The sequence below is a fragment of the Loxodonta africana genome, chromosome 15 (assembly GCF_030014295.1).
Source record: "Loxodonta africana isolate mLoxAfr1 chromosome 15, mLoxAfr1.hap2, whole genome shotgun sequence".
NCBI classification, from domain to species: domain Eukaryota; kingdom Metazoa; phylum Chordata; class Mammalia; order Proboscidea; family Elephantidae; genus Loxodonta; species Loxodonta africana.
Window position 1 is genome coordinate 63,848,804 of NC_087356.1, and position 72,089 is coordinate 63,920,892.

Below are 72,089 nucleotides of genomic sequence, written 5' to 3' on the forward strand. Positions count from 1 at the left end.
ATTTTCTTAATAAACTTTGTTATGCCAATCGACCTAGGTATCCTCGGAAACCATGGTCCCCAGCCTCTGCTACTCTGTCTTTCCAAGTGTTTGATTGTGTTCAGAAAACTTCTTAGCTTTTGGTTTAGTCCAGTTGTGCTGACTTTGGCTAGGACCTCTAGCACAATGTTGAATAAGAGTGTTGATAAAGGCATCCTTGTCTGGTTCCCATTCTCAAGGGGAATGCTTCCAGACTCTCTACATTTAGGATGACATCGGCCATTGGCTTTGTATGAATGGCTTTACCATGTTAAGGAATTTCCCTTCTATTCCTATTTTGCTGAGACTTTTGTCAGGAATGGGTGTTGGACTTTGTCAAATGCCTTTTCTGCATCAATTGATAGGATCATTTGGTTCTTGTCTTTTGTTTTATTTATGTGATGGATTACACTGATTGTTTTTCTAATGTTGAACCATTCCTGCATACCTGGTATGAATCCCATTTTGTCATGGTGAATTTTTTTTTTTTTTTTGATATGTTGTTGAATTCTATTGGCTACCATTTTGTTGAGGATTTTTGTGTCTATGCTCGTGAGAGATATTGGTCTGTAATTTTCTTTTTTTGTGTGATGTCTTTACCTGGTTTTGATATCAGGGTTATGCTGACTTCATAAAGTGAGTTTGGGAATATTCCATCCTTTTCTATGCTCTGAAATACCTTTAGTACTAGTGGTGTTAACTCTTCTCTGAAAGTTTGGTAGAATTCTCCAGTGAAGCCGTCAGGGCTAGGGCTTTTTTTGTTGAGAGTATTTTAATTACCTTTTCAATCTCTCGGTATGGGTTTATTTAGTTGTTCTACCTTTGTGTTAGTTTAGGTAGGTAGTGTGTTTCTAGAAATTTCTCTGTTTCCTCTAGCTTTTCAAATTTGTAGGAGTACAATTTTTCATAGCATTCTATTTTGATTCTTTTAATTTCAGTCGGGTCTGTTGTAATATCATCCATCTCATTTCTTATTTGGGTTACTTGCTTCCTCTCCTGTTTTTCTTTTGTCAAGTTGCCCAGTGGTTTATTGATTTTGTTGATCTTTTCAAAGAACCAGTTTTGGTCTTGTTAACTCTTTCAATTGTTTTTCTGTTATTTATTTCATTTAATTCTGCTCTTATTTTTATTATTTCCTTTCTTCTGGAGCCTGAGGGTTTCTTTTGCTGCTCTCTTTCTGTTTGTTCAAATTGTAGGGTTAATGTTTTTATTTTGGCCCTTTCTTCTATTTGGATATGTGCATTTATTGCTATAAATTGACCTCTGAGCATTGCTATTTCTATGTCCCAAAGGTTCTGGTAGGATGTGTTTTCATTCTCATTTGATTCTGTGAATTTCTTTATTCCGTCCTTAATTTCTTCTATAACCCAATAGTTTTTGAGCAAGGTGTTGTTCAGTTTCCATGTATTTGATTTTTTTCCTTGCTTTTTCTGTTATTGATTTCTATTTTTATGGCTTTATGGTCAGAAAAGATGCTTTCTAATATTACAATGTTTTGGATTCTGTTAAGGCCTGCTCTGTGGCCTAACACGTGGTCTATTCTGCAGAACGTTCCATGTGCAAAGGAAAAGAAAGTATGCTTGGCTGCTGTTGGGTGGAGTGTTTTGTATATGTGTATGAGATGAAGTTGGTTGATTGTGGCATTCAGGTCTTCCGTGTCTTTATCAAGCTTCTTTTTTGGATGTTCTGTCTTTTACTCAAAGTGATGTGTTGAAGTCTCTACTATTATTGTGGAGCTGTCTATTTGTCTTTTCAAAGCTGTTAGAGTTTGTCTTACGTATTTTGGATCCCTGTCATTGGGTGCATAAATATTTATTATGGCTATGTGCTCCTGGTACCCTTTAATCATTTTATAGTGTTCTTCCTTATCCTTTGTGGTGGATTTTTGTTAAAGTCTATTTTGTCAGAAATTGGTATTGTCACTCCTGCTCTTTTTTGATTGTTGGTTTCTTGATATATATTTTTTTTCCATCCTTTGAGTTCTAGTTTGTTTGTGTCTTTAAATCTAAGGTGTGTCTCTTGTAGGCAGCATGTAGCAGATCATGTTTTTTTAATCCATTCTGCCACTCTCTGTCTCTTTATTGGTGCATTTAGTCCTTTTACATTCAGCATAATTTTTGATAGGTATGAGTTTAGTGCTGTCATTTTGATGTATTTTTTTTTGTGCTCTTGACAGTTTCTTTGTTCTGCTTAATTTTCTCTGCTGAGTTGTTTTTCTTTATGTATTTTCATCTTTTTCCTTGTTGTTGATTTTGTATTTGCTGAGTCTATATGTTTTTCTTTTTTTTCTTTTGGTGTGTAGGATTGTTAGTTTTCTTTGTTATTACCTTATTTACCCCTATTTTTCTAAGTGTAAACTGATCTTTTATTTATTTATACTACCTTGACTTTCTCTCCTTATGAAAGGTGTATGACTACATTATTTAGCCCTTTTTTTTTTGTTTTAATATTCTCATATTTTTCATACTGACGTCTGTGTTTCTCTGTTTTCAGTGTTTTAGCTTTGGTTTATTTTTGTGATTTCCCTATCTGGGTTGCTATCTGGTTGCTCTGTCCTGTGTTCTAGTCTTGGGTTGTTTTCTGATGTTATTGATTTTCTAACTGGAGAACTACCTTTTCAATTCTTGTAGTTTTGGTTTGTTTTTTACAAATTTCCTAAACTTCTATTTATCAGGAAATGCCCTAATTTTGCCATCATATTTGAGAGAGTTTTGTTGGATATGTAATTCTTGACTGGCATTTTTTTTTTCTTCAAGGCTTTGTGTATGTCCTCTCATTGCCTTCTTGCCTGCGTGGTTTCTGCTGAGTAGTCAGTGCTTAGTCTTATTGACTCTCCCTTGTAGATGACTTTTCATTTGCCCCTAAGAAAGAAACCAAACCCAGTGCTGTCGAGTCAATTCCGACTCATAGCAACCCTATAGGTCAGAGTAGAACTGCCCCATAGAGTTTGCCCCAGCCCCTCTTAAAATTCTCTCTTTATCTTTGGTTTTGGCAAGTCTGATTATAATATGTCTTGGTGACTTTCTTTTGGGATATTCCATGTGTGGGGTCCGATGATCTTCTTGGATACATATCTTCTCATTTTTCATGATATCAGGGAAGTTTTCCACCAATAAACCTTCAACAATTCTCTCTACATTTTCTGTTATTTTCCCCTGTTCTGGTACTCCAATTTTTTTTTTTTTTTTCTAGTGCCATACTGATAGGTTATTCTTCTTGATAGAGGCCCACATAATTCTTAGGGTTTCTTCACTTTTTTTAAATTCTTTTATCGGATTTTTCCTCAAATAAGTTGTTATCAAGCATATTATCTTCAGTCTCACTAATTCTGACTCTCATCACCTCAATTCTGCTCCTATGACTTTCTATTAAGTTATCTAATTCTGAAATTTTATTGACAGTCTTTTGGATTTCTGTTTGCTGTCTCTCTATGGATTCTTGTAGCCTGTTAAATTTGTTATTATGCCCTTCTACAACTTTCTTAAGTTCCTCTATTCCCTTGTCTGTATGTTCCTTGGCTTGTTCCAGGTTTTGCCTGATCTCCTTCCTGATCACTGAAGAGTTCTATATATTAATCTTTTAAATTCTACCTGTGGTAATTCCAAGAAGCTATCTTCCCCCAGAAGGTTTCTTGGTTCTGTATTCTGGGGCTTGCTGAAGTCATCATGGTCTGCCTTTTTATGTGATTTCATATTGACTGTTGTGTCTGAACCATCAATAAGTTATATTGATTTATTTTATGTTTGCTTGCTGTGTCCTAGCTTCTTGTTTTGTTTTGTTTTGATATGCCAAAATAGGCTGGTCGCGTGAGCTAGTTTGATTATTGGTTTCTTGTCAACAGGTATTTAGAACTGTTACTAGATATGTGAGTCCAGGAGTCCAATTACATGCCTTGTGTGGATTCAGCTCAGGTGTCCCAGGTTGTTGGTCACTGATTGTGTAGTGTAGGCTCTCACCTACAGTCCTAGACAGGCAGGGGTGACTGGAGTAAACACAGGTATCTGGCTGCAGTAGTGGGTCATGTGATGAGCAAGGAAGGGGTTTGAAGTCTGCCCTTGAGTGTCTGGATTGAAAGCATGTCTCTGTTCCCTAGAGCATGTAGGTGCATGGATTGTAGCCAGATTGTGGGCATCCAATGCTGTTGGTTGTAAGGACTGGGAGGCATCACTTATTCTTGTACCCCTTTTGCAGGTGGCTAGATGAAGTAGGTGAAGCCACCAGTCCTCAGGCCCCTGATGTGGGTAGGTGAGGACCCTGCTTAATGGGCAGGGCAGTGTCAAATGTCATGATTCTGCCACTCTCCCTTATAGCTGATGCAATCAAAAATAGGCTCAGGTATATAACCTATTGTACTGTGTTAATGAGGACTTCGCTTTTGAAATTGGCCCGCACAGGTGTATGCAAGGCTGAAAGGCATTCAAACTTCATGGGCTCTTTATGCCTGCACCTCAGCAAAGGGACTGTACCTGCCCTGAGTTCTCGGCTTAAGAGTGCTGGCAGATTATTTTTTCTTGTTTGTTAATTTATTCTGTCTACAAAACTGAGAGAATATCTCAGGGTACTAGACGGATCCTACTTCCAGCCTAGGGCATGCAGCAATCAGTGAAGCCAGGCTGGGACCTGGATCAAAGCAGCAGGGAGGGTACTGGTAAGTGGGAGAGAAGTACTTCTCAAAGGAGGATGGTTTTGATCTAAGAAGTAGGTTAGACAAATGTACTTATCTTTCACTGAGGAGTACCACTTTTCACTGGTTCTGGAGGCTTGAACAGACACTCTGCCACTCAGTCTCCCCAATGGAAAAAACACGTCAGGATTGCTACTGCATGCCCCACCCACACGCACCAGCCAATCCAGTCTGCAGGGTGCTGGTGCTGGCCTGCTCAGTTCTGGTAATGCCTTGCTGCTTCTGAACTGTCTCTCCCTCCCCCTGCTGCTCAGTCCAATCCCTCAACTTTGTCTTTGATGTTCAGGCTCCTGGATTGTCGTATATAATCAATTCATTGTTTTTTTTTTTTTTTGGGACTCCATTTTAAGAGGGACCACAGGAAGCTTCTGACTACTCCGTCATCTTGACCACACCTCCTAATTGCTCCTTTTTGTGTGCTCATAAATTTTAAACTCTGGAAAAGTTTGAGGAAAGGAAAGAGATACACTCAAACAGGGCCAACCTATCTTTGGACAGGGGATGGAAATTGAATGCAGTGGCCACATAAGTCATGGATTGACAGGTGCCCTTTCTGTTTATCCTTTATTCAGGGTTTAGGAGAAACACAGGCTAGCCAGGTTTTAATATATCATAACTTCCATTTGAACCTTTATTTTCTGTTTATTTCAAGTAGATTCTCTCTGATATGGGGAACCAATACTGTCCCTGAAGGGAGCCTAAAATCTCTCTTTTTTTCTCTTTTTGTCTTCCCTATTCCCCTCCATTCTGCCCCAAACCAAAACCAAACCAGTTGCCATCTGCTGATTCTGACTCACAAAGACCCTGTAGGACAGAGTAGATTGCCTCATAGTGTTTCCAAGGCTGTAAATCTTTATGGAAGTTGATTGACACATTTTTGGGCAATCTGTGGGATGGCAGATGGGTTTGAACCACTGACCTTTATTTTAGCAGCAGAGCATTTAACCAGTGTGCCACCAGGGCTCATTTTTCTGCCCCGACTATGTTTTACTGTTTTTTTCTTTAAATGATACATATATTTTGTAATTCTGGCAAAAATATACATAACATAAAGTTTACCTTTTAAGCATTTTTGTGTCTACACTTCATTGATGTTAAGTATGTTCGCAAAAAGATATTTTCTTAATCATGCCAAACAGAAACTCTATACTCATTAAACTCTATCTCCCATTATACCTCTCCACAACCCCTGGTAAGCTTTATTCTACTTTCTGTCTCTATGAATTTGCCTAATCTAAATAGCTCATATAAGTGGAATCTCACATGATGTTTGTCCTTTTGTGTCTGGCTTATTTCACTTAACATAATGTCTTCAAGGTTCATCCATGCTCCAGCATGCAACAGATCTTCATTTCTTTTTATGGCCACATAATATTATGTTGTGTATCTGTACCACATTTTGTTTATCCGTTCCTTTATTAATGAACATTTGGATTGTTTCTGCCTTTGGCTGTTGTAAAAAGTGCTGTAATGAACATTGTTGTACAGGTTTCTGTTTATGTTCCTGCCTTCACTTCTTCTGGGTATATATCTAGAATTGAGATTGCTGGGTTGTATGGTAGTTTTATGTTCAAACTGTTTTCCATAGTGGCTGTATTATTTTACATTCCCTTCCTGAATACACCAGGGTTCTCATTTTTCCACATCTTTACCAACGCTTGCCACTTATTATTTTCAATTTTTTTTTCTTTATAATATCCATCCTAATAGGTGTGAAGTGATATCTCATTGTGGTTTTGATTTTCATTTTCCTAATGACGAATGATGTTGAAAATCTTTTCATGTGCTTATTGGTCATATGTATATATCTTTGGAGAAGCATCTGTTCAAGTCCTTTGTCTATTTGTTAATTTTTTTTCCTTGAGTTGTAGTTCTTTGTATGGGCCAGGCAGTGTTTTGTTCTGTTGTGCATAGGGTCACTATGAGTCGGAACAGACTTGATGGCACCTAACAACAACAACAGTTCTTTATATAACTTGAATATTAATCCCTTATCAATATAAGATTTGCAAATATTTTCTCCCAGTCCAGTCATTTCATTCTCTTGATTTTGATCTTTGATGTACATAAGCTTTTTTAAAAAATAGAGTCTAATTTATCTATTTTTCCTATTATTGCCTATGGTTTTGGTGTCATACTTAAGAATCTATTGCCACACCCGAGGTTGTGAAGTTTTTTTTACCCAAGTTTCCTGTTTCCGTTTAATACCATAAGCAATTGGAGAATTTCCCAAATTAATACAAATAATAATTTTCTCTTAACTTTAGATTTTTATTCAACATGTTACATAATACTTTTCACTATTCTTTTTTTTAATTAATTTTTATTGTGCTTTAAGTGAAAGTTTACAAGTCAAGTCAGTCTTTTCACACTCCTAATTGCTCTCCCCCTCATGATACAGCACACTCCTTCCCTCCACTTTCTCTCCTCACGTCCATTTGGGCAGCTTCTGCCCCCATCTGCCCTCTCATCTCCCCTCCAGACAGAAGATGCCAATGCCAACATAGTCTTATGTGCCTGCTTGATCCAAGAAGCTTGTTCTTCACCAGTATCATTTTCCATCCCATATTCCAGTCCAATCCCTGTCCGAAGAGTTGGCTTTGGGAATGCTTCCTGTCTTAGGCTAACAGAAGGCCTGGGGACCATGGCCTCCAGGGTCCTTCTAGTACCATTCTGACCATTAAGTCTGGTCTTTTTGTGAGGATTTGTGGTCTGTATCCCACTGCTCTCCTGCTCCCTCAGAGTTTCTCTGTTGTGTTTCCTGTCAGGGAAATCATCGGTTGTGGCTGGGCACCATCTAGTTCTTCTGGTCTCAGGCTGATGTAGTCTCTGGTTTATGTGGTCCTTTCTGTCTTTTAGGCTCTTAATTACCTTGTGTCTTTAGTGTTCTTCATTATTCCTTGCTCCAGGTGGGTTGAGGCCAATCTATGCATCTTAGATGGCTGCTTGCTAGCATTTAAGACCCCAGACACCACTCTCTGAAATGTGATACAGAATGTTTTCTTAATAAATTTATTATGCCAATTGACTTAGATGTCCCCTGACACCATGGTCCCCAAGCCCCTGCCCCTGCTACTCTGGCCTTCAAAAAAAAAAGCATTCAGTTTATTCAGGAAACTGCTTTTGGTTTAGCCCAGTTGTGTGGACCTCTCCTGTATTGTGTGTTGCCTTTCCCTTCACCTAAAATAAAACTTACGTACTATCTAATTAGTACATTTCACTTTTCTTACCTAATTTATTGAATTTAGCAGTTAATTAAATTAAGTTTGCACAATACTTAATATGCTAAAAATAATTTGATCAATCAGAATATTTCTTTCTTGACTTCTCACCAAACATAACTTAGGCTTGATTTCATGTTCAGTCTTTGCCAAGGCTGAATCATAGTTTTGGGCATTTACATGTTTATTACACAAATTCAAATTTCCAGATATAATGGAAAACCTTTGGAAATTCCTGAGCTGGGGGAGATAGAGTTGTGCTTTCAGAGATTATTTTGGCAGCAGTGCAGGTATCTAGGGGCCCTGGTGGCGCAGTGGTGTAAAAGCTAAGGCTGCTGACCGAAAGATTAGCATATCAAATCCACCAGTCCCCCTTGGAAACCTTATGGGGAAGTTCTACTCTGCCTATAGGTTTCACTATGAGTCACATTTGCCTTGAACACAATGGGTTTTTTACAGGGCAAGTGGCTAAACTGGAGAGGTATGTGCAAATATTCTAGAATAACAATTAGGGACCATGCAATTCAGTAGTACAGTTCTCTTGAAACTGAAAAACATGCCTGAACATGGATAGTGACTTTGAGAAAGAGATGGAGTTCATTGTGGTGATAGACTCACTTACTTGGCAAGTGAGAAATGTGGAAAGTATTTTGAAGGTTTTTATCCAGAAAACAGTTTAATTTCCACTGATATTTGTTGAATTTCTACTATAATCTGCATTTTCCTTAGCCTCCAAAGCAGAGTAGTAAACAAGACAGAAGTAGTCGTTGTCCATACAGAGATTATAGTTTATAGAGGAAAATGGGAATAAACAGGAAAACAGAAATATGTCTGATGAGTGTTATGATGGAGGCTCTACCAGGAGCAATGAGAACACAAAGAATGATAGCTGATATTTATTGACTATTTAGCGTAAGCCAGGCACTGCTCTAAGCAATTTGCTTATACTAGCTCATTTAATTGTTACAACAACCCAATGAGAGAGATTCTATTACTACCAGTCTTACTTTGTTAATGATGAACCTGAAGCACAGTCACTTGCCCTAAGTGTAATAATTAGTATATGGAGATGGGTTTCATACATGTGCCCTCTCACTCCGTAGCCCACACTCTTAAGTACTATGATGGGAAGAGATTGATGAACTCAGCTACTGAAATTTTTAAGGACCCAGCAGGACTTTCAGGTAGAAATTTACAGCAAATGTTTAAAGTAAATACAAGGAAGGCAACAAACTAAAAACTAATTTAGAGACACTCCAGGAGACAACAATTGAAGGTAGTTACTGCAATCCTGTACATCTAATATTATGAAATAAAAAAAGACTTAAGGAAGAAACCTTGTGGCAAAATCTCCTTTTAGGTTTTGGGAATAAGGGGAAAGAAAACCATGAAATAGATTTCCCTTCAGAGAAGATGATAAAGATATGGGTGATTCCTTTTGGCTCTGCATTGGGGGGTATGTAATCCCTTGAGTGAGTTGAAAACTTGGAGTAAACACTGACCCCTCAGGAACTAAAAACAGATCATGGTCCAGGGTGTAAACACAATCCCCATATTTCCCTTTTATGTGCAGAATCTGTTCCCTCGGGAAGAGCCTGAGCCAGCTCTAAACTGTTTATAATCAAGTACATTACATCAGTAACTCACATTAAATCATCTGTGTGGAAATGGTGATAATAATGATTTTTTTTTTCCTGTTGCTTGAGAATGTTCAATATTAAAATCAGAAAATACCATCTGTTGCTCAAAAAGATTTTCAGGGCATTTCAGAAATTAATTCAGGGCAACATCCTGTTAGAATCAGAGGAAGCAAAACTTCAGAGCTTGAAATTTCCCTTCTAGGACCACGAGAGTAAGAAAAAAAATCAATAAAGAAACAATCACATATTTTGGTCTAAGAAGGTGAGTTCTTCTATTCCTTCCATATTAGTGTCCACTTGTTTTGAAAGTCCTGGGATCTACCATTTGCCCTTTCTTTCCCATTTTGTGCAGTCTAACAGTAATTGGAAGAATCTGACTGTGGGGGGAGAGTGGGATATTTAGACATTAGGGCTGATGTGAATCTAGTCTTTCAGTAAGTTTTCTGTGCCAGGTGGGAACCTTCGTTTGTCTAGATTAATGACTTTAACTCTGTAGCAGAGGGCAGTTACAGAACTTTTCCTAGACTCTGGTTCCTTAGTTCTGAATTAGAAACAATGTTCATGGTTCCCACTCTGCTGGGGTCTAATCTGCATCAGAAGATGGCACCATGATCCTTGGACCTCTGCCTCCAAATTCACTGGTGAGAGGAGGGTTCATGTGAGTGAAGAAATAATGAGATGAGAGAGAGAGGATTGTGTCCTGGCCATCTTTCCTCTCCTTTATCCCTTGCTTTTTCTAGCTGTCATGTTACATAAGGTGACACTGACTTTATATGTACACAAAGTTGGAGGTAGTCTTTACCGTTTTTTGCTTACAAAGACTCTAATAATGGGAGTTCAGTGTCACTCTGTGTGTTGGTACTGGTAAAGGCTGATGATATGGGCCCAAGTTGAGTTAGTCTTAGACATCCTCAGCATATACCTTGTGGGAGGTGATACTGCAGGAAGATCTGAGTTGCCATCTAATGTAACTCTTTTCACTTGTACCCACAGACCCAACCCTATAGAAAAATGACTAATGGAAATAGTTCTTTTGTGACCAAATTCATTCTGATGGGATTAACAGACCAACCAGATCTCCAACTCCCTTTGTTCTTCCTGTTTCTAGTAATGTATATGGTCACTGTGTTGGCAAACTTGGGCTTGATTACTCTGACTGGGCTGATTTCTCACCTTCACACCCCCATGTACTTTTTCCTCTTTAACTTGTCCTTCATAGACCTCTGTTATTCTTCTGTGTTTACACCAAAAATGTTAATGAGCTTCATATCAAAGAAGAATATTATCTCCTACAAGGGGTGCATGACCCAGCTCTACTTTTTCCTTTTTTTTATCATTTCTGAATGCTTTGTGTTGACATCAATGGCCTATGATCGCTATGTGGCCATCTGTAATCCACTTTTGTATAACATTACCATGTCCCCTAAAGTGTGTTTAAACCTTATTTTTGGTTCATACTTGTTAGCCTTTTCTGGCGCTATGGCTCACACTGGATGCATACTGAGACTGACCTTCTGCGATGCCAACACCATCAACCATTTCTTTTGTGACCTTCTCCCTCTGCTCCAGCTGTCCTGCACCAGCACCTATATCAATGAGCTGGTGGTTTTTATTGTGGCAGGCATCAGCATTATTTTGCCCAGTCTTACCATCTTTATCTCTTATGCTTTCATTCTCTCCAGCATCCTCCGCATCAGTTGCACTGAGGGCAGGTCCAAAGCCTTCAGTACCTGCAGTTCCCATGTAATTGCTGTTTCTCTGTTCTTTGGGTCAGGTGCATTCATGTATCTCCAACCATCTTCTGCAGGGTCTATGGGTGAAGGAAAAATCTCTTCTGTGTTTTACACCAATGTGGTTCCCATGATGAATCCCTTAATCTACTGCTTGAGAAACAAAGATGTTAAACTTGCCCTGAGGAAAACGTTGAGTAGGAGAAAGTTTTGATCAAAAACAGTATCTCTCTGTGCAAGTAGTTAGAGGACAGGGAGACTCTGCATGTTTGGTTTCAGTATTTTTGGTGGCATTATTCTTATTCTATTTCTTTCTTATCTCAATACTTTATTTTCACTTTTTTTTAGTTGGCTTTCCCTTACTCAACATTTCCATAATTTATTCTAATTTCACAATTTTTCTTTTTAAGAATAACATTAAAGAGTTTATTATCACTGTATTTCTCACAGTAAATTTGAATGTTTTTTTCTCTTGGAAAAATATTAATGATTCTGTGAATGATCTAATAAAGCAGTTTTAGCATGACATTACACCATTGTGGTGGAGGTTTCTTATTAGGTACTTGTAATGTTTCATTGGATGCATAAATCAGATTATATTTCTGCCCTTGTATTTCCATCCTCCAGTGGGCAGGTATAGTGTCCTTCGAATGTCACCATTTTACAGAAATTAAAGGTTCCATGAACAGTATCAAGTTTATCTCACTTTGTAGGTGTAAACACTATGCACTAACTTTCTTTTGAAAAAGAGTTTATTTATTTACCTTCCTATACCCAAACAAACATATAATTGATCATGGGCCTGTAATTATTGCATGGATGGGAAACTTAAGCTCAGAGGGTTAATGATTTAAAGTCATAAGCATCTTAATGAGAAAGGTGAGTAAAGTCTTAGCCTACCGATTTCAAGTCTACTTTCCAGTAAACCTTGCTTTATTTTATTTCATTTTTTTTCAGTAAACATGAAATAAGAGAAAACATTTCTACTTTGAAAGTTAATTGCTTTGTTCCAAGAGGATGCATAAATTTCTCTTAGTGTGGGTAGTGCTTTTTTTTGTTTGTTTAGGAAAACATTTTCACTGTTCTTTTTGGGGGGAAGGGATGCTTATTGGGCAAATAGAGTTCGGAGATGAATTACCCAAAGACACTAATTTTTTTCTGAAAAATAAAAAAGTTAATCTGAAATATTTGCACGTGTTTTTATTTCAGAGAATAGAGCACATGGGAGAGAAAGAGGTCCAAAAACATGTCATTAGACCAGGACCAAAGAGACACATGGCCAATAAATAAGAGGTCACTGTGTGAGGAATGATCAATGAAGTTTCAGGCACTGCGTTGTGATTTTCCCTGTATTCTGTTCTGTTGAGTACTGCAGTTTTCCTACACTGTGCAAAAAGCTTTGATAATGCTTATAATGCATAATGGTTATATATCGTTAGTAATGTTTTGGGGGATGAAGGAGGAAAAGTGTAGCCAAATTTGTGGGGGTTCAGGTAGTGAGGGGACTGCAATTGTATGAGATAAAATCGCGAATGGTGATTGAAACCAAAGTCAGGAAGCAGAAATTTAGAAAGCAAAATGATGAGAAAATGAAAGTTCCTACCCTCTCCCTTCTGAAAGCTTCTCGAAATATTATGGCAATCACAGAGTTTTTCTGGGTAGGATGAGGGCTTAGGCTATTTGATATTATAGAAATTTTAAATCCAGAGAGCAGGAAGACCTGGAAACCACTAAATCACACCTGTTGTTCTGGTTTTAATGTGCTATGGCTATGTGGACTTTAAGCGGTATAAAACTCAAATTCCAGCTGATATAGGAATTATAATTTAAAATAAACATTTTTTCCTGTTCATTGTTTTTTTTCTTTTTTTAATTTATTGTGCTTTAAGTGAAAGTTTGCAAACCAGGTCAGTCTCTCATTCAAAACCTTATACACACCTTGATATGCACTCCTAGCTGCTCTCCCCCTAATGAGACAGCACACTCCTCCTCTCCATCGGGATTCCCATGACCATTCAGCCTGCTCCTATCCCCTTCTGCCTTCTCATCTCACCTCCAGACAGGAGCTGCCCACATAGTCTTATGTGTCTACTTGAACCAAGAAGCTCACTCCTCACCAGTATCATTTTCTATCTGATGGCTAATGATGCTGAGCATCCTTTCATGTGTTTGCTGGACTTACAGGTATTTTCCATTGCCCATTTTATGATTGGGTTATTTTTCTTTTTGTTGTTAAGTTGTTGAAGTTTTACCTATATTTTGGCAGAGTCTTGTTTGATATATGGTTTCCAAAGATATTCTCCCAGTCAATGTCTTGTCTTTTTTATTTTTTGTTAAAGTCTTTTGATGAACAAAAGTTTTTAATTTTTATGAGGTCCCATTTACTTATTTTCTCTTTTGCTGTTTGTGCTTTTGTTATTATATTAGATAATCCATTGTTGAAGGGAAAGCCTAACAGCATTGCTCCTGATTGTTCTTCTAAGAACTTTACAGTTTTAGTTTGCACATTTATGTCCTTAATCCATTTTGAATTTGTTTTTGTGTATGGTGTGAAGCATGGACCCTGTTTCTTTTTTCTGCATGTGGAAATCCAATTTTCCCAGCACCATTTATTGAAGAAACTCTTCTTTCCTCATTGGAATGGACTTATCACCCTTGCCAAAAATCAGTTGATCATAGACATGTGGGTTTATTTCTGGAGTCTCAATTCTATTCCATTGGTCTATGTGTCTATTATACCAGTACCTTAATTTCTGTAGCTGTATACAGCATGTTTTAAATTCAGGAATTGTGAGCTTTCCCATATTGTTCTTCAATTTCAAGTTTGTTTTAGCTATGCGGAGCATCTTGTCATTCCCTATAAAATTGAGGATTGGTTTTTCTATTTCTATAAAGAAAGCCATTGGAATTTTGATCAGGATTACACTGAATCTCCAAATCACTTTAGCTTTCTTTAATCTCTTTCAGCAGTATATTATAGTTTTCATTGTATAAGTCCTTCACATCTGTGGTTAGATTTAGCCCTAGGTATTTTATTCTCTTAGATGCTATTGTAAATGGAATTGTTTCCCTAATAACACTTTTAGATTTCTCATTGCTGGTGTATAGAAACCCAACTGACTTTTGTTTGTTGGCCTTATACCCTGCAACTTAGCTAAATTCCTCTATTAGCTCTAGAAGTTTTCTTTTGGTCTCTTTGGGATTTTTTATATATAGGATGAAGTCATCTGCGAATAGAGATAATTTTACTCCTTTTTCTATCTGGATACATTTTATTTCTTTTCTTTTGTCTTTTTAATACAATATTGAATAGAAGTGGTGAGAGTGGGCACCCTTGTTTTGTTCCTGATTTCAAGGGTAAAGTTTCCAACCTTTCTCTATTATGTATAATATCATCTGTTGGCTTTTCTGAAATAAACATTTGATGAATAAACCAAATTGTGGCAATGTCTTTCATGAACACAATGTTGGGTTATTTACATTTTGTGAAAAAAGGTAAAAAGATGATTACTCTAAAAATGCTTAATCAGATGTATCAAGTGACAATTTAAACATTTCCTAAGATAACTTTAAAAGGAGCTTGGTGATGCTAGTTAAGCTCCGGCTTCTAAAAGAAAGGTTAGAAATTCAAATCCATCAGCTGCTCCGTGGGAAAAAGATAAAACTGTTTGCTTCTGTAAAGATTTATAGTCTTAAAAACCCTATAAGGCAGTTCTACTCTGTTCTATAGGGTTGCAGTGAGCTGTAATTAACTCAATGGCTAAGAGTTTAAGATAATTTTATTAACATTTATTATTTTACCATTTTTCAAATCTCTGCTTAATATTAAGGAATTGTGAATTTGAGTATAGCTAGTTTGTTTGCTTAATATTTAGATGTTTAACATAGCTAAATTCTTAACTTCTGGTTTTAAATGATCACTCAAACCCCAGCCTCTGCCCTCAATATTGACATGCAAAAGGCTTGATTTTTGCTGAAAAAAATGATCTTAGTTGGAGTTTTCTTTCTGGTTTTTGGGAATCTTCCTCTGTTTTGCTGATCCTCTGTTTTACCAAGCATGATGTCTTTCTCCAGGGACTGGTCCCTCCTGATAACATGCTCAGAGTATGTGAGATGAAGTTTTGCCATCCTTGCTTCTAAGGAGTACTTTGGCTGTACTTCTTCCAAGACTGGTCTGTTTGTTCTCCTGACAGTCCATGGTATATTCAATATTCTTCATGAACACCATAATTCAAAGGCATCTATCCTTCTTTAGTCTTCCGTTTTCATTGTCCAGCTTTCACATGCATACAAGGTGATTGAAAACACCATGCGTTGGGTCAGGAGTGCCTTTACTTTACATTGCTAGTCCATCTGATACTGATGGAAATCTGTGAGGTTAAAGGGGGAGGAAGATCCTGGTTCTCCTTTAGTAGATGATGAAACTGATGCTCAGAGATCTTAAGTGACTTGTTTCAAATACCAGTTTATAAGGGGTAGAACTGAGAACTGGTGTTCTGATTTTGAATTAACCAGTGTTATTTTTAATACATATAATTTATTATACTTTAAAAAATTAGTGAAACATGAACAATGATTTCAGCAAATAAGCATGCTTCAGAACACAAATCGAAGCAAGATACCTAAATAAGAAAGCATCTTTCACATTTCTTATGTGTAGATATATTCTTATTTTGCAGTCATCTATACTATGACTGAAAACAAAGTTAGCCCATAATAATCATTGTTATTTATCGGGTACTTGTTGAATGTAAAGAACTTAGCACTTAACAAAAAAAAAAAATTTTTTTTGTTAAGTTCTTTACATTCAATGTCTGATTTAATCTTTACATCAACAGTATCTGGTTATTATTGTTGTTGGGGGCTGCTGAGTTGATTTTGACTCACAGTACCCTATGTGGCAGAGTAGAACAGCCCAATAGGGTTTTCCAGTCTATAATCTTTATAGGAACAGATTGTCAGGTCTTTTCTCCAGCAGAGCTTCCGGGTGAGTTGGAACTGCCAACCTTTTGGTTAGCAGACTGCTTAACACCATTGTGCCTCCAGGGCTCCTTGATATCTGGTAGGTATCAAGTAATATCCCACCATTTATCTGTAAGTTTGTAGTACTGTAGTGGCTTCCATATTCCTGTTATGCTGGAAGTTTTGATGCAGGAAGCTGTGCCACTGGTATTTCACATACCAGCAGGCTCATTTACGGTTTACAGGTTGTAGCAGAGCTTGAGACTAAGACAGACTAGGAAGAAAGGTCTGACAATCTACTTCAGAAAATTAGCCAATGAAAGCCCTATGAATCACAACAGAATATTGTCCTATATAGTACTGGATGTTATCAGGAGGGACCAATCACTGGGAAGGATATCATGTTTAGTAATGTAAAGGGCCAGTGAAAGCAAAGGAACCCCTCAGTGAGTCAGGAAGTGCAATCTGGTAAGTTTCATATAAGAAATAAAGAACTTGGAGGAAGAACTCTTGTGGCAAAATCTCCGTTTTGGATGTATGAAGAAGAAGGAAAGAATTCAATAGATTTCCCTTCAGAGATGAAGATGATGGGGATATGCAACTTTCTTTTCAGCTCTGCATTGGGGGATGTGTAATTCCTAGAGTCAAGAGAAAACTAGAGTGTTTAGTTCCTTAGGAACTAAAGACAGATCATGATCCAGGGTGTAAATACAATCCCCTTGTATCCCTTTTACACACAGAATGTTCTGTTTCGGGAAAAGCCTGAACAAAGTTCTAACCTGTTTAAAATTCAGTGCATTATATTAGTAAACTCACAGTAAAGCTTCTGTGTCTTATCAAATGGAAAATGTGATAATAGTAATTTTTTTTTTCTGTTGCTTAAGAAGACTCAAAATTAATATCAGAAAGTATAATCTGTAGGTTAGAAAGATCTCCAGGGCATATCAGAAATCAATCCTGGGCAGCATCCTGTTTGAATCAAAGGAACCAAAACCTCAGAGCTTGAAATTTCCCATCCAGGAGACCATGAAATATCCCATCCAGGACCATATAACATCGATAAAGAAGCACAAAGGTTTTCAGGTTTAAGGAGGGTGAGTTCCTGAACCACTTTCATTTTAATGCCCTCATTGTCTTGACAGAAAAGTCCTGGGATTTAATCTACGACATGACACTTTCTTTCCCATTTTGTGCAGTTCTAACAGTAACTGGAAGAATGTGTTTGAGGGGTGAGTAGGGAATGTTCAGTGACAGTAGGGGCTGCAGTGGTTCCAGTCTCACAGTCAGTAAGTTTCCTCTCCTAGGCGAGAACTCTCACTCTTCTAGATTTATCATTTTACTGTGCAACATAGGCAGTTATTATAGAACCTCCAGTAGACTGTGGTCCTGTAATTTTGAATAGATTCAATACGTATGGTTACCAACCTGCCAGGGTGTAGCTTACATCAGAAGCCAGCACCATTTTGCTGGGGCCTCTATCTCTAATTTTACTGGTGAGCAGAATGCTCAGATGAATGGAGAAAAAATGAGATGAGAGAGACAATTCTGTACTGGTCTTCTCCTTTACCCCTTGGTTTCTTAAGCTTGCTTTTGACAGCACTTGTCTTCCCTCTGTAGAATAGGTTGGAAGTACCTTTTGGTATATTTAGCTTATAAAGGCACTAATAAATGGCAGACAATGTCACTCAGTATTCTGGTTGTGGTGAGACAGTTTCTATGGGTTCAGATTTGGCTGGTCTCAGATATCCCCAGCATATACCTCATCCTTGTAGGAGGAGGCATTGTGGGGAGATCTGGATTGCCATCTAATTTGTGCCTTTTCCCTTGTGCCCACAGAACTCCTTCCCCCTCCAGAGACAAATGGTTACTGGAAATGGTTCTTTTGAGACTATTCACTCTGGTGGGATTACAGACTAACCAGATATCCAACTCCCTCTATTCTCCCTGTTTCTAGTAATGATTATGATTGCTATGTTGGAAAACTTGGGCTTGATATTTCTAATTGGGCTAAATTCTCACCTTCACACCTCCATGTACTTTTTCCTTTTTAACTTGTCCTTCATAAGCAAAAAAAAAAAAAAAAAAAAAATTTCCATGGAGTCGATTCTGACTCATAGTGACTCTATAGGACAGAGAAGAACTGCCCCATAGGGTTTCCAAGACTATAAACTTTTTAGAAGCAGGTTGCCACATCTTTCTCCCTTGGTGATTTAGAACCATAGGCATTTCAGTTAGCAGGTGAGGGCTTTAATCTTTGGACCACCATGGCTCTTACTTATCCTTCATAGACCCCTATTATCCATCTCTGTTTATACCTACACTTAGCATTGTAGCTAACGAATTTCATATCAAACAAGAACATTATCTCCTACATTGGGTGTGTGACCCTGCTCTTCCCCGCCGCCCCCCCCAACACTTTTTGCCATTTCTGAATGCTACGTGCTGACATCAGTGGGCTGTGATCACTACATGACCATCTGTAATTCACTTTTGTATAACACTGCCATGTCCCCTAACATGAGTTTCAACCTTATTTTTGGTTCATACTTGATGGACTATGAGTCGGAATCAACTTAACGGCACTGGGTGCTTGATGGTATTTTCTGGTGCTATGGCTTATACTGGATGCATGCTGAGACTGACTTTCTGTGATGCAAACACCGTCAACCGTAACTTTTGCAACCTTTTCCCTCTGCTCCAGCTCTGCTGTACCAGCACCTACATCAATGAGCTGCAGGTTTTCACTGTGGTGGACATCAATATTATTTTGCTCAGTCTCGCCATATTTATCTCATATGGTTACATTCTGTTCAGCATCCTCTGCATCAATTCCACTGAGGAAAGGCCCAAAACCTTCAGTATCTGCAGCACCCACATGAGTGCTATTTCTGTATTCTTTGGCTCAGGCACATTCAAGTATCTCAAACCACCTTCCCCCAGGTGAGAGAAAAATCTCTTTTATCTTTTACACCAATATGGTTCCCAGGATGAAACTCTTAATTTATAGCTTGAGAAACAAAGATGGTAAACTTGCCCTTAAGAAAACCTTAAGTAGGGAAATGTTTTGATCAGAAACCCTATTTCCCTCTGCAGGTTGTAACAAAACAGGCAGGCCCTGTTTGTTTAATTGTAATATTTTTGGTGACAGCCTTCTTATCCTATTTCTTTCTTACCATGCTGAAGAAAACTTGTCTTTTCTCAATAATTTATTTCCATTTTTTAAGAATAATTCTTTCTTTACTCATTGTTCTGAAAATTTCTTCTCATCATTACTTTTTCTCTCATTTAGGAATAATGTTATGGAGGAAATTTATTATCTCTCTATTTTTCTTTGTAAATTTGAACTTTCTCTTTTTCCCTGGAAATAGATTAGTAATTTTTCCAATATTTCCAATAAGGTAATTCTAGGTTATTTTTTTAGGTCACATTATGCCACTACAGAGACCTTTCACTGCATCTTTTAATATGCCATTGAAAGTATGATCAGACAATATGATTTCATTCTCCACTGGCAGAAGTATGACTCCTTCATATACCAGCACTTCAGAGTTAGAAGATACCATAAACACTATCAAGTATAACTTACTTTGCACATGTAAACACTTTGCATTAAGCCTCTTTTAATAAAGAACTTTCTTATTTACCTTTGTAAATAGCACAAAGACATGGCCAATACATATCTATTTCATGGATGGGAGACTGAAGCCCAGAAAGACTAATGATTTACTTTAAGTCAGAAAGCCTCTTAATGAAAAAAAGCAAGAATAAATTCTTAACCTACTGATATCAACTCTATTTTTTAGTATACTTTGCTTTTACTTTTTATTTATTTCTGGGAACATGACATATGAGACAACATTTCTATTTTGAAGTTGACTGTTCTTGGTTCCAGGAGGATACATAAATTTCTCTCAAGCTGCATATTGCTATTTTTGTTTAGGAAAACACTTTGAGGGTTCTTTTTGTGTGGAAGAGGAGGCCTGTTGGTTTAGTATTGTTGGGAAATGATTGATTCAAATAGGAGTTGACTTTTTTCTGCAAAATAAAATAAAGTGAGCTTGGGATGTTTGCAGGCACCTGTAATTCAGAGAGAGGAGGACATAGAAGAGAAAGGAGTCCACCAACACAGCATTAGGCCAGGACCAAAGAGGCACACAGCCGATCTGTGAAATGGTCAATGAGGCCCAAGACACCAAATTTTGATCTGACTTGTATCCTGTTTTGTAGAGTACTGCAATTACCCTACACTGTACAAAAAGGTTTTTTTTTTTTTTTAATGAAGCTTATAATACACAATGGTTATACATTGTTAGTAGTGTTTTGGAGAATGAAAGAGGAAAAGCTATAGTCAAATTTTTGGGGGGAACCAGAAGTGAGAGCACCACAACTTCATGAGATAAAATAGTCAAGTGGCACCTGAAACTGAAGTTAGGAAGCAAAGATGTAGGAAGTAAAAATGATGGGAAAATAAAAGTCTCTACCTATTCCTACCATCTCCCTTCTAGAAGCTCTTGGAAATGTTTTGGAAATCAAAGGACTTTTCTGGGTATGATAAGGACTTAAGTTATTTGATATTAGAGAAAGATTAAACCCAGAAGGCTGGAAGATCTGGGAACCACTAAATCACAATGTTTTTGTTGGCTTCTATATGCTATGCCCAAATTGTTTTTGGATTCTATATGCTAATTTTTTAAAAATTTCGAGTTGCCATTGAGAGGGAAATTATAATTTGAAATAAACATTTGGTGAATAAAACAAATTGTAACAATGTGTTTTCTGGAATAAGGTGTCAGATTATGTTTTGAGAAAAAGGTAAAAAAGGTGACTACTCTAAAAATGCCTTAATCTGATATAGCAAGAGATAGTTTAAACATTTTCTAAGATAAATTTAATATTTATCGTTTTATTATTTTTCTAATCTCCATTCAATAATTAGGGATTGTGATATGCAGCATACCTGTTGTGTTGTTCTTTTTTTTTTTGTCTATTCATTTGTTTGTTTAGATCTTTTGCATTGGTAAATCTTTGATTTAAGCTTTTAGATTATGACTCATACCCCATCTTAGGACTCCAATATTTTCATGCAAAAGGTTTAATTTTCACTTAACTCATTCTGTTTATATAAAACAGTTCATCTTAGTTGGCGCTTTCTGTTTTTTCTTTTCTTTGCTGTAGTTTTCGATAAAATTGTATACCTTGTTGAAAAAAGTGTCTTTAAATAAGTCAATAAATATCTGTGCTATTTGGGACCCTTTTTAGACATTTTTTTTTTTTTTTTTTAGACATAGCAGAGGTTCATCCACTCTGTTTTTTATTTTATCCCTTTGAGGTGGACTGGGTAGTGGGTTAAATTTGATCACTACTGTTTCATTTGATGAATCTCAAAATACAAGTAAAATCTGTTTCAATTTCAGGAAAAAAAATGACTTAAAAAACTAAGGTTCTATTATTTCAGATTATTTTGGAAAAAATAATCAAAAACAGTTATCAAGGTAGTTTGTAAAGGTTAAGATTACCGAAGTTTTCATCAAGGTTACTCAGCTGATAGCCTAAAAGGTAGGTTAGGTAATTAAAGTTTAGGTAATCTGAGCATTATGTATATATTTGGACTTCTTCAAAAGGGGGAAAGGTATGTCGGAACAACTGAGTAAGGTTGTTTTGTGCTCAATATAGAGTTATCCTTTCTAGCTTTTGCTTCTTTTTGCTGTGTTAAAAAAGTGATAAAGGAATTATGAGAGAAAGTATAATTCTAATGAAGTTGTTACAGCTGAGAGTTAAGCAGGTAAACCATGTGATTTGACTATGCCTATGCACTAGGAAGGTGATGTTTCTAAGTTTAGACTTTCTCTGTGATAACAGAAAACAGCCCTCCCTAGTTCAGAACTAAGGACAATGTTTCTGATTAAAACCTGAACTTGGTTAATGTAAAGCTGCTATAAGCAAATACTATCAACTACTTTAAACATAAAGTTATATGGAAGAGTCTAGTGGATTTTAGATGCTTAGATCTTGACAGTATAATCTCATGGCTCAAATGTATGTTTAAACATTTGGGAAGAAAAATAAGGAGTGGAAAATCCAGTCAATCTGGAGTTGAGAGCACCTGTCACTCTCAGGCAAGCCCAGGCTTGGGGAGCTGGGAGGCCATCACCCTCTGTGCATGAGGGGTTAGCTCTTTGTACATGGTTGTGATCTTCTGTTACTCTCCCTTACTCCTCATAACACCTTTTCAAGTTTGCTAATGTTTCTTTTTTGTAGATACAGTCACTGAAGCACAGAAATTTCCTGGAATAAATTAGCCGATACAGCTAGTATGTGACAGAGACGGGATTGGGTTCTGGGTCTGCCTAACTACACCTGGCTATTCAGGCTGGTGAAGATCATATCACACTCTTGTTTTCACCCTTCTCTTCTCTCTCCTTATTTTTCCCTGGGAAAGAGTGCACTGCTGTATAGTTTCTCAGCATGATAAGAGGACTCTCCAGTTGAGGACAGATGAAAAGCCAAAAGTAAAAGAGGTTATCAGTTATTTATCCCTTTACTTCCTCAACACCCCAACCTTTATTTACCTCTATTCTCCACTCTAAAGACTTTTCACTGCCTTCTGTCCTGCACATATGCATACACACACCCACACACACAGTATTTTATGAGGTCATTTCCCAAGATCAACCGCACGGTGCAGACCCTACATTCAACCTTTGCAAGCAAATTCAGGTAGGTGATTCCTATTCAAGATCCATAGAGGCAGGGCTGATCTAGAAGCACTTGCTGAATCCAGAAAGAGGAAATGGCTGTTGCTTCAATAATTCATTTGTTTATGTGAAAGCTATATGACTTTTTATCAGCTGAGTGCTGGGTAATGTGTGGTATGTTACATAAATGAGGCTCAGTGACCTTAAGGGACTTAAAGTCCCAGGAGAGAGGAAGAAGTAAAGGTAGATTTTTGCAATTCAACATAGTGGAGTTGTATCTTACACATGAATTAGGTTCTAAATTTGGTCTCAAATGGTCAAAATTACCCATGAAAATTGATTATATTTTCGTAATGTCCATGTTGGAGACTGACATAGTATTTTTTCTTTAACATTACAGCTTTGAGAACTCTACTGTTTTAGAAAATGTGTATACAGTCTTTAGAGGACATTAGTGGCTCAGGGGTGGAATTCTCCCCTTCCATGCGGGAGACCTGAGTTTAAACCCACCCAATGTGCCTCGTGCCCAGCCATCACTCATTTCTCAGTGGAGGTTTGCATCTTTCTATGATGCTGCACAGGTTTCAGCAGAACTTCCAGATTTAGATGGACTAGGACAAAAAACCTGGCAATCTAATTCAGAAAAACAGCCAATGAAAACTTTATGGATCACAGTGGTCCAATAAGCAACCGATCTTGGAGATGGAGCTGGACCAGGCAGCACTTCATTCTGTTGTTTATGTGGTTTCCATGAGTTTAAGAATGAATGGGTGACAGCTAATGGCAATGATATCTTTATTTTATATTGTCTATTCAGTAAGTGTGGAGCTCTGGTGGCACAGTAGTTAATTAAGTGCTCAGCTGCTAGCCAAAAGATCTGCAATTTGAATCCACCAGCAAGTCCACAAGAGAGATGGGGCAGTTGGCTTCTCTACAGCCTCAGAAACCCTATGAGGGTAGCTCTTCTCTGTCCCTTAGAGTTGCTATGAGTCAGAATCAACTAGATGACAATGGCTTTTTTTTTTATTTGATAAGTGGAAATACATAAGGATAGCCTATAAAAATCATTGTTACTTATTATGTAATTACCAAGTGCAAAGTTCCTTACATTCCATATCTGATTTAATCTGCACATCACTGATATCTGGTAGCTACTAACACTATTATTATTATTTTTTTTATACCAACACTATTAGCCGTATGTGGCAGAGACTGCTAGTTATTAACTTCTTCTTCCAGAGCTCACAATTCCCAGTCTTCCTTAGTTAGGTGTGGCAAGTGAATGAGTTCCAGGAATAATGTTGCAGGGCTGAGGTATGCCTTTTCCACACTCTCTTTATCCTTGAATGGGCTGGAAGCAGTTAACTATGAAGCCCTACTTAGGTGGTGAAACTATAGAGGAAGTCCAGGAAGTGATTGCAACAGAGTCAGAATGAAGAATGGAAGAACGGATGGAGCTACAATCAAGAAAGGGCACATGAAGGGCTTCTCGGGTGCTGGCAATGTTCTATGTATAGATCTGCATGGTGGTAACAAGCTGTTCATTTTTTAATAATTTGTTGAAATGTACATTTTAATACACTTTAATATGTTTTGATGCTAAATTTTACATAACAAAATAAGGTTACAAAACTTTGATTAGAAATCTACTTAAAGTGTACTTTAAGCTAATTCATAAGCAAAGATGAAGAATAAAGGCCCAAGGATGTGGGAACAGCCTCCCTAGTACAGAATGGCTCACATAAAAGAAGACCAATGGAAATAGGATAACACTTACATGGAACGCAGACTAGACCAGGACAAAGGCAATGCTCTTTTCCAAACCTGATAAGGAATTTCCACCAGTTTCTGTGGAAGGAGGAAAATAAAATAAAAGTGCAACCCCACTGTTTTTATTTGTAGTATGTTTTATAACATTATTTTTGGGTTAATAGTATTGTAAAGAGTGTATAGTTCTCATTCCATATTATATAATTTCACTTTTAATCAACTCTTTCTACTTTCTTGAAAAAGTCTCTCCTTAACAACAACAACAAAAAACCGCTTCAGATATTATTTTTTAATGTGATGTATGGTATTTGGGAATATAGAAAATAATGAATATGAACTTTTTGATGGTATTTCTAGAAATGATTAACATTAAAAAAAAAAAAAGTACGAGAGCTAAAAGGGAAAACAATTACTTAAACTAAGGTTCAAGGGCAAAAGCTTACTCATTCCTGACACCAGGATTAGAAAATGTGAAAAGACAAACATTACTTTGGTAGACTCTGAGTTGAAAATCATACAAAATCTCTTCAGATTTCACTACTGTACTGGGGATTCAGAATTCCTGATGTGAAGTGAACACTTGAGGATACTGAATCCCAAAGAATCCCAAGGGACACGGAATATAAACATAAACTCAGGAATTTTTACCCTTAAGAGGCTCACCAAACTAGGAGGAAATCACAAGTGGGGAATCATTTTCTGGGCTTTAAATAAATTTCCCCATAAGTACAGGGCATGGAAAAAATTCCCATTGAAACCAGATGATTGTTTTGTTGCTATATAGTTATGTTCCTTTGTGTGTGGACAGGGTATAGACAATTCTCAAACAGAAAGCATAGCATCTTCCCCAGTGTACCTCGACTAGCAGGTCAAAGACTGAGGTCGGTGCTGATGGCTCTTAACTCTTTCATCATCAGAGACTTTGTTCTCTCAGACAATGGGGAGGAAGGTCCAGTAGCAGCAGGCTTCCAGGCAAAAGAAAGATGAGTGTATGAATCATCTCCCATCTGAAAATTTCCTTCAAAATTCACAATTACATAGATCAGTGGTTCTAGGGGAATACTCCCGATCATGAGGGGAGACCAGGAGATGCCCACTGCATTGGAGGGAGGAAATGCTGAGATGTTAGAAGGTCTCCAGCATTCTCCTCTTGACAGAGACCTATGAACAGAGAGTGGGGAGGGAGAGAATGGGAAAGGACAATCTGACTCTCAAACCAAAAAAAAAAAAAAAAAGTTGCCATCAAGTCGATTCTAACTCTTTGTGACCCTATGAGAGAGCATAAGTGCCTCATGGGGTTTCCAAGGTACACCTAATGAATTCAAACTGCTTATCTTTTGGTTACCAGCCATAGCTCTTAACCACTACACCACGAGTTTCCATCTGACTCTCAGGCTTCTGGAATTTCTTTAGCAAGTCTTACTCTTTAAATTCCTTGCTGTGCGTCTTCAGACTGTCCTGAGTTTGCACAGAAGCAGACCCAGCTCTCCCTCTGGAGAGAAAAATTTAGGGTCTATTGCTAAAGTCACCTATCCCTGTTCCCACAGACAACACACAGGTGAACTGAATGGCTGTGGAAAATGACTCTTCAGTGATTGAGTTTATCATTGTGGGATTAACACACCAACCTAACCACAAGTGGCTTGATTAACTTAATTAACCTCTTTTGCCTGAATTCTCACCTTCACACCCCCCATGTGCTTTTTCATCTTCAGTCTGTCCTTCATTAATCTCTGTTATTCATTTGTCTTTACTCCATAAATGCCGATGAATTTTCTTTTAGAGAGGAACAACATTTCTTTCGCAAGATGCATGACTCAGCTATTTTTCTTCTGCTTCTTTGTCAACCCTGAGTTCTATGTGTTGACCACCATGGCCTATGATCACTACATGTCCCCTTAGTCTGTTCCCTGCTGATGCCTGGTTCATATATGATAGAATTTGCAGGTGCCATGGTGCACACAGGGTGTAAGATCAGGCTGATATTTTCTGATTCCAATATCATCAGCCAATACATTTGTGACATATTCCCCCTCCTTCAGCTCTCCTGTAGCAATATCTATGCGAATATCTTGTGGCTTCCATTATCGTAGGTGCAATTTTCATAGTATTTATCCTCATTATCTTTCTCTCTTATGCTTTGATTCTTTTCAATATCCTTCACATGTAATCAGCTAAAATTTGGCCCAAAACCTTCAGTACCTGTGGCTCCTAAATAATAACTACTGATCTAGTCTATGGATTTGGGATGTTCAGTCATGCCAACTCATCGTCTGATTTGCTTCTGTGATAGGAAGAATTTTTCTCAATTTTTGTACCAATATATTACTCACTCAAGTTTGGGGGTTGATGGGGATGATTGTGCTTTTACCTCACTTTGGGAGGAAAGGAAAACAGACCCTTGGCTTAATCTTCTGTCTTGTTTTTCCCAAAGGAAAAGCACTGGTTAAGGTAAAGCTTAGTCACTGGGCACCTTCTTCCATGACAGGATACATTATATAATAAAGGAAGGGATCAGGCCAACTGACCTTTTTTTCCCTCAACAACCTCTACTTTATGTGTATGGGTCTATAAGAAGTGAAGCCTTTCCCTTAACCTACAAGGAGAATCTACTCTCTCCTCTGCTCTCCTTTTCCCATGTAGCAGCCTGGCCTGGGCTTCTGCTCAGGATATGGTCTAGGTAGCCCAGGACAGATCGGACAAGGGCATGAGTGGCAAGTACAGCATTTAGTGCTTCTGTCTTGTTTCCTGTTTCCCAGCCTTGGTGAGTACACACCACATGAGCCTTTCCTTTCACTGTAGTGGTAAGGTCTGACAATTCAATTGTGGTCTGGGCAGAATATGCAGAAATTTAGTAAGAGAAAAAAGGAGACACCCATTTTGACCTCAGATTTAAATGACACAATTCTGTCTATCTTTGCTTTGAATGTTGGGTTTTTTCCCAGTCATTAATAAATCAGTCACTTGGCTCCACTGAATAGAGCAAAGCTTTTGAGACCTTCATTTGCTGATGCGGCACAACTCAAAATGAGAAATAAAAGCTGCGAATATCCATTAATAATTAGAAACTGGAATGTATAAAGTATGAATCTAGAAAAATTGGAAATCACCCAAAATGAAATGGGAAGCATAAAGATTGATATCCTAGGCATTAGTAAGCTGAAGTGGGCTGGTATTTTCCATTTTGAATTGGACAATCATATGGTCTACTATGCAGGTAATAACAACTCGAAGAGGAAAGTTGTCCCATTCATTTTCAAAAAGAACATTTCAAGATCTATCCTGAAGTACAACGTTGTCAGTGATAGGATAATACCCATACACCTAGAAGGAAGACCAGTTAATATGACTATTATTCAAATTTATACACCAACCACTAAGGCCAAAAAAAAAAAGGCCAAAGATGAAGAAATTGAAGATTTTTACCAACTTCTGCAGTCTGAAATTGATTGAACATTCAGTCAGGATGCACTGATAATTACTGGAGATTAGAACGTGAAAGTTGGAAACAAAGAAGGTGGATTGGTAGTTGGAAGATATGGCCTTGATGATAGAAATGATGCCAGAGATTGCATGGCAGAATTTTGCAAGACCAACAACTTCTTCATTGCAATACCTTTTTTCACCCACATAAACAGTGACCATACACATGGGCCTCACCAGAAGGAATACATAGGAATCAAATTGACTACATCTTTTTTTTTTTTTTTTTTTTTGGTTTCTGGAAAGACAGGATGAAAAAGCTCAATATCATGATTTAGAACAAGGCCAGGGGCCAACTGTGGAACAGATCATCAATTGTTCGTAATGCAAGTTCAAGTTGAAACTGAAGAAAATTAGAACAAGTCCATGAAAGCCAAAGTAATACCTTGAGTATATCCAACACGAATTTAGAGACCATCTCAAGAATAGATTTGACGTGTTGAGCACTAATGACCGAAGACCAGACGTGTTGCGGAATGATATCAAAGACATCATACTTGAAGAAAGCAAGAGGTCATTAAAAAGACAGGAGAGAAAGAAAAGCCCTAAATGTCAGAAAAGACTCTGAAACTTGCTCTTGAACATCAAATAGCTAAAGCAAAAGGAAAAAAAAAAGTAAAAGAGCTGAACAGAATATTTCAAAGGGTGGGTGGAGAAGACAAAGTAAAGTATTATGATGACATGTGCAAAGAGCTGAAGATAGAAAACCAAAAGGGAAGAACACACTCACCATATCTCAAGCTGAAAGAACTGAAGAAAAAATTCAAGCCTTGAGTTGCAATACTGAAGAATTCTATGGGAAAAATCTTAAACGACGGAGGAAGGATCACAAGAAGATAGAAGGAACACACAGTCATTATCCCAAAAAGGATTGGTCGACATTCAACCATTTCAAGAGGTAACATATGATCAGGAACTGATGGTCCTGAAGGAAGAAGTCCAAGCTGCTCTGAAGGCATTGGCAAAAAACAAGGCTCCAGGAATTGATGGAATATCAATTGAGATGGTTCAACAAACAGATGCAAATTTGCTACAAAAGATCTCTTTAAAGTGTTGAAAGGCAAAGATGCCACCTTAAGGACTTAAGTGTGCCTGATCCAAGCCACGGTATTTTCAATAATCTTATATGCATGGGAAAGATAGACAATGAATAAGGAAGACCAAAGAAGAATTGACACATTTGAATTGTGGTGTTGGCGAAGAATATTGAATATACCACGGACTGCCAAAAGAATGAACGAGTCTGTCTTGGAAGACGTGCAGCCAGAATGCTTCTTAGAGGCAAGGATAGCAAGACTATGTCTCACATACTTTGGACATGTTATCAGGAGGAATCAGTCCCTGGAGAAGCACATCATGCTTGGTAAATGAAAGGTCAGAGAAAAAGACCAATTCCCTCAACAAGATGGATTGACACAGTGGTTGCAACAATGGGCTCAAGCATAGCAACAATTGTGAGGATGGTGCAGGACCAGGCAGTGTTTCGTTCTGTTGTGCATAGGGTCGGTATGAGTTGGAACTGACTGGATGGCACCTAACAACATGCCTACTAATGTCCCACGTTCCCTTTCTCCTCTTCCTGTTAACCAAGAGGTAACCAGTACTCTGAAGTTGATGGGTTTATCATTTAAATACAATTTTCATAATTCTACTACCTATGTATGCGTCAATAAATTCTATTTAGAGTTGCTTTTTTAATGATTAAAATTTTATATAATGTTTCCACGTGATATCTTTTTGCAATTGTTCTCTTTTTTATATTTATATATTTTACATTTTTTAATATTTATTCTGGCTGATGCATGTGGAAGTCATTCACTTATTTTCATTCTGGTATGCCAGGGTCTGTGCAGGTGGCAGCTGCTAGGCCACCTGGCATTTATGTGGTGAGATCCACTTCCCCCAGCTTTCTACCACCCCCACTGCTCTTTTATTTGCTAAGATCTGCTAGGCTCTTTTACCTTTTCTGAGACCTATGCACCTTCATTAAGACCCAGAACATGTAGCTCTGTCACTTTTGAAACAGGCTCCAACCTGTGAAAAAGCTGCCACAACTGCAGACACCTGTTAAAGTCAAATCACTTGGCCTGTGGCTTTTCTACTTCGAGAGTGGTCAGCTGAGCACAGCTTTAGAATTATCTGGGACCTTGATAAAATGCAGAATCCTGGGCTTAATCCTATATCTACTGAATGATATGCTTTTTCTTTCTAGCACTTGAAGGTGTAATTTTCTTCTTATTGTGTCAGCTATGTATTTACATTTAAAAATATATTTGCTGGTGTTTCTGCCCCTGTTAGAGGTTGGCTCGATGTAACGTACTTCTGCAAACCGAAAATCCATATAGTTAAAATACATGTTTTTCTTTTCTGCATCTTTATGATAATATGATATAGTATGATGCTGTTGTTGTTGTGTGCCCTTGAGTCAATTCTGACCCATAGCAACCCTATAGTATAGTCTAAAACCAAAACCTGTTGTTGTGGAGTCGATTCCGACTCATAGCGACCCTATAAGACAGAGTAGAACCACCCCATAGGGTCTCCAAGCAGAGGCTGGTGGATTCAAACTGCCAGTCTTTTGGTTAGCAGCCAAGCTCTTAACCATTGCACTGCCAGGGCTCCTGGTATAGTATAGTATGATATGATATGATGTGATGTGATGTGATGTGATGTGATGTGATGTGATGTGATGTGATGTGATGTGATGTGATGTGATGTGATGTGATTGATATGATATGATATGATATGATGTAAAATATAAAGCTTTTTGAGTTAAATTACTTTTTGACACATCAGAACACATAGCGCTTTGGTTACCCAAGTCTGTTGAAAGGAAAAAAGAAGCTATTGTGTATCTTAGTGAAATAGATTATGACATACTTTGCTACAAATGAATTAGGCCAAGATGACTTACGCAGATGGCAGAAAGGAACGGGAAGAGGCAGATTTGCAATGTAAGGACCAACCTAAGAATCTCTCTCTTTGTAATTCATTTCACCTTTGCTCGTATTTACACTGGTGATATTAAAGGTGAAAGAATGATCTACAACTCTAGCTTAGAACCCTGACATAAAAATCTCTCTTGCATCATCTAGATAAATAGAAGTTCTTAACATTTCTATAGAAAATGCACATGTAATGAATGAATCACCAACATGCTCATTACTGCTGCAAGACGAGGGATGTCTGCCTTGTGGGACACATTTCAAATTTGCCCTGAGGAATTTGTGGTCTCTTAGTAATTTTTTAGGCCTAAGATTAATAGTTGGAACTCATTGTAGTAATGGTTGGATGTAAAATCATCCTAAGTATAAAACTGATCATTGAGGAATTCCCCAAATATTTTTTCTTGTCCTCTGCTCTTTTCTTCTTTACTCTCTGTCGTTGAATTCACTAATCCTATGGCTTAAATCTCTATGGAAGTAATCCCCAGATCTTTACCTCTTGTTCTGACTTTTTTTCCTGAGTTTTAATCTTACATATTTTCCTACTGTATAGCTCTGCTTGCATGTTCAGCTGTAAACTCAAGTCCACCCTGTTCAAAACTGAATGTATGATTTTTACCAACATTACCTGTCTTTCTGAATTCTGTCTGTAGTAACACGCTCATCTACCCAACTACCTAGGCTAACATCCTAGGGAAATTTTTGTCTATTTGTATCCCATCCCCTTTGTGAGAAGTTGTGGTAAATCTTCTCTTGTAAGCTCTCTTTTATGTTTGTTTCTTTGAATTACAATAATATTGTTAATTAAGGGTATTTTTGCATTATTCATTGACTATTAAAATTGTCTTCTGCCTTTATCTCCAGTGTTTCTTACTCCAGTTCAGTCTGCAGACACTCTCTATATTAATCTAAATCAGCACTTCTATTATTTAAAACCTGTCCAAAAAAAAGAACTAAAAATCTGGGTGGTTTCTAATGGCTCGCAGGATGAACAGATCCTTGATTTTAGCATTTAGAGCTGCCTTTTTATTTGAGTCTTTGCTGCAGGCCTATGGAGAGACCCTGGGACCTCTCTGAGAGCTGTAGACATGCTCCATGTGATATTCAGGAAGGAGGGAAATTCAATTCTGCCATTTAGTCTCATGTACCTACCTGAACTAAGACACACACTCTTCATGAATATCATTTTATGCCTTATAGTCCACTCTAATCTTTGTCTCAAGAGTTGGCTTTGGGAAGGGTTTTAGTTCTGGATTAAAGAGAGTTTGGGGTCAAGTCTTCCAGGGCTCCTCCAGTCTCAGTCAGACCATTCAACCTGATCTTTTTACTAGAATTTGAATTCTACACCCCACTTTTCTCCAGCTCCATCAGGGACTCTCTGTTGTGTTCCTTGTCAGGGTGATCATTGGTGGTAGCTGGGGACCATCTAGTTCTGGTTTCAGGCTGATGGAGTCTCTGGTTTATGTGTCCTTTCCTGTCTCTTGGGCTAATATTTTCCTCATGTGTTTGGTGTTCTTCATTCTCCTTTGCTCCAGTTGGGTTGGGAAAAATTGATGCATCTTAGATGGCCGCTTGCTAGCTTTTAAGACCCTAGACGCCAGTTACCAAAGTGGGATGCAGAACGTTTTCTTAATAAACTTTGTTATGCCAATTGACCTAAAAGTTCCCTGAAACCTTGGTCCCTAGACCCCCGCCCCTACTACTCTGCCCCTTAAAGTGTTTGGTTGTGTTCAGGGAACTTCTTGGCTTTTGGTTTAGGCCAGTTGTGCTGACTTCTCCTGTATTGTGTGTTGTGCTTCCCTTCACCTAAGATAATTGTTTTCTAATATCTAGTTTGTGAAAACCCCTTTCTCTCCTTCCCCACCCTCAAAACCATCAAAGAATGCTTTCTTCTGTGTTTAAGCCTTTTCTTGAGTTCTTGTAATAGTGGTCTCATATAATATTTGCTCTTTTGTGACTAATTTCATTCAGGATAATGCCTTCCAGATTCATCCACGTTATGAGATGTTTCCCGGATTCATTGTTGTTCTTTATCGCTGCCGTAGTATACCGCTGTGTGAATATACCACAATTTATTTATCCATTTGTCCATTGATGGGCACCTAGGTTGTTTCTGTCTTTTTACTATTACAAACAATGCTGCAATAAACATGGGTGTGCATATATCTATTCTTGTGACGGCTCTTATTTCTCTAGGGTATATATTCCAAGGAGTGGGATTGCTGGATTGTATGGTACTTCTATTTCCAGCTTTATAAGGAAGTGCCAAATCAAAGTGGTCGTACCACTTTACATTTCCACTGGCAGTGTATAAGTGTTCTGGTCTTTCCACAACCTCTCCAAAATTTATTACTTTGTGTTTTTTTGCTTAATGCCAGCCTTGTTGTAGTGAGATGGTATCTCATTGTAGTTTTGATTTGCATTTCTCAAATGGCTAATGATCATGAGCATTAACTGATGTATCTGGTAGCCACTTGAATGTCTTCTTTGGTGAAGTGTCTGCTCATATCATTTGTCAATTTCTTAATTGGGTTATTTGTCTTTTTGTTGTTGAGGTTTTGCAGCATCTTATAGATTTTAGACCCTGATCAGATATACAGTAGCCAAAAATTTTTCCCAGTCTGTAGGTTGCCTTTTTATTTGGGAACTTACTTCATTTGGTAAGAAGCCATAATGCATGTAAAATAGTAAATTCACAATAAGTCAATTGTTAGTAATTGTTATTATGACTAGGCTGCACATGTATAGTAGTCATTTCTTTTTTCTGCAAAGGTTAATCTCTGGGGAAATTCTGGGGAAACATGTTTTCCCATTTTTAATCAGGTCTCTGGGATTTATTGACTCATAAAAAACCTTTGGGCCTTATTAATAGGTGGCTCTCTTGGCACCAGCAGATGCTATTTACTACCTCTTAAGCTGGAGAGGACACTCTGGACAAAGCAACATCAGAAATCATGATCTGTAACTCCTGGCTTCTCAGAAACTGGGGTTTTATAGTTGGCTCCCTGGTTCCCTCAGTCGAGAGCTAAAAAACAATAACAATAAAAAGAATTCTTTGTTAGGGCTGTTTACCTCTAAAACACATCAAAGATATTTTCCCCTCAATGTGATCAGGAGAAAGGAGTTAAAAAGTCTTCCACTTAAGTCCCTACTCAGATGGTAAGTATTGACTTTTATTGTCTTCTTCCAAACCTCACCTATGGAAGCCTAACAATCTTGGAAATGCCACATCTCCTATCGCTGAGACCACCACTGGCCCTGAGGTGAGCCTAGTAGACTGACAATGTAGAAGTGAGCAAAGACGCTTAGAGTCAAAGGTGGTTACAGGGTTCCTGAATCTGATCCATACAGAACTTTGCCTCTATGTCTTTTCGATAAACATCTGTAAACATTCTCTTAGCCTTTACAAATGGAGAAAAGAAAGACACACAGAAGGATGAGCTCATTTTCAATCTCAATATCATTATAGTGGGATTCAGGAGAGAGAACTGAGTACCAGTTTATGTATTTATTCATTTATTAGAGGTTTTTCTTTTCTTGTAAGGTGAGCTCCTTGAAAGAGGGGGAGTGTATTTTCTATGTATATATCTGTGGTGCTGTATCTGACATACCATGGGTCCAAAACCAACAAATAAGAGTATGTTGAATGGATGAATGAACTAAAACATACCAGTTAATATATATGAATATATCTATTGTATTCTTACTGCCCATATCCTTCTCCCTCAACTCCTGGCAACTACTAATCTTTTATCTCCTGGATTTGCCAATTCTAGATAATCCTTATAAGAGGATCATACAATATTTGTTCTTTTGTACGTGGTACTCATTTTAATGTTACTTTTTTGTCCTGTTCCACAGATATGTTCTGGAGAAGAATGGCCTCAGGAAATGACTCCTTAGTGACGGAGTTTATCCTGCTGGGTTTAACACAAGAGCCAGAGCTTCAGGTGCCTCTCTTCTTCCTTTTTTTAGGAATCTTTGTAACCACTGTGGTGGGTAACATTGGGTTGCTTGTTGTAATTGGACTGAATCCTCCCCTTCACACTCCCATGTACTACTTTCTCTTCAACCTTTCCTTGACTGATCTGTGCTATGCCTCTGTTATAATGCCTAAAATGTTAATAAGCTTCATAAAAAAGAATAACATCTCTTATTCAGAGTGCATGGCTCAGCTCTATTTCTTTGCCTTCTTTGTTATCAGTGAATGTTGTGTTTTAACATCAATGGCCTATGATCGATATGTGGCCATCTGCAAGCCCCTGCTTTACAAGGTCATCATGTCCCCTCAGGTCTGCCTCATGCTGATGATGGGCACTTATGCAATGGGGTTTGTGGGTGCCATGGCCCACACAGGGTGCACGCTAAGACTCACTTTTTGTAATGGCAACATCATCAATCATTTCATGTGTGGCATACCTCCCCTCCTCCACCTCTCTTGCACAAGCACCTACATCAATGAGCTGGTAGCTTTTATTGTAGTAGGTATCAGTGTAATAGTGCCCAGTCTTACTGTCTTCATCTCTTACTCCCTCATCCTCTCCAACATCTTCCACATCCGTCCTACAGAAGGTAGGTCCAAAGCCTTCAGTATCTGCAGCTCCCACATAATTGCTGTTTCTATTTTCTTTGGATCATCAGCATTTATGTATCTCAAGCCTTTTCCAGCTAGATCTCTCGATCAAGAGAAAATATGCACAGTTTTTTATACCATTGTAGCACCAGTGATGAATCCTTTTATCTACAGTTTGAGAAACAAAGATGTCCATGTTGCACTGAGTAAGACTTTGAAGAGAAAAGTGTTCTCCTAAATAAAAGCCCTGATAGAAATAGGTTGCAAATCCTAGTAAGAACACACAAGGGATAAATTTGTGGAGAGGATAGTAATAAATTAAAATAGAAATTCAAATAAATTAAACCATGGAGTAAATTAAGTTTAGTATATAAATCACTCCATAAGTGAAGATAATATAAGGAGAAGGTGGATCAGTTCATCCTTACATACAGAGTGGGGAAATTAATTCATTCTGTCCTTCTCCAGTTTATTTTCATAAATTGTAAGGTTTGAAGTAGAAAAAGTTCAATTATAATAAATCCAGAAATGGTAAGGTTGTGAGAATTTTGACTGGGCTAAGTCTAGAATTCCTGAGAAGTTCTGTCATGGAGACAATGACTTAGGTGGACTTTAGATTCATTCATCTACTCATTCATTTGTAAACCTCTACTGAGAGACTATGGAGGTTGCGAAACTGAGAGTGATCTATTGGGACGTTCATTGTAAAGGTTTTTGTTTTGGGAGATTCCTTTGGTTCTTAAAAGGGAGAAGATGCAGGATTCCCTTCTTACACTCCGCTCTGCTCTCAAGGGAGAATGGTAAAGGGAGGCCAAAGAGTTTCATCTGAACCCAAGTCCTAGAACAAGAAACAGATAATCATTTAAAGCAGTAAGGCATAAAGGAAACGTACAGTGGGATTTACCTTTTGGGATTCAGGGAAAAAAATATGGGTACCAGGACATAATATAACTTTATTGGAAATATTTTTTATTAGAAAAGTTTGCCCATTATTAGTTGAGAAATCTTTGTCCTTTCCTGAAATAGACTTTACAATCTAATTTTCTAGTAGTTGGCATTTTCCTTTTATTATTTTAACTTTCACTTTTGTCTCAGAAGTTTACCTAGTGTAAATGATGCAGTTTATTTAATCAATAGCTATAAACTGGGTATCTATCCTGGACCAGGCTCTGTTTAAAAATATCAACAATAGTTGTAAACAACCCATAAATGGTCTGTACACTCATAGGGTTAATCGTCTACAGTAGAATAGAGTTGGTGTACAAGTGGGCAAGAGGAAGAGATAGCTGATGAAAATAAATAAACTTAAGTTTAAATGGAAACTGTGGTGGTGTAGTGGTTAAGTGCTATGGCGGCTAACCAAAAGGTTGGCAGTTTGAATCCACCAGGTACTCCTTGGGCACTCTATGGGACAGTTCTACTCTGTCCTATAGGATCACTATGAGTCGGACTCGACTCGACATCAATGGGTTTGGTTATTTGGTTTGGTTGTAAGTATAAATATTTCAGAGAGGAGCTCTGCAGGTAATATAGGAATGATTGTGTGGTTACTTTGGATTGGGTGGTCAGGAAGGACTTTTCTAGGGAGGATCCATTTAAGCTGAGGCCCCACTGACAAGGAGGAGTGAGTCCCATGAAGTATACACATAGAGCACTCCAGGCAGAGGGAGCAGCTGTGCAAAGTCTCAAAATCAGGAATTAAATCTTGATAAGTGTAAGGGACAGAAAACGGGTCAGTGTGGTTGGGCAATGTTTTAAAAGGGTAAGAATTTAAATAAAGAAAAATAATTTATTTTGAGCAAAGTCTCCATCTTTACAGAGTATTGTTCTCTCTAGAAGATTGGGCCAAATAGCAGTCTCCAAACCTCTAAAAGAAGATAATTCTCAAAGCATTTACCCAAGTTTTTAATCTACAAAGCAGATTTTTTTTTTAAAAGAAGGGAAGTATTTATGAATTCTTTTACAATTTATAAATTAACTGGAAAGAAAAGGATTAAGGGAGCTCAATACATTAATACCTCTAGTAGATATGGAACAAGTTTTAAGGGTTACTTTGTTGGGAAAAAAAGTGCCTTTATCCAACATATAAAAATATCATGAAATATGTAGGTTTGGAATTCAGAAGTAGGAAAAATAAAGTTGGATTTTTTTGTTAATCCTAAATATGGTAATATTAAACTCAACATTAAAAAGTTATACCTATTAAAATTACTTTTAATGAAAGATTATTTGATCCTTCTTTATCCATTCTTCTCCTAATTCACCAGCCTTTGAATTCCAAGGCTCTATCTAAAATAATGTTTATCAAGGTATCAGGGAATAAATATTCTCATGTCTCTGTACCGGTAGGGCTTTCTGAGAAATTTTTACTGGAACCCTGGTTAATGGATGAATCTTCGAAGTTAAGTGATGACTGAACACAGAGAGAGAATTCTGGAAATATTTATTTCCCCATGACTGTGTTACATGGCAATGGTGAATACGACCTTTATCCATGGAGGGAGTTGTAAACATGGAGACATTTGTCCTATCTTCCTGCTGGAGACATTTATTTACGTTCTATTGGGTAATAATCCAGGGACTTTCCACTGCCTTAGAAGAATTTGTTTGTATCAGAGAGATTAGTTTTCTCTTTCTCAGAAGGAGAAGGGCTGCTGCGCAACGTGTCCTGTAGGAACTGCTAGATTCATAATCTCAGGGCTCTTCTCCTGCACTTACAGACCTAATCATCTGGCCCTTATGTTCCTCTGCAAGATTGAGACAAGGGGAATTGACATAGTTATTGCTTCAGGTAATAATAGCGTGCCTTGATAAAGAAACCTCAGATTTTCATTCAAGATAGCATAAATAATTATTAATATTAAAACTTATCACAAAGCTATTCTGATAATACACTAATTATCCTATTATATTCCCAGGACTTTTAGTATCTAGTTTTTAAAAGAAAACAGAAACTGGCCATCTGTTTAATCATAATTTACAAAAATTTAAATTATTCTCCCAAATTATGTCTAGGTGTCTTTTTTTTTTTTAGATACAGTATAGTTGAAAGAACTTCATATTTAAGCTCAAAAGACTGATGCTTTAGTCCTGTTTTAGCTATTTACATGGGTAATATTGAACAATCCATAACTTCTATGAGCCTGAGGTTTCTCATTGGTAAAATGGGGACTAATATTTTCTCCTATTTAGGGCATTTATATAGAATAACTATATAATTTTTCAAAATAAAAGAAAATGAAAATATACATTCAATTCATTCAAATAATTACACAAAATCAAAGTAAATAAAATTGTTTTCATTAGTGCTTTTCTCAAACATCTTCAGACTTTTTAAAGGTAGACATTATTTCATGAATTTATTTTACTTTCGTCCTTTTACTCATTTTTAACAGCACTGGCTCATTAAGTAGCTGTTAAATTGAATGCATTTGTCTCGACTGTATAAAAACTCATTGCCTTCAAGTTGATTCCAACGACTGTATAGGACAGAGTAGAACTGCCCCCATAGGGTTTCCAAGGAATGGCTGGTGGATTTGAACTGCCAACCTTTTGATTAGCAGCCAATGTTTAACCACTGCACCACCAGGGCCCTTTGGCTATAAAAGTCTCATTAAACATTAGTTATGTTTTTTTATTTTCCTATCTTGTTCCCAGGCAACCACTGACAGCTTTATGTCATAGATTCTTTTGTGTGTTCTGTCACATAATATATACATGAAACCCTATAAATCACCTTCCCCTTGCTTATCAACTATCTCATTATCTGAAATTTTGCATTTACAACAATAGTAAATAACGTACTGTCCAACTATTCTGTGCTTTAACAACATAGGTCTGGCAGTAATGAATGCAGAGGTGCAAGACGGTTAAGGTTCTGTGTCAGTTTACCTGGGCCATGATTCTCAGTGATTTGGTGGTTATGCAATGACATAATCTGGCCGTTGTGTAATGATGTAACTTGGCAATTATATAACGATGTAACCTGGCAGTTATGTAATAGATGTAGTAATCTTCCATTTTGTGATCTGATGTGGCCATCCTTCATTTTTGCATAACACCAATTTGCACAATGATCTGGTCTTTGAAACATAACCATGTTGTGAGGAGAAGGTGTACACACATTTTTGGCCTTGCTTCTTTTACTCGGTATAAATATTTTGAGATTGATCCATGTTTTTACATGTATCCATAGTTCCTTCTTTATTGCTTAGTAGCATTCCATTGCACAGATATACCACAATTTGTTTTCATTCTTCTGTTGAGGGACATTTGAGTTGTAACCAATTTCTGCTATTACAAATAAAGATGCTTTAAACATTCACTTACAAGTCTTTGTATGGATGTATGCCTTGATTTCTCTTGGGTAAGTACAGAAGAATTGAATGGCTGATGTATACATAACTTAAAAAAAAATACTGTCACTTTTTTTTTTTTTTTTTTAAAGTACTATCATCTTCCATTGCTGTAGGCAGAGTATGAGAGTTCCGGTTCCTCTACATCTATGCTCATATTTAGTGTGGTCAACTTTTTCATTTCATTCTAATATAGGTGTGGTGGCATTTTATTAGAGTTGTTATTTGTATTTTCCTAATGTATTAATCTCTTATTGTTGCTGTTATAAATTACCACAAATGTAGTGGCTTAAAACAATACACATTTATTATCTTAAATCTCAAAGATCACAAGCCTCAAATGAGTCTCATGGGCTAAAATCAAGGGGATGGCAGAGATACATTTCTTCTGGAGGTTCTAGGGAAGAATCTGTTTCTTGTATTTTTTTTTTAGAGGCAACCCACATTCCTTGGATCGGGGTTACATTACTTTGACCTCTGTCATCTCCTTTTCCAACTCTGATCCCTTTGCCTAAGGATCCGTGTGCTTATGTTGGTCCATCCAGAAAATCTGGGATATTTTTTCCATATAAGATGACATATTCACAGTTTTGAGTATTAAGACATGAACAGTGTTGGTTCTGACAAGATTGCGAGAAAGATTGCAATAAAGTTGTAGGCCATGGTTAGGTTCTCATCAAAGCCTCAACTTGGGAAAGACCCACTTCCAAGCTCCCTATTTGTGGGTAGAAATTACTTCCTAGCAGCTGTAGGAATAATGGCAGCTTGCATCCTTTTAAAAGCAATTTTATTGAGATATAATTAATTTACCATACAATTCATCCATTTAAAGTGCACAACTCAATGGTTTGTAGCATATTCAGAGAGTTGTACAATAATCTCCACAATTGAATGGATAGTCTAATTTTGTTTATCCATTTATCCATTGAAAGACACTTCAGTTATTTCCACCTTTTGGCTATTATTGATAATGCCACTATAAACAATTGTGTACAAGTTTTTGTGTGGACATATGTTTTCATTTCTCCTGGTTACATACTTGGGAGTGGAATTGCTGGGTCATATGGCTACTCATATGATGAATAATGAAGACCGAAGAAGCATTGATGCTTTGTGGTGCTGGCAAAGAATACTCCATATACCAAGAACTATGAACTGTCAAAAGAATGAACAAATCTGTCTTGGAAGAAGTACAACCAGAAAGTTCCTTAGAAATAAGAATAGTGAGACTATATCTCACATACTTGGGACATGTTATCAGGAGGGATCAGTCCCCGGAGTAGGACATCATGCTTGGTAAAGTAAAGGATCAGTGAAAAAGAAGAAGAACCTCAATGAGATGGATTGACATGGTGGCTGTAACAATGGGCTCAAGCATAAAAATGATTGCGAACATGGAACAGGACCAGGCAGTGTTGTGCTCTGTTGGACATAGGATCACTTTGAGTTGGAACTGATTTGACGGGCACCTAACAACAACAACAATAACATGGCTACTGTATGTTTAATCATCTGAAGAAATACCAATCTTTTTCACAGTGGCTGCATTGTTTTACAGTCTTATCAGCAGCTGAGGTCCCCAGTTCTTCACATCCTTGTTAACACTTGATATTATTTGACTTTTTGATTCTAACCAACATCAAATAAATAAATAAACATGGCTGTCAAGTTGACTCCAACTCCTAGTGACCTTATAGTACAGAGTAGAACTGCCCCACAAGGTTTACAAGGAGAGCTGGTGGATTCAAACTGCTAACCTTTCAAAATTTCCCTTTTCTTACCTAATTTAGTGAGCCTAGTAATTTCAACATAATATATATTAGAAAGATCCTGAACAAGAGATAGATAGCAAAGAAGAAGTTCCAATGGAAACTTAAAATTCCAAAAGGCATAAACTTAATTTTGTTATATTAGAAATTCCATGCCCAAGTATTGGTCTATTCCAGCTCTCATGGTTTACTGTTTCCACTAAAACAAAAAAACTCACCACAATTGTGATAGTATGAGTCTTTGTTTTGTATTTGAAGGTCCTCCTTATTTTGAGAATCTGATTCCTTTCAACTAATGTGAAAATTCTCTTTATATAAGTATAGCTTGACACCTGCACCCCAATATATATACATATAAGAAGTGTGTGTAAATAGACACATATACATGTAAGCATTTCTTTTTTTATTTACTTATTTTCTTGTTGTTGAGAATATACATAGCAAAATATACACCAATTCAACAGTTTCTGCAAGTAAAATTCAATGACACTGATTATATTCTTCGAGTTGTGCAACCATTCTCACCCTCCTTTTCTGAGTTATTCCTTCCCTTTTATCATAAACTCACTGCGCCCTAAATTCCATCTAATCTTTCTAAGTTGCTGTTGTCAATTTGATCCCATATAGATAGTTCTTTAAAAAGTACAATGCTTAAGGCAGACCTTTTTTTTTTTTTTAACAGTTAAGCTACAGTTTTTAAGAAGACTTTAGGGGATATTCCTGGTTTAAGGTTTAAAGATTATCTCAGGGAAATAGTTTTGGGGTTCATCCAGCCTCCATGACTCTAGAACATCTGTAGTCCATAAGAATTTAACCTCTTTTGATCAGTATTCTTCTAGAGAATCTTTGGTCAAAATGTTTAGTAATAGTAGCCAGGCACCATCCAGTTCTTCTAGTATCATGGCAAAGGAGGCAATTGTTCACGGGGGCAATTAGCCACATGTTCCATTTCCTCCTCTTATTCCTGACTTTCCTTCTGTTGCTGCAGGAGAATAGAAACGAATTATTGTGCCTTGGATAGCTGTTTGCAACCTTTAAGGACTGCAGGCACTTTGCAATGAACTAGGAGGCAGAACAAAAGCACTAAACACTTTAGTAGGCCAATTAACTAGGATGTCTCATGAAATCATGACCCTAAACCTCCAAACCAAGGAACCAAATCCCATGCATTGTTTGGCTGTACAAAGCAACTTCAGCAGCTACACTTTTTGTTGTTGTTGTTGTAAATACGTTTATCACACAACTTTTGTTAATTCAACTTTTTACAAGTGTGCAAATTATTAACACTTACGATATTTGACTGTGCAACCCTACTCTTAATCAGTGCAAATTTTTCATCATTGTAAACCGAAATTTAGTATTCCATGAGCTATAACCTGCCTTTCCTCCTCCTTCCTGTCCCTGATAATCACTAATAAACTTTGGTCTCTATACATTTGCTTGTTCTTGTCTTTTTATATGAGGTCACACAATATTGTCCTTTTGTGATTGACTTATTTCATTCAGCATAATTTCTTCAAGCTCAGTCCATATTGTAGCATGTATCAACACTTCGTTTATCATACTGGCTGAATAGGCATTCCATTGCATGTATGTACCACATTTTTTTCATCCACTCATCTGTTTTTGAACATTTAGGTTGTTTCCACCTTTTGGCTCTTGTGAATAATGCTGCAATGGACTTTGGTGTACAAGTCTCTGTTTGAGTCTCTGCTTTGGGGTCTTTTGGTTAGATACCTAGAAGTGGAAATGCTGAGTCATATGGTAGTTCTATTTTTAGTTTTTTGAGCAACTGCCACACTGTTTTCCCCAGTGTCTGCACCATTTTATATTCCCACCAGCAATGGATAAGGGTTCCAATTTCCTCACACCCTCATCAACATTTGTTATTTTCTGTGTTTTTTATCTTAGCCATCCTAGTGGAAGTGAAATGGTACCTCGTTATGGTTTTGATTTGCATCTTTTCATGTGTTTGTTGGCCATTTGAACATCTTGTGAAGTGTGTATTCAAGTTCTTTGCACATTTTACGATTGGGTTATTTGAGTTTTTGTCATATTTTCAAAGACATATATATATATATATAATGCTATTAGATTCTTATCAGATATACGGTTTCTGAAGATAATCTCCAAATCTGTAGTATGTCTTTTCATTTTTGGTAAAGTTTTTTTTTTTTTCTTTTTAATTCTGTTGTGCTTAAGTGAAAGTTTACAGAGCAGATAAAGATTATACACAAATTGTTTTGTGACACTGGTTGCAATCCTCACAATGTGTAAGCATTTCCTTCTTTCCACCCCAGGTTCCCCGTGTCCATTTGTCCAATTTTCCTATCCCTTGCCTTCTCCTCTTTGCTTTTGGGCAGGTGTTGCCCATTGGGTCTTACATAGCTGATTGAACTAAGAAGCATATTCCTTACATGTGTTACTGTTTGTTTTAAAGACCTGTCTAATCTTTGGCTGAAATGTGCACTTTGGGAGTGGCTTCATTTCTGAGCTAGCAGGCTGTCCAGGGGCTGTAATCTCAGGGGTTCCTCCAATCTCTGTCAGACCAATAATTCTGGTACTTTTTTGTGAATTTGAATTTGTTCTATATTTTACTCCCACTCTGTCCAAGGCCCTCTATTGTGATCCCTGTCAGAACAGCCGGTGGTGGTAGGCAGACACCATCTAATTCTTCTGGGCTCAGGTTGGTGAAGTCTGTGGCTCATGTGGTCCATCAGTCCTTTGGACTAATATTTTTTTCTTGTATCTTTGGTTTTCTTTATTCTCCTTTGCTACAGATGGGGTAGGGCCAGTAAACATATCTTCAATGACCACTCATATACTTTTAAGATTCAGACGTTACTCAGCAAAGTAGGATGTAGAATATTTTCTTTACGTACTGTTTTGCCAAAAGACCTAGATGTCCCTCGAGACCATGGTCCCCAGCCCTAAGCTCCGAAACTTAGTCCCTTGGAGTGTTTAGATGTGTTTAGGAAGCTTCTATGATTTTGCCTTGGGCAAGTTGTGTTGTCTTTCCCTTCACCTAAGTTAACACTTGTCTACCATCTAGCTAGTAATTTCCCTCTCCCCACCTCCCCTCCCTTGTAACCATCAATGATTGTTCTTTTTCGTGGTAAAAATTTTTTCAGTTTTTACAGTAGTGGTCTTATACAATATTTGTGCTTTTATGATTGACTTGTTTCACCCAGCATAATGCCCTCCAGATTCATCCATATTGTGAGATATTTTGTGGATTCCTCATTGTCCTGTATCATTGTGTAGTATTCCATTGTATGTACCATAATTTGTTTATTCATTCCTCTGTTGATGGGCACTTGGGTTATTTCAATATTTTTGCAGTTGTGAATAATACTACAAGGAGCATGAGTGTACATATTTCTATTCAGGCAACAGCTCTCATTTCTCTAGGATATATTCCTAGGAGCATGATTGCTGGATCTCTGGTATTTCTATTTCTAGCTTTTTAAGGAAGCCTCATATCATTTTCCATAGTGGTTGTACCATTCTACATTCTCACCAACAGTGCATAAGAGTTTCAATCTCTCCACAATCTCTCTACCATTTGTTATTCTCTAGGTTTTTTTTTTCTTTTTTTGTTTGTTTGTTTTAATTCGTGCCATTAATGTCGGGGTAAAAGTATCTCATTGTAGTTTTGATTGCATTTCTCTAATGTCTCATGATTGTGAGCATTTACTCATTTTTTTTTCTATTAGTTGCCTGAATGTCTTCTTCAGTGAAGTGTCTGTTCATATCCTTTACTCACGTTTTAATTCAATCATTTGTTTTCTTGTTGTTGAAGCATTGTAGTATTTTATAGGTTTTAGAGATTAAGCCCTTGCCAAATATGTCATAGCCAAAAATTTATTCCCAATCTGTAGGTTCTCTTTTTACTCTTTTGCTGAAGTCTTTTGATGAGTGTAAGTGTGTTATTTTTAGGAGCTCCCAGTTATCTAGTTTATCTTCTGGTGATTATGTATTATTACTTAAAACCAAACACAAACCCGCTGCCGTCGAGTAGATTCTGACTCATAGCAACCCTATAGGACAGAGTAGAACTGCCCCGTAGAGTTTCCAAGAAGCACCTGGCAGATCTGAACTGCTGACCTTTTGGTTAGCAGCTGTAGCACTTAACCACTATGCCACCAGGGTTTCCGTATTGTTACTTATGACTTATATTTATGCAATGTATTAGGGCCTCTAGCATTGTCCCTGTTTTTTCTTCTATGATCTTTGTAGTTTTAGGTTTTATATTTATGTCTCTGATCCATTTTGAGTTAGTTTTTGTGTATGGTGTGAGGTATGGGGTCCTGTTTCATTTTTTTACAGATGGACATCTGATTTTGTCAGCACCGTTTGTTTAAGAGACTGTCTTTTCCCCATTTAATGAAGTTTCATCCTTCCTCAAAGATCAGCTGAGCATAAAAGGTGCATAAAATTATATATGGGTTCTCAACTCTATTCCATTGGTTTGTGTGTCTGTCATTGTATCAGTTCAAGACTGTTTAAACTAATTTGGCTGTGTAGTAGATCCTGAGATCAGGTAGTATGAGGGCTCCTCTTTGTTCTCTTTCTTCAATAATGCTTTACTTATCTGGGTTTTTTTTTTTTTTTCTTTCTATGTAAGGTTGATGATTAGTTTTCCCATTTCATTAAAGCATTCTGTTGGTATTTGAATCAGGATTGCATTATATCTGTAGATCACTTAGGGTAGAACTGACATCTGCACAATGTTGAATCTTTCTCTCCATGAGCATGGTATGTTTTCTATTTATGTAAGTCTCTTTTGGTTTTTTGCAGTAGTGTTTTGCAGTTTTCTTTGTATAGGTCTTTTAAGTCCCTGGTTTGATTTATTCTTATTTTATCTTTTTAGGGGCTACTATAAATTTTTTTTTATAAATAGTATTTATACTATTTTATACTATTTTTATAAATAGTATTGTTCTCCTGATTGCCTTTTTGAAATTCTTTTTGATGATGTGTGGGGGTCCAACTGATTTTTGTATGTTCATGTTGTATCCTGCTACTCTGTTGAATCTTTCTATTGGTTCCAACAGTTTTTTTTTTTTTTGTGGGATCTTTGGGGTTCTGTATATATAGTATCATATCATCTGTGAATAAGGATGGTTTTATACTCCTTCCATTTCAATTTGGATGCCCTTATTTCTTTTTCTTGCCTTATTGCTGTAGCTTTGACTTCTAGTACAATGTTAAATAGGAGTGCTGATAAAGGGCGTACTTGTTAGGCTCCCACTCTCAGGAGGAATGTTTTCAGCCCTCTCCATTGAGAATGATGTTAGCTGTTGGTTTTGTATAGCCCATAAAAAAAAAAAAAAAAAAAAAAACAAATCCTTTGCTGTCAGGTTGATTCTGACTCATATTGACCCTATAGGACAGAGTAGAACTCCCACAGAGTTTCGGAGGATTGCTTGGTGGATCCACACTGCTGACCTTTGGGTTAGCAGCCAAAGCTCTTAACCAGAATTTCTGTTGGTTTTGTATAGATGCTGTTTATTATTTTGAAGGGATTTCTTTTCTATTCCTACTTTATTGAGAATTTTTTCTAAGAATGGGTGTTGGACTTTATCAAATGCTTTTTGTTCATTGATTGAGATGATCATGTGATTTATTTCTTTTGTTCTATTTAAGTGGTGAATTACATTGATTGATTTTCTAATGTTAAACCCTCCTTACATACCTGTGTCTTAGGCTGAGTACTCTAGAGAAGCCAAACCCATGAAGTGTATATACATGCATACATACTGCACACGAAAGTGGTCTATCACACCACAAGCCACCCCTGGCTTTTCTAACCATGATTTTTTTATATTTCTAGGACAGCTTTCCCCTCTCAATCATTTTACCGGTCCAAAACAGTAATAAACAATTTGTCCTGCAGTAGCACAAAGAACCCTAAGGGTGAAGTTACTCAGGTACCAGCCACTCAGGACTGCTGCAGGTGTCCACCTGATTTGATCAGAGTCTCTAATAATCATTTTGGCTTCACCCAGCTTGGTGTTTGATAAAATTTAACTTAGAGAAGATTAGTCCTTTGCTCTGAGCCTCACAAGGTATCAACATAGCAAAACCTTTAAGGAACATCAGGTCCAGCCACTGTACTCAAGTCCAGCAGTGCCAACCCCTTAGTCCACACATTCACAGTTAGAGTTTCGACAATTACAGTTTTTTTTTAACTTTTATTGAGCTTCAAGTGAACCTTTACAAATCAAGTCAGACTGTCACATATAAATTTATATACACCTTACTCCATACTCCCACTTGCTCTCCCCCTAATGAGTGAGCCCTTCCAGTCTCTCCTTTAGTGACAATTTTGCCAGCTTCCAACTCTCTCTATCCTCCCATCCCCCCTCCAGACAGGAGATGCCAACACAGTCTCAAGTGTCCACCTGATACAAATACCTCACTCTTCATCAGCATCTCTCTCCTACCCACTGTCCAGTCCCTTCCATGTCTGATGAGTTGTCTTCGGGAATGGTTCCTGTCCTGAGCCAACAGAAGGTTTGGGGACCATGACCGCCAGGATTACACTAGTCTCGGCCAGACCATTAAGTCTGGTCTTTTTATGAGAATTTGGGGTCTGCATCCCACTGATCTCCTGCTCCCTCAGGGGTTCTCTGTTGTGCTCCCTATCAGGGAAGTCATCGGTTGTGGCCAGGCACCATCTAGTTCTTCTGGTCTCAGGATGATGTAAGTCTCTAGTTCATGTGGCCCTTTCTGTCTCGGGCTCATAGGTATCCTGTGAACTTCGTGTTCTTCATTCTCCTTTGATCCAGGTAGGTTGAGACCAATTGATGCATCTTAGATGGCCGCTTGTTAGCATTTAAGACCCCAGACGCCACATTTCAAAGTGGGATGCAGAATGTTTTCATAATAGAATTATTTTGCCAATTGAGTTAGAAGTCCCCTTAAGCCATAGTCCCCAAACCCCCGCCCTTGCTCCGCTGACCTTTGAAGCATTCAGTTTATCCCAGAAACTTCTTTGCTTTTGGTCCAGTCCAGCTGAGCTGACCTTCCATGTATTGAGTATTGTCCTTCCCTTCACCTAAAGCAGTTCTTATCTACTAACTAATCAGTAAAAAAACCCTCTCCCACCCTCCCTCCCTCCCCACCTCGTAACCACAAAAATATGTGTTCTTCTCAGTTTATACTATTCCTCAAGAGCTTCTAATAGTGGTCTTATACAATATTTTTCCTTTTGCCTCTGACTAATTTCGCTCAGCATAATGCCTTCCAGGTTCCTCCATGTTATGAAATATTTCACAGATTCTTCACTGTTCTTTATCGATGCGTAGTATTCCATTGTGTGAATATACCATGATTTATTTATCCATTCATCCATTGATGGACACCTTGATAGCTTCCAGCTTTTTGCTATTGTAAACAGAGCTGCAATAAACATGGGTGTGCATATATCTGTTTGTGTGAAGGCTCTTATTGCTCTAGGGTATATTCCGAGGAGTGGGATTTCTGGGTTGTATGGTAGTTCTATTTCTAACTGTTTAAGATAACTCCAGATAGATTTCCAAAGTGGTTGTACCATTTTACATCGCCACCAGCAGTGTATAAGAGTTCCAATCTCTCCACAGCCTCTCCAACATTTATTATTTTGTGTTTTTTGGATTAATGCCAGCCTTGTTGGAGTGAGATGGAATCTCATCATAGTTTTAATTTGCATTTCTCTAATGGCTAATGATCGAGAGCATTTTCTCATGTATCTGTTAGCTGCCTGAATATCTTCTTTAGTGAGGTGCGTGTTCATATCCTTAGCCCACTTCTTGATTGGGTTGTTTGTCTTTTTGTGGTTGAATTTTGACAGAATCATATAGATTTTAGAGATCAGGTGCTGGTCAGAGATGTCATAGCTGAAAATTCTTTCCCAGTCTGTAGGTAGTCTTTTTACTCTTTTGGTGAAGTCTTTAGATGAGCATAGGTGTTTGATTTTTAGGAGCTCCCAATTATCTGGTTTCTCTTCGTCATTTTTGGTAATGTTTTGTATTCTGTTTATGCCTTGTATTAGGGCTCCTAAGGTTGTCCCTATTTTTTCTTCCATGATCTTTATCGTTTTAGTCTTTATGTTTAGGTCTTTGATCCACTTGGAGTTAGTTTTTGTGCGTGGTGTGAGGTATGGGTCCTGTTTCATTTTTTTGCAAATGGATATCCAGTTATGCCAGCACCATTTGTTCAAAAGACTATCTTTTCCCCAATTAAGTGACACTGAGCCTTTGTCAAATTATCAGCTGCTCATATGTGGATGGATTTATATCTGGGTTCTCAATTCTGTTCCATTGGTCTATGTGCCTGTTTTTGTACCAATACCAGGCTGTTTTGACTACTGTGGCTCTATAATAGGTTCTGAAATCAGGTAGAGTGAGGCCTCCCACTTTCTTCTTCTTTTTCAGTAGCGCTTTACTTATCCGGGGCTTCTTTCCCTTCCATATGAAGTTGGTGATTTGTTTCTCCATCACATTAAAAAATGACATGGAATTTGGATAGGAAGTGCATTTTATGTATAGATGGCTTTTGGTAGAATAGACATTTTTACTATGTTAAGTCTTCCTATCCATGAGCAAGGTATGTTTTTCCACTTAAGTAGGTCCTTTTTAGTTTCTTGTAGTAGTACTTTGTAGTTTTCTTTGTATAGGTCTTTTACATGTTTGGTAAGATTTATTCCTAAGTATCTTATCTTCTTGGGGGCTACTGTGAATGGTATTGATTTGGTGATTTCCATTTCGATGCTCTTTTTGTTGATGTAGAGGAATCCAAGTGGTTTTTGTATGTTTATGTTATAACCTGAGACTCTGCCAAACTCTTCTCTTAGTTTCAGTAGTTTTCTGGAGGATTCGTTGGGGTTTTCTGTGTATAAGATCATGTTATCTGCAAATAGAGATAATTTTACTTCCTCCTTGCCAATCTGGATGCCCTCTATTTCTTTGCCTAGCCTAATTGCTCTGGCTAGGACCTCTAGCACAATGCTGAATAAGAGCGGTGATAAAGGGCATCCTTTTCTGGTTCCCGTTCTCAGGGGAAATGCTTTCAGGCTCTCTCCATTTAGAGTGATGTTGGCTGTTGGCTTTATATAGATGCCCTTTATTATGTTGAGGAATTTTCCTTCAGTTCCTATTTTGGTGAGAGTTTTTATCATAAATGGGTGTTGGACCTTGTCAAGCACCTTTTCTGTATCAATTGATAAGATCATGTGGGTTTTGTCTTTTGTTTTATTTATATGGTGGATTACATTAATGGTTTTTCTAATATTAAACCAGCCTTGCATACCTGGTATAAATCCCACTTGGTCATGGTGGATTAATTTTTTGATATGTTGTTGAATTCTATTGGCTAGAATTTTGCTGAGGATTTTTGCATCTATGTTCATGAGGGAAATCATGTTCATGAGGGATATAGGTCTGTAATTTTCTTTCTTTGTGATGTCTTTGCCTGGCTTTGCTAGCAGGGAAATGGTGGCTTCATAGAATGAGTTAGGTAGTATGCCAACATTTTCCATGCTTTGAAATACCTTTAGTAGTAGTGGTGTTAACTCTTCTCTGAAAGTTTGGTAGAACTCTGCAGTAAAGCCATCCAGGCCAGGGCTTTTTTTTGATGGGAGTTTTTTGATTACCGTTTCCATCTGTTTTTTATTATGGGTCTATTTAGTTGTTCTACTTCTGAATGTGTTAGTTTAGGTAGGTAGTGTTTTTCCAGGAATTCATCCATTTCTTCTAGGTTTGCAAATTTGTTAGAGTACAATTTTTCATAATAATCTGATATGATTCTTTTAATTTCAGTTGGGTCTGTTGTGATGTGGCCCTTCTCGTTTCTCATTCGGGTTATTTGTTTCCTTTCCTGTATTTTTTTAGTTAGTCTGGCCAATGGTTTATCACTTTCGTTAATTTTTTCAAAGAATCAGCTTTTGGCTTTGTTAATTCTTTCAATTGTTTTTCTGTTCTCTAATTCATTTAGTTCAGCTCTAATTTTTATTATTTGTTTTCTTCTGGTGCCTGATGGATTCTTTTGTTGCTCACTTTCTATTTGTTCAAGTTGTAGGGACAGTTCTCTGATTTTGGCTTTTTCTTCTTTTTGTATGCGTGCATTTCTAGATATAAATTGGCCTCTGAGCACTGCTTTTGCTGTGTCCCAGAGATTTTGATAGGAAGTATTTTCATTCTCGTTGCATTCTATGAATTTCCTTATTCCCGCCTTAATGTCTTCTATAACCCAGTCTTTTTTCAGGAGGGTATTGTTCAGTTTCCAAGCATTTGATTTCTTTTCCCTAGTTTTTCTGTTATTGATTTCCACTTTTATGGCCTTGTGGTCTGAGAAGATGCTTTGTAATATTTCGATGTTTTGGATTCTGCAAACGTTTGTTTTATGACCTAATATGTGGTCTATTCTAGAGAATGTTCCATGTGCGCTAGAAGAAAACTTGTACTTTGCAGCAGTTGAGTGGAGAGTTCTGTATAAGTCAATGAGGTCAAGTTGGTTGATTGTTGTAATTAGGTCTTCCGTGTCTCTATTGACCTTCTTACTGGATGTCCTGTCCTTCTCCGAAAGTGGTGTGTTGAAGTCTCCTACTATAATTGTGGAGGTGTCTATCTCACTTTTCAGTTCTGTTAAAATTTAATTTATGTATCTTGCAGCCCTGTCATTGGGTGCATAAATATTTAATATGGTTATATCTTCCTGGTCAATTGTCCCTTTTATCATTATGTAGTGTCCTTCTTTATCCTTTGAGCTGAATTTAACTTTAAAGTCTATTTTGTCAGAAATTAATATTGCTACTCCTGCTCTTTTTTGCTTATTGGTTGCTTGATATATTTTTTTCCATCCTTTGAGTTTTAGTTTGTTTGTGTCTCTAAGTCTAAGGTGTGTCTCTTGTAGGCAGCATATAAATGGATTGTGTTTCTTTATCCAGTCTGAGACTCTCTCTTTATTTGTGCATTTAGCCCATTTACATTCAGCGTAATTATAGGTAAGTATGTGTTTAGTGTTGTAATTTTGATGCCTTTGTATGTGTGTTGTTGACAATTTCATTTTTCCACTTACTTTTTTGTGCTGAGACGTTTTTCTTTGTGAATTGTGTGTGCCTCATTTTCATAGTTTTTGACTTTATGTTTGCTGAGTCGTTACGTTTTTCTTGGTTTTTATTTTGAGTTATGGAGTTGTTATACCTCTTTGTGGTTACCTTAATATTTACCCCTATTTTTCTAAGTAAAAACCTAACTTGTATTGTCCTATATCGCCTTGTATCCCTCTCGATACGGCAGTTCTATGCCACCTGTATTTAGTCCCTCTTTTTGATTACTGTGATCTTTCACATATTGACTTCAATGATTCCCTGTTTTGAGCATTTTTTTTTAATTAATCTTAATTTGTTTTTGTGATTTCCCAATTTTTGTTGATATCAGGATGTTCTGTTCTGTGACCTTGTGTTGTGCTGGTATCTGATATTATTGGTTTTCTGACCAAACAATTTCCTTTAGTATTTCTCCAATTCTCTAAGCTTGTGTTATCTGTAAATATCTTAATTTCTCCTTCATATTTCAGAGAGAGTTTTGCTGGATATATGATCGTTGGCTGATAGTTTTTTTCCTTCAGTGCTCTGTATATGTCTCCCATTGCCTTCTTGCCTGCATGGTTTCTGCTGAGTAGTCTGAACTTATTCTTATTGATTCTCCCTTGTAGGAGACCTTTCTTTTCTCCCTGGCTGCTTTTAAAATTTTCTGTTTATCTTTGGTTTTGGCAAGTTTGATGATAATATGTCTTGGTGTTTTTCTTTTTGGATCAATCTTAAATGGGGTTCGATGAGCATCTTGGATAGGTATCCTTTCGTCTTTCATGATGTCAGGGAATTTTTCTGTCAGCAGATCTTCAACTATTCTCTCTGTGCTTTATGTTATCCCTCCCTGTTCTGGGACTCCAATCACACGCAATTTATCCTTCTTGATAGAGTCCCACATGATTCTTAGGGTTTCTTCATTTTTTTTCATTCTTTTATCTCATTTTTTTTCCAGCTCTGTTGGAGTTAATTCCCTGGTCCTCCAGATTTCCCGGTCTGCATTGTAATTGTTTGAGTCTGCTCCTCTGACTTCCTATTGCATTTTTTAATTCTGTAATTTTATTGTTAATCTTTTGGATTTCTGAATGCTGTCTCTCTATGGATTCTTGCAACTTATTAATATTTCCACTATGTTCTTGAATAATCTTTTTGTGTTCTTCAACTATTTTATTAGTGTGTTCCTTGGCTTTTTCTGCAGTTTGCCTTATTTCATTTCTGAGGTCATCCCTGATGTCTTGAAGCAGTCTGTAAATTAGTTTTTTATATTCTGTATCTGATAATTCCAGGACTGTATCTTCATTTGGGAAAGATTTTGATTCTTTTGTTTGGGGGGGTGTAGAAGCAGTCATGGTCTGCTTCTTTATGTGATTTGATATCTACTGTTGTCTCCAAGCCATCACTAAGATATTGTAGTGATTTATTCTATATTTGCTCCCTGAGTCTTATCTTGTTTTGTTTTCTTTCAGTATATGTGTATGGGCTACTAGATTGTGCTGTCTTGATTGTTGTAGCCCTTGACTTACTTATGACCCATTAGCAGCTGGTTTGGGCTGTTACCAGATATATATGCCTGAGTCCATTCACTATTCCTGAGTAGAATCTGATTTTGGGTCATCAAGTGTATGATGCACCCTGTCACCTATCTACCTTGAGAAGTAGTGGTGATAGTTGTGTGCACCAGATTCTAGTAGCAGCTGGGGTTCACACTCCAGGGGCAGCAGGATGCTGGCAGGCTTCCCCCAAGTGTCAGTGAGGTAGGTGTGTCTCTATTCCTAAAGCATCTTGGTGGGTGGGCTCTGCAGCTGTACCTTAGGGCCCCAGTGAAAGTACTTCTACAGATTGGTAGGTGTCACCCTCCTTAGACTCCTAAGGCAGGAGGCTAGGTGGTCTGGGGGGAGCTTCAGCCCTCAGTTCCCTGTTGTGGGTCAGTGAGGGCACTGTTGAATAATAGCAGAGATATCAGACCTGGGAAACTTGTCTTTCCAGTAAAACTGCTAAAAAAAAAAAAAAAATGCAGTCAGATCCCTATCAGAAATGCCTTTGCATTATAATAGCCACCTTGTTCCCTGCAGGGATGAAAGCCAGAGACTGTGGATCACATATGCTTGGCTGGAGCTGATTCTGTGTTTTTAGTCCAATTAGGGAAGGATTTTTGGTCCCTGCGTTTTTTGTGGTTGCTTCTGTCAGGCCAGGAGAATGGGTTAGGAAAAGACCAAAAAAAAAAAAAGGAAAAGAAAAACCGCAGAGCAGTTCTCCCTCTGGCTCAGGAGATTCCAATGTTAATGAAGCCGCCTGGGAAGCGGAGGGGAGGTTTCAGAAAAATAGAAGAGAGTAGTGCCCCAGAATATAGACAAAGTTACTTATCTTGGTTGGGATGACTGTTTTATCTGACATTCCCGAGGGGCGCATTGCTTTTGTTTGCTGGCTGGGTAGAGATTGCACCCCGAGGGTCAGGCCCGTGTCCCGTGCTTGAACTGTCTCAGAAGCCGGAGTCATTTCCTCCGCTGTCAGTCAAAAGCCCAGCGTCAAGGTTCCCCGGCTGGGACGCTGCACTTCCGGCTCCAAAAACAGTCTCTGCCTCCCAGTGACTTCCCCTCCCACCAGCCACGTCTCTGTGCCTCCCATGCGGACCGGCTGGGCCCCGCCTAGGTCAGTTCAGGGGGCTGGGACAGCGCCCTGTGTTTGCACCATCACAGGATGTGGTGCTCAGCTCCCCTGCGCCCAGTCCAAAGCCCCATGCCAAGGTTCCCCAGCTGGGATGCTGCACTTCCGGCTCCAAACCAGTCGCTGCCTCCCGGGGACTTCTCCTCCTGCAGGCTGTGTCACTGCGCCGCCCCCTCTGACCGGCTGGGCCCACTCCCAAGATCAGTTCAGGGGGGTAGGGCTGCACCCCATGTTTGCGCCATCACAGGATGTTGTGTTCAGGTCCACTGCGCCCAGTCCTAAGCCTGGCGCCAAGGTTACCTGACTGGGATGCTGGTTCCAGGCTCCGAGAACAGTCGCTGCTTCCCTGTAGTTGTTCGTTCTTGGTCTCTGTCACTCAGGTCAACTCTTTAAATCTGTGGTCGTTGGTCAGGGTTCGTAGATTGTCATGTATATGATCGATTCACTTGTTCTTCTGAGTCTTTGTTGCAAGAGGGATCCGAGGTAGCGTCTACCTAGTCAGCCATCTTGGCCCCCCTCCCAATGACAGTTTTTAAAATCACAATTAACTCTGTTAGCAATCAATACTCACAACTGAATTATATAATCTTATCAGCATCTCCCCCTACCTTCTCTTTCCCAGACCCATCAGCAAAAGAGGCATCTATTCAGTAGGCATCCTCCCTTGTCCCACTCATTTAAAGTAAGCATACTCACAAAAGCTTTATTATGTTTGGTGCTAGTATGACTTTATAATGGTCTTTATTCTGAAATTATGTATGGTTTAAGGACATCGGTACAGGTGCCAAGTTGACAAGGGGTGGACTGTGATCATTAAAGTTGTGTGTCAACTTTGTTGGGCCATGATCCTCAGTGGTTTGGTAGTTATGATATAGTTTGGTAGCTTTTTAATGATGTAATCACCTCTATAATGAGATCTGATATAATGTGGTCACCTCCATGATGAGATCTGTTGTGAGCCGCCAATCCTTTGAAAAGGAGATTCCTTGGGGGTACAGTCTGCAAGCAATACAGGTGGACTTTCCGGCAAATCTCACAGGCTTTTGCTTTGCACTGGATCCTGCCTTTAGCTCATCATTATCTGACCTCTAGTTTTTGGAACTTAAGTCTGTAGCCTGTCATTTTATCTGCTGCTTTGGATTCATCAGCCTCCACAGCCCATGAGCCAGCAACCTGCCATCTGACCTGCCAATTTTGGGTTCATCAACCCTGCAGCTACATGAATCAGGGGAAGCCTCTAGCCTGATGCCTATCCCACGAACTTGGGACTTTCCAGTGTCTACAACCATGTGAACCTTTTTATTCACATAAGCATCTTTGTCTCTCTCTAGCTGTCTCTGTCTATATGTGTGTGTATATATACACATATATTTTTATATACATATATATATACATATGTATATACATATACATACACATACACATATATAACTGTCTGTCAGTTTGTCGTACTACGGGGGCTTGTGTGTTTTCTGTATTGCTGTGGTATTGAAAGATATGCCACCAGTATTCACATATTAGCAGAGTCACCGACAATAGACAGGTTTCAGCTAAGTTTCCAGACTAAGACAGCCTAGGCAGAAGGGTCTGGCAGTCTACTTCTGAAAAAAATTAACCAGTGAAAACCTTATGAACAGCAATGGAACATTGTCTGATATAATGCTGGAAGATGAGTCCCTCAGGTTAGAAGGCACTTAAAATATGGCTGGGGAAGAGCTACCTCCTCAAAATAGAGTCCACCTTAATGATGTGAATGGAGTTAAGATTTTCAGACCTTCATTTACTGATGGGGCATGACTCAAAATGAGAAGAAACAGCTGCAAACATCCATTAATAATAGGAACATAAAATGAATGAAGTATGGAGGAAGGAAAATTGGAAATCATAAAAAAATGAAATGGAAAATATAAACATTAATATCTTAGGTATTAGTGAGCTGAAGCAGACTGGCACTTACCACTTTGAATCAGACAATCATATAATCTACTATGCTGGGAATGACAGTGTGAAGAGGAATGGTGTTGCATTCATCATCAAAAGAACATTTCAAGATCCATCCTGAAGTACAAGGCTGTCAGCGATAGGACAATATCCATATACCTACAAGGAAGACCAGTTAGTACAGGAACTATTCAAATTTATGCACCAACCACTAAGGCCAAAGATGAAGAAATTGAAAACTTTTACCAAATTCTGCAGTCTGAAATTGATCAAACATGCAATCAAGATCCACTGATAATTACTGGTGATTGGAATGTGAAAGTTGGAAACAAAGAAGAAGGACTAGTGGGAAGAAGGACTGGTAGTTGGAAAACATGGCCTTGATGATAGAAATGATGCTGGAGATCACATGAGAGAATTTTACAAGACTGATGACTCAAGCCTCAAGTTGCAATAGTGAAGGATTCTATGGAGAAAATATTAAATGAAGGGGGAAGCATCAAAAGAAGATGGGAGGAATACACAGACTCATTATACCAAAAAGAATTAGTCAATGTTCAACCATTTCAAGAGGTGGCATATGACCAGGAACTGATGACACTGAAGGAACAAGTCCAAGCTGCTCTGAAGGCATTGACAAAAACAAAGCTCCAGAAATTGATGGAATATCAATTGAGTTGTTTCAACAAACAAATGCAGTGTTGGAGGTGCTCACTCGTCTATACCAAAGAATATGGAAGACAGCTTCCTGGCCAACTGACTGGAAGAGATACATATTTATGCCTATTCCCAAGAAAGGTGATCCAACTGAATGTGGAAATTATAGAACAATATCATTAATATCACATGCAAGCAAAATTTTGCTGAAGATCATTCAAAAATGGCTACAGCAGTATATCAACAGGGAACTGCCAGAAATTCAGGCTGGTTTCAGAAGAGGATGTGGAACCAGGGGTATCATTGCTGATGTCAGATGGATCCTGGCCGAAAGCAGAAAGTACCAGAAGGATGTTTACCTGTGTTTTATTGACTATGGGAAGGCATTCGACTGTGTGGATCATAACAAATTATGGATAACATGGCAAAGAATGGGAATCCCAGAACACTTAATTGTGCTCATGAGGAACCTTTACATAGATCATGAGGCAGTTGTTCGGACAGAACAAGGGGATACTGATTGGTTTAAAGTCAGGAAAGGTGTGCGTCAGGGTTGTATTCTTTCACCATACCTATTCAATCTGTATGCTGAGCAAATAATACGAGAGGCTGGACTATATGAAGAAGAATGGGGTATCAGGATTGGAGGAAGATTCATTAACAACCTGCCTTATGCAGATGACACAACCTTGCTTGCTGAAAGTGAAGAGGACTTGAAGCAATTACTAATGAAGATCAAAGACCACAGCCTTCAGTATGGATTGCACCTCAACATAAAGAAAACAAAAATCCTCACAACTAGACCAATGAGCAACATCATGATGAACGGAGAAAAGATCGAAATTGTCAAGGATTTCATTTTACTTGGATCCACAGTCAACAGCCATGGAAGCAACAGTCAAGAAATCAAAAGATGCATTGCATTGGGTAAATCTGCTGCAAAGGACCTCTTTAAAGTGCTGAAGAGCAAAGATATCACCTTGAAGACTAAGGTGTGCCTGACCCAAGCCACGGTATTTTTAATCTCATCATATGCATGTGAAAGCTGAACAATGAATAAGAAAGACCGAACAAGAATTGATGCCTTTGAATTGTGGTGTTGGTGAAGAATATTGAATATACCATGGACTGCCAAAAGAACGAAGAAATCTGTCTCAGAAGAAGTACAACCAGAATGCTCCTTAGAAGCAAGGATGGCGAGGCTGCGTCTTACATACTTTGGACATGTTGTCAGGAGCGATCAGTCCCTGGAGAAAGACATCACGTTTGGCAGAGTACAGGGTCAGCAGAAAAGAGGAAGACTCTCAACAAGATGGATTGACACAGTGACTGCAACAATGAGCTCAAGCATAACAACGATTGTAAGGATGGCTCAGGACCGGATAGTGTTTCATTCCGTTGTGCATGGCATCACTATGAGTCAGAGTCAACGCGACGGCACCTAACAACAACAACTAACAATGACTTCTTCATTGCAAAACTTTTTTTTTTTAACAACGTAAAAGGCGATTATACAGGTAGACCTCACCAGATTGAATACACAGGAACCAAATCAACTACATCTGTGGAAAGAAATGATTGAAAAGCTCAATATCATCAGTCAGAACAAGACCAGGGGCTGACTGCAGAACAGAGCATCAATTACTCTCAAATAAGTTGAAGTTGAAGAAAATGAGAACAAGTCCACTGGAGCCAAAGTATGACCTTGAGTATATCTCTGTTGAATTGAGAACGTACCTCAAGAATTGATTTTGACACATTGAACACTAATGGTTGAAGACTAGACGAGTTTTGAAATGACATCAAGGATGTCATACATGAAGAAAGCAAGGGATCTTTAAAAAGACAGAAAACAGAAAGAAAAGACCAAAATGGATATCAGAAGAGACTCTGAAAGTTGCTCTTGAACTTAGAGTAGCTAACATGAAAGGAAGAAATGATGAAGTAAAGAGCTGAACAGAAGATTTCAAAGGGTGGCTTGAGAAGACAAAATAAAGTACTATAATGACATGTGCAAAAACCAAAAGAGAAGAACAAGCTCGGCATTTCTCAAGCTGAAAGAACCGAAGAAAAGATCCAAAGCTCTAGTTGCAGTATTGAAGGATTCTATTAGGAAAATATTAAACAACACGGGAAATATGAAAAGAAGATGGAAGGAATAAACAGAGTTATCGTACCAAAAAGAATTGGTCCACATTCAATCATTTCAGGAGGTATCCTGTGATCGAGAACCAATGGTACTGATAGAAGAGGTCCAAGATGCGCTGGAAGTATTAGTGAACAGCAAGGGTCCAGAAATGGACAGAATAGCAATTGAGCTATTTCAACAAACAGATGCAGCCCTGGAAGCACTCACTTGTCTATACCAGGAAATTTGGAATACAGCTACCTGGCCAACTGACTGGAAGAGATCCATATTTGCACCCATTCCAAAGGAAGGTAAGGCAGTCAAATGCAGAAATTGTCAAACGATATCATTAATATTACACACAAGTAAAATTTTGCTGAAAATCATTCAAAAGCAGTCACAGCAGTACATTGACAGAGAACTACCAGAAATTCAAGCCAGATTCAGATGAGGACATGTAATGAGGGATATCATTGCTGATGTCAAGATGGATCCTGGCTGAAAGTAGAGAATACCAGAAAGATGTTTACTGTATTTTATTGACTATGCAAAGGTGTTCGACTGTGTGGATCGTAACAAATTATGGATAACATTGCAAAGAATAGGAATTCCAGAACACTTAATTGTGTTCACGAGGAACCTGTACTTAGAAGAAGAGGCAATTGCTCAAATAGAGCAAGGGGATACTGCATGGTTTTAAGTTAGGAAAGGTGTGCATTAGGATTGTATCCTTTCACCATAGTTATTCAATTTATACGCTGAGCAAAATAATCTGAGAAGCTGGACTATATGAAGAATGTGGCATCAGGATTCAAGGAAGACTCATTAGCCATCTGCAATATGTATATGACACAACCTTGCTTGCTGAAAGTGAAGAGGACTTGAAGCACTTACTGATGAAGATCAAAGACCACAGCTTTCCATATGGATTATACCTCAACATAAAGAAAACAAAAATCCTCACAATTGGGCTAATAAGCAGCATCATGATAAATGGAGAAATATTGAACTTGTCAAGGATTTCATTTTGGTTGGGTTCACAATCAATGCCCATGGAAGCAGCAGACAAGAAATCAAACGAGGCATTGCATTGGGCAAATCTGCTGCAAAGGATCTCTTTTAATCATTAAAAAGCAAAGATGTCACTCTAAGGACTAAGGTGCACCTGACCCAAGCCCTGGTATTTTTAATCACTTCATATACTTGTGAAAGCTGGACAATGAATAAGGAAGATCTGAGAAGAAAAAACACCTTTTAATTATAGTGTTGGTGAAGAATATTGAATATACATACCATGGACTGCCAGAAGAACAAACAAATCTGCCTCGGAAGAAGTACAGGCAGAATGCTCCTTAGAAGCAAGGATGGCGAGACTTCGTCTCACATATTTTCAATAAGTTATCAGGAGGGACCAGTCCCTGGAGAAGTACACCATGCTTGGTAGAGTATAGGGTCAGCGAAAAAAAGAATTGACACAGTGGCTGCATCAATGGGCTGAAGCATAACAATGACTGTGAGGATAGCACAGGGTGGACCATTGCTTTGTTCTGTTGTCCATACTGTTGCTATGAGTTGAAACTAACTCGATGTCACCTAACAAGAAAATCAACATATAAAAAGCTATATATACATGCTTCACTGATTTTGCTTCTCTAGAGAACCAAAAGCCTAAGACAATACTTGATGGCCTTTTCTGGTGCTATGGCTCACACTCGGTGTATGCTGAGACTAACGTGTTTTAGCAACACCATTAATCTTTACTGGTGTGACACCCTTCCGGTGGCCCAGCTCTCTTGAACCAGCACCTATGTCAATGAACCGGGCATTTGTATTGTGATGGGCATGAATATTATTTTGCCCGGTCTCACCATCTTTATGTCTTTTGGTTTCATTTTTTCTAGCATCCTGCACTTCAATCAACCGAGGGCAGGTCCAAAGACTTCAGCATCTGCAGCTCCCACATTATTGATGTTTCTCTCTTCTTCTATCCAGAACATTCATGTGTCTGAAACCATCTTTTGCTGGGTCTATGAGTGAGGGGCAGAGGCCCTTTTGGGTACTTGTAAAGTGCCACTGAAAGCATGAATTGAAGAATCTGTCTCCACTTCTATCTTTAATCCTCCACTGAGCAGGAGTATCTCCTTCAAATACCAGTGTTTCCCAGAGATAGAAAGTTCTATAAGGATTATCACGTATAATTCACTTTGCAGGTGGTTCCTGTGCTAATCCTTTATTGTGAAAGAGTTTTTAAAGTTGCCTTTGTATACCCTAACTAGAGTATGATATATGGCCAATATTTGTTTACTGCGTGGACTAAAGCCTAGAGAGATTCTTAAATTCAAAGGCTTTTCAGCAAGGCCCTAATTAAGTGTATAGCCTCCTAATTTCAAAGCTGCAACTCTTTCTGGATTACTTTTATGCTACTTTATTTTATTCTTTTTATTTCAATAAACATGAAATGTTAGAAAACTTTTCTAATTTTAAAGTTCACTCTGCTTTTTTTCCAGGAGAGTATATATATATATATATATATATATATATATATATATTTCCCTCAGGGTTGATATTGCTTTTTTGTTCAAGTAAAATTTTGATGATTCTTTTTGTTGGAAAAAAAGGAGGCTTGTTGGGCTAGTATAGTTGAGAGATGACTGACTTAAATAGAAGCTGATTTGCCTCCAAAATAAAATTAAATGAATATGGAATATTTGCAGGTGCTTGTAATTCAGAAAATAGGAGACATGGGAGAGAAAGTAGTTCAGCAACATACTTTTAGACCAGAACCAAACAGACACACTCCTAATAAATAAGAAGTCCTTGTGTGGGGAATAATCAATGAAGTTTCAGAATCCCCATTTCAATCTGAATGTGTAGTACTGTAATATCTTCCGCTTTACACAAAGCTTTGATAAAAATTATAGTACACAATGGCCCTATCTATATTAGTAATGTTTTGAGGATAAAGGAGAAAAAGCTGTGGCTAAATTTGCAGGGAGTCTGGCAGTTAAACCACCAAAGCCTGTTGCCATCCAGTCGATTCTGACTTGTAGTGACCCTACAGGACAGAGTAGAACTGCTCCATAAGGTTTCCAAGGTTAGCAGCCTGAGCTCTTAACTACTGCACCACCAGCGCTCTGTTAGAGGATAGCAGCAGGGAAAACAGTGAGTGTTAATTGAAGCTCAAGTCAAGATGCAGGAATTTAGAAAGGAAAATGAAAGCCACTACCCACTCCTACACCTGCCATGGTGGAAGCTCCTAGAAATGTGGAGATTGCAGAATTTCTCTTGGTAGGATGCAGGCTTAAGTTATTTAATGTTAAAGGGAAGTTAAACTTGGTGGGCTGGAGGATCTGGGAACAGCTAAATAACACTTACTGTTGTTGGCTTCCATATGCTATGCTCATATGGATTTTAAGCTTAAATGCCTCAAAGTGTAGTTGGAAGAGCAATTATAAATTGAAATAAGTATTTGATAAATAAACCAAATTGTGTTAATGTCGTTTCTGGAATAGGATGTGAAATTATTTTTCTTTAAAGAAAGCAGACAAAAGGATGCCTACACTAAAAATTCTTTATCTGATGAATCAAATGACAATATAAACATTTTCTAAGATAACTTGAATAGTATTTACTATCTTACCATTTTTCTGATTTCCACTTAGTATTTGGCAATTATGAAATTTAGCGGAACTCCGTTTCTTTTTTTTGTTATTTTTGGTTTCTTTATAAAAATGTTTAAAATTGATAAATCTTTCACTTAAGGTTTTAAAAGATCACTCCTACCAAAATGATCTTTATTGGTGTTTTCTTTTTCTTTCTATCCCTATTGATAAAATTGTCTATCTTACTGAAAAGGTGTCTCTAAATAAGTCACTAAGTATCTGTTATATATTCTTTTGCACTATTCAAGGTGGGTAAGAGAATGAAATAAGCCTTGTCACAAATCTGTCATTTGACGAGCCTCAAAAATCTGTTTCAAAATCAGAGAAAAAGCTCTCTTTAAAATTAGGTTTCAATCTTTCAGACTGTTTTGGAAAAAAATATATCAAAAACAGTTATAAAGACAGTTTCTAAAATTAAGGATGGCCAAGTTTTAATAGAATCCACTTAAATTACAGCTTTTGAGTTAGATAATATAAGCAATATGCATATATTTGAACTTCTTTCTGAAAGGGGAAGGTTATGTCAGGGGAACCAAGTCAAGGGGTTTTACGTTTGCATTAAAGAGTTATCTTTACTAGCTTTTGCTTCTTTTTGCTACGGTAAAAGCTGATTAAAAAAAAAATTCTGAGAGAAAGTATAATTCTCCTGAAGTTGTCACAGCTGAGATTTATGTCTTTTGTCTTTGCCTGGATACTAGGGAGGTGATGTCATAACAGAAAATGATCCTTTCTAGTTAAGAACTAGTAAGCAGGTTTTCTAATTACATCCTGAACTTGGTTAATGTAAAATTGCTGTAAGCAAACATTACCAACTCTTTTAAATATATACAGTTATATTAAATAGAATACTGAACTGTTATGTGTTCAAGGATCTGAATAGGACCTCATCTTTCAACCGCTTAGGCCTGGAGGTGCAGTGGTTAAGAGCTAGGGCTGATAACCAAAAGGTACCAGACACTCCTTGGAAACCCTGGATATGCTCTTCTGTTACTCCCACTTCCTTCTCACAGCACCTTTTCAAGTTCGCTATTGTTTCTGTTTTGCTGATGCCACCACTGAAATACGAAAGTGTCAGGGACTAGTTCATACAGCTGGTATGTGACAGAGATAGGATTTGGTTCCACGCCTGCCTGCATTCAGGAAAAAAAAAAAAGATAAATATAGATAGATATATGATAGATATGTAGAAAGACAGACAGACAGATGATAGATAGATAGAGAGATAGAGATAGATAGATGATAGAGAGATAGATAGATGATAGATTAGATAGATTAGATGATAGATAGACAGATAGATAGATAGATGGGCAGATGTGTGGGTGGGCGGGTGGACAGGTGGGTAGGTAGGGAGGTAGGTAGGTAGATAGATGATAGATAGATAGATGATAGATTGATCGATAGAAGACAGACAGACAGATAGATAGATAGATAGATAGATAGATAGATAGATAGATAGATAGATAGATAGATAGATAGATGATAGATAGATAGATGATAGATAGATAGATAGATAGATAGATAGATAGATAGATAGATAGATAGATAGATAGATAGATGACAGATAGATAGATAGATGATGGATGGACGGAAGGATGGATGGATGGATGGATAGATGATGGATGGATGGATGGATGGATGGATGGATGGATGGATGGATGGATGGATGGATGATGGATGGGTGGATGGATGGATGGAGGGATGGATAGACGATGGATGGATGGATGGATGGATAGATGATGGATGGATGGATGGATGGATGGATGGATGGATGGATGGATGATGGATGGATGGATGATGGATGGGTGGATGGATGGATGGATGGATGGATAGATGATGCATGGATGGATGGATGGATAGATGATGGATGGATGGATGGATAGATAGATGGATGGATGAGAGATATGGCATTTGGATCAGGCTATAAAGGCTGGCAAAGGTCATCCCCATTCTGTTTTCATCCTTCTCTCCTGATTGCTCCCTCAGAAAGAGTGCACGGCTGCTATTGTTGCTCAGGATTAGAGTGGAATTGAGCATGATCAGAAGACTCTTTGAGGGCTGATGAAAATCCAGAGAAGTAAAAGAGGTTTTGATTTAAACATTCCTTTACTTTTTCAACCCCCCTTCCCCCCGTAGCAACCTTTACTTAGTCCCATTCTTTGCAAGTACAATCAGATAAAGGATTCCGAATTTTAGCTCTAAAGACGCAGGGCTGATCTAGGACTATGTGCTGAATCCAGGAAGAGGACATGGTCAGTTTTTCCATCATTCACTTGTTCATAAAAACTACACACATTTTCTACCAGCTAAGCACTCATCAGTGCTTAACTCATCAGTGTGCTGTATGTCATGAACATAAATAAGGCATCGTGCCCTTACAACACTCATAATCTCATAATCCAGGGAGAGAGAAAGATAACAAATGTAGATTGGTATAATATGACATATATAACTATTTACAACTATATTATTATCTATGTTGTTGTTGTTAGGTGCTGTCGAGTCGGTTCCAACTCATAGCGACCCTATGCACAACAGAGCGAAACACTGCCTGGTCCTGCACCATCCTTACAATCTTTGTTATGCTTGAGCTCATTGTTGCAGCCACTCTGTCAATCCCCGTCATTGAGGGTCTTCCTCTTCTCCACTGACCCTGTACTCTGCCAAGCATGATGTCCTTCTCCAGGGACTGATCCCTCCTGACAACATGTCTAAAATATGTAAGACGCAGCCTCGCCATCCTTGCTTCTAAGGAGCATTCTGGCTGTACTTCTTCTAAGACAGATTTGTTCGTTCTTTTGGCAGTCCATGATATATTCAATATTCTTCACCAACACCACAATTCAAAGACATCAATTCTTCTTCGGTCTTCCTTATTCATTGCCCAGCTTTCACATGTATATGATGCGATTGGAAACATCACGGCTTGGGTCAGGCGCACCTTTGTCTTCAGGGTGACATCTTTGCTCTTCAACACTTTGAAGAGGTCCTTTGCAGCAGATTTATCCAATGCAATGCATCTTTTGATTTCTTGACTGCTTTTTCCATGGCTGTTGACTGTGGATCCAAGTAAAATGAAATCCTTGACAACTTCAATTTTTTCTCCGTTCATCATGATGTTGCTCACTGGTCCAGTTGTGAGGATTTTTGTTTTCTTTATATTGAGGTGCAATCCATACTGAAGACTGTGGTCTTTGATCTTCATTAATAAGTGCTTCAAGTCCTCTTCACTTTCAGCAAGCAAGGTTGTGTCATCTGCATAAGGCAGGTTGTTAATGAATCTTCCTCCAATCCTGATGCCCCGTTCTTCTTCATATAGTCCAGCTTCTTGTATTATTTGTTCAGCATACAGATTGAATAGGTATGGTGAAAGAATACAACCCTGCCGCACACCTTTCCTGACTTTAAACCAATCAGCATCCCCTTGTTCTGTCTGAACAACTGCCTCTTGATCTATGTAAAAGTTCCTCACGAGCACAATTAAGTGTTCTGGAATTCCCATTCATTGCAGTGTTATCCATAGTTTGTTATGATCCACACAGTCAAATACCTCTGCATAATCAATAAATTAGAATGTAATTTCATGTGTATAGTTATAAAAATATAGTGTGTATAGATACGTTATAATAATAATAATAGAATATGTGTGGTTATAATAATATTGTTATAATATATAATAATTACTGTATAGATAATAATGTTCTCCCACATGTCTGTCAGTTTGTCGTACTGTGGGGGTTTGTGTGTTGCTGTGATGCTGGAAGCTATGCCACCAGTATTCAGATACCAGCAGGGTCACCCATGGAGGACAGGTTTCAGCTGAGCTTCCAGGCTAAGACAGACTAGGAAGAAGGACCCGGCAGTCTAATTCTGAAAAGCATTAGCTAGTGAAAACCTTATGAATAGCAGCAGAACATTATTATCTATACAGTAATTATTATATATTATAACAATATTATTATAACCTCACATATTCTATTATTACTATTATAACGTATCTATACTTATTTTTTTTTATACACACTATATTTTTATAACTATACACATGAATTACATTCTAAAATCAGTCACATATAGGTTGGCATAATATCCATGTTAGAGACTGATACAGTATTTTTCAGCAAGTCTTTCATAATCAGTTTTCCCTTGAATCGTTGGGAAATTTCAATGTTAAGTCAGCTGAACTCCAGATGAAGTCGTTGGCTGATAAGGAGGCACCATGTTGTACAAAAATAAGTATCTTTAGTCATTAAAATGATACTCAGTGTGGAGAAGTTTTACATTCTGAGGTCACAAAATCCCTTGTTTCTCGGTGAGTAGAATTGCTGGTGGGATCACTTGCACTGTTTGCTCTCTCTGTCATAAAGTTGAATGATTCAATCAAATATAACAATATAGATGTGTACAGGGAATTGACCGTTGATCTGAGGAAAAGGTTAAACCCTTCTTTGCACTGCCAGTTTGTCAGTCCACCTGATACTCAGGGAAAAACTGTGAGGTAAACGGGAGAGGGGAATACTGGCTCCCATTTAATAGATGATGAAACTGATCTTCAGAGATGTTAAGTCGCTTGTTCCAAATCACAGTTTCTAAGCAGGAAGCTGAGACTACAACTTGAGTGTTCTGATTTTGGATCTATCAGTGCTATTTTTAAACCACACAGTTTATCATACTTTGAAAAGTCAGTGAAATCTAAACAGTGTTTTTGTTGAATAAATATGCTTCGGAACACAAAAACAAAATACTCAAATAAAAAAAGAAATCAAGAGAGCATCTTTTGTATTTCATAGTTGAGTACCCTATTGCCTAATTTGTAATATGTGGTTATATTCTTATTTTATACTGGTCTGCCCAGCAATCAGAAACACATAGGGTAGCCTTTAATAATCACTTTTATTTATTTTGTGCTTTAAGTTTCAGGGTCAGTTCTAATTTCTTTATACTCAGTGTATTATTTAATCATTATATCAGTGAATTTTTGTAGGTATCAATATTATTTGCCACATGTGTCAGAGGTTGCTAGCTATTCACCTCTTCTTCCATAGCTCACAGTTCCCAGTCCTCCTTAGCTAGGTGTAGTCTCAGGAGTGTGGATGTCGTTCAAGAGCTGAGATATGCCCTTTCCATGATCTATTTGTTCTTTTCTGCACTGAATACAGGTGGTCATGAGGCCCTACTTAGGTGACGAAGCTATAAAGAAAATCCAAGAAGTGATTGCAATGGGGTTAGGATGAAGAATGGAAGGAGCTACAATCAAGAAGGGGCATGTGGAAGGTGTCTGGGCTGCTGGCAATAGTCTGTTTATAGATCTGCATGGTCATTAAAAAAAAGTCATTATGAGGTGTTAATTTATAGTAATTTGTGGAAGTATATGTTTTAAACACTTTTATATGTATTTGTGCTGAATTCACTATTTAAAAAGGTTACAAAACTTTGATTAGAGCTTTACTTTGACTTAGTTTTAAGCAAGGATGGAGAATAAAGGCCCAAGTATATAGGAATAGATTCCCTACCACAGAATGGCTCACACAGAAGAGGTCCAGTGGAAACAGGAAAACACACAATAATGCAGACAGAACTGAGACAATGCTCTTTGCCACACCCAATGAGGAATTTCTACCAGTTTCTGTAAGAGGAGAAAAGTAACATCAACTACAATCTCATGCATATATTTGAAGTGTGTTATATATCATTATTCTTAGGTTAGTGTTATTCTAAACAGTGTATAGTTCTCATTCCATATTACATCATTTCATATTGTAGAGCATTGAATGGTTGTTGTTGCCACTGAGTCAATTCTGACTCATGGCATCCCCATGTGTGCAGAGTAGAACAGCTTCATAGGATTTTCAAGGCTGTAACATTTTGGAGCAGATTTCCAGGCCTGTCTTTCAAGGCATTTCTGGGTGGGTTTGAACTCCCAAACTTTTGGTCTGTAGTAGAGTGCTTAACCATTTGCACCATCCCGGGACCCTCATCATTTCACATTTAACCAGCCCTTTCTACTTTCTTGATAAAATTTCCACTTACTGAACTTCTTTAGGTATTACTTTTTATAGATCTGTGATAAAACATATTTGTGAATACAGAAATAAGGTGAAAATGAACATTTTGGTAAGTATCATAGAAAAATAAAAAAACATTGCAGACAAGAACTAGGAAGAGAAAATTATGTAATATAAAGGTCAAGGATAAGAACTCACTCATCACTAACACCAGAACTGTTGTTCTTTCTAGCTGCATTTAAGCCAGCCTCCAACTGCGGATGACCCCATGCACAATGGGATCATGCCATTGTGATACACAGAGTTTTCCTTGACTGATTTTTTGGAAGTAAATCACCAGGCCCTTCCTCCTAGTCTTACTCTGGAAGCTTCCCTGAAACCTGTTCAGCATCACAGAAACACACAAGCCTCCACTCACAGATGGGTGGTGGTTTCATTTGAGGAGCATTGTCAGGGAATACGACCCAAGTCTCCCTCATGGAAGATGAGAATTCAACCAATGAAAGTAGCAAATAAATAAATAACTAGATTAACTATACTTCCTAAAGCCACATACCTCCCTCCCTTTCCCCTTCCTCTTAACCAAGAGGTAACCACTATCCTGAAGCTGGTGCATATCATTTGAGTACAATTTTTATAATTTTACCACCTAAGTATGCATCAAAGGAACCCTGGTGGCACAATTGTTAAGCTCTCGGCTATTAACCGAAAGGCCTGGGATTTGAACATACCAGTTACTCTGCAGAAGAAAAGACCTGGTGACCTGCTCTCATAAAGATTACAACCTAGGAAACCCTATGGTGGCAGTTCTGTTCTGTCCTATAGGGTCTTTATGAGTCAGCGTTGACTCAGTAGCACACAACAAGTATGCATCAATAAATTACAGTTGTTTTTTTTATTTCTAATTTTACATAATGTTTTATACTGTGCCTAACCTTTAGCCTCTTTCTTTTTTTAATTCAACATCATTTTTTTTAAAAAATATTTATTCTGACTGATAAGAAACCCATTGCCATCAAGTCAATCCCAACTCATAGTGACCCTATAGGACAGAGGAGAACTGACCCATAGAGTTTCCAAGGAGCGCCTGGTAGATTCGAACTACCAATCTTTGGGTTAGCAGCCATAGCACTTAGCCACTATGCCACTGGAGTTTCCATCTGACTGATACATGTAGAAATTATTCATTTATTTTCACTCTAGGATGCCAGGGTCGGTGTAGGTGACATCTGCTGAGGCCACCTAGCATTATATGAGACTCACCTTCCGCCAACCTTATATCACTCCCACTGCCCCTTTATTTGCTACGGTCTGCTGGGCTTTTTCTCTTTTCTGAGGCTTGTGATCTTCACTAAGACCCAGAAAATGTAGATCTCTCTCTATTGAAACAACCACTGACATGTGAAAAAGTTGCCACCACTGCAGACACCTGCCAAAGTCACGTTACTCAACGGCCTATGACTTTTCTATCCCCATTGTGGTCACCTGAGTGGTAGCTTTAGCATTATCTGGAATTGGTAGAAATGCAGAATCCTGGAACCAATCCCAGGGGTACTGAATTGGATTCTGCATTTTAATTTCTGGCACTTGAAGATATATTTTTCTTCCTTCTATGTCAGTTATATATTTACACTTAAAATATGTATTTGCCAGAAGTTCTCTGTGTTTGTGACATGTTAGCTTAACTTGACATAATCCTGTAATCTAAAACTCCATTTAGCTAAAATACATCTTTTCCTTTTCTGCATCTTTATGATAATATAATATAGAGCTTTTTGAGTTAAATTACCTCTAACTTTGTGAAGTTAGAACCTATTGGTATCTACTTAAAAAGCTGTTAGAAATGAGCAAAAGATACTGTGGTATATCTCAGTGAAAAGGGTGTCTATTTTGACATATTTTGTGTTATGATTTGAATTGTGCCCTCCCAAAAGATGTGTTGAAGCCCTAAGTCAGATATGTGTGACTGTAACCTTGCATTGAAATAAGACCTATGAAAATGTTACTAATTAAGTTTACATGGAGACATACTGGAGTAAGCTAGCTCCTAATCCCATCTGAGTGACATCCTTATAAAAGACACACAGAGACAAAAATTAGGATGACATAGCTGCAA

The 72,089-nt window shown here is 37.9% G+C and overlaps 2 protein-coding genes and 2 pseudogenes across 2 annotated transcripts; all 4 read left to right on the forward strand.

Annotated features, from left to right (window-relative positions):
• The first annotated feature begins 10,432 nt into the window (after window positions 1-10,432).
• On the forward strand, window positions 10,433-11,507 carry LOC100676564 (olfactory receptor 8B8-like). The gene has a single exon (XM_003422097.3). It carries the CDS (start codon window positions 10,575-10,577, stop codon window positions 11,505-11,507), a length of 933 nt encoding a protein of 310 aa, XP_003422145.1. The 5' UTR covers window positions 10,433-10,574.
• Window positions 11,508-12,825: 1,318 nt separating this feature from the next.
• On the forward strand, window positions 12,826-19,323 carry LOC100676281 (olfactory receptor 8B3-like; annotated as a pseudogene).
• Window positions 19,324-26,287: 6,964 nt separating this feature from the next.
• Window positions 26,288-27,010, forward strand: LOC135227695 (olfactory receptor 143-like; annotated as a pseudogene).
• Window positions 27,011-34,632: 7,622 nt separating this feature from the next.
• LOC100665175 (olfactory receptor 8B8-like) lies at window positions 34,633-36,164 on the forward strand. The gene has a single exon (XM_003422074.4). The coding sequence runs from the start codon at window positions 35,012-35,014 to the stop codon at window positions 35,957-35,959; it is 948 nt and encodes a 315-aa protein (XP_003422122.3). The 5' UTR covers window positions 34,633-35,011; the 3' UTR covers window positions 35,960-36,164.
• The last annotated feature ends 35,925 nt before the right edge of the window (window positions 36,165-72,089 follow it).

What these genes read in the sequence shown, in the direction of transcription:
- LOC100676564 (XM_003422097.3), top strand. Translation starts at nt 10,575, where the DNA reads ATGACTAATGGAAATAGTTCTTTTGTGACCAAATTCATTCTGATGGGA.
- LOC100665175 (XM_003422074.4), top strand. Translation starts at nt 35,012, where the DNA reads ATGTTCTGGAGAAGAATGGCCTCAGGAAATGACTCCTTAGTGACGGAG.